The sequence below is a fragment of the Arachis ipaensis genome, chromosome B2 (genome assembly GCF_059453495.1).
Source record: "Arachis ipaensis isolate K30076 ecotype BB chromosome B2, ASM5945349v1, whole genome shotgun sequence".
Classification (NCBI taxonomy): domain Eukaryota; kingdom Viridiplantae; phylum Streptophyta; class Magnoliopsida; order Fabales; family Fabaceae; genus Arachis; species Arachis ipaensis.
Genome location: NC_142437.1, coordinates 10,450,592 through 10,522,680, shown reverse-complemented (window position 1 = coordinate 10,522,680; position 72,089 = coordinate 10,450,592). Strand labels below are relative to the sequence as shown.

Here is a 72,089-nt window from a genome sequence, read left to right as displayed (position 1 = left end):
TGCAGCTAACTTAAAATTCTATCATCTCCAATTTTCGTCCTTTTGGATAAGAAAGAATGGTTACCAAATAAGGTAACTGTTAGAACTTTTTATTTTTAATATTGGAGTGATAGTAGTGTTTTTTTAAAATGTGGATTGTTGAGGTGTTATACTCAAATGTGAAATTGTTTAACTAGAGAAGCAGAAATCGGACCATCCGATTTATTAGAGCTACAGAAATCGGACCGTCCGATTTGTGGTAAAAAAAATTAAAATATTTGAGGTACAGAAGTCGGACCCTCCGATTTATGTACTTTCCACAGTTTTAAAAAACACCAAAAATTATAATGTTAAGGTATATCACCACTTCTACTTCCATAACAAAAAAAATTAACCTAAATGTTATGGTGCTTTTAATATTATGCCTAATTTATTATAAAAAAAAAAGACAAATAAATAATATTAACCCCCTAATACTTACAACATGTCGCTAGTTTCATTACTTAAAATCTACCTCAACACTAAGCATTGTGAATTTTTTTGTTTTGGTAATGGATGGGGCCTTGGCCCAAAAGAGAAGAAAATAAAAATCTACGGGGACACCAATTTTTTTTTATTTCTGGATCTTGGAGCAAAACGTAGGCCCAATCTTGCATTTGGTTTTGGACGGTTCCTATTGTATAAACTTTTTTATCTCATATTTGGAAGCCGAATTTGTTTGTTAATGAGATGGAGAAAAATTCGTTTTGTATCAAACTTTCATGTATAAAAATAAAGAGGAGTTGAAAAAAAAAAAAAAAGTCCTGCTAGGAAGCCAATGAAATATTTATACAATGTGTATAATGGATTATATGAGTTACAAATACAATGTGTACAATGGGCTATATGAGTTACAAGATGAACATCACCTATAATATCCAGAATAACCATACTAGGAATAATAAACATCTCATAATCTCATATCATAAAACCACTCATCCCAAAAACTTAAAGCTAATTTTGGAGTTCACCAAAAATCAAACTCTTGACCTTTCGGATCTAGAATTCTAATACCATGTCATGATACCACTCATTCCAGAAGCTTACGCTAATAGGAAGAAGTAACACTAATGGTTATATCTCTAATACTTCCTAAACCTCCATTGTACACATTGTACAAATATTCTATTGGCTCCTTATACTTCTCCAAAAAAATATAAAGAGAAAGATTCGAATCTCGCCTTGTATATGTAATAACTTATTAGCCAATAATAAACTCTTAAATAAAATTTTGATCTACGATAGATTAGTTTTTGGATTGTCAAGTTAGGGTATACTGTAAAAAATAAAAAATAAAAAATAAGAAAGAAGTTTTCACCAGTTTTCTATTGTGGTGAAGAGTCGTTAAGAATATGAGCCCAAAAATATGAGGACATTAGGACCAAAAACGCAATGAAAAGGAAAAACAGGGAACTAATAAAATAACAATCCATTTCCCCACATGAAAGCCCAACAATTTTGGCCCATTTTTTGTCCCTTCCCTTCACATTGCTAGAACTTCACTAACTATAACAAAACCAAAAAATGTTTGTGTCATGACTTTTTTTTTTTAAGTTATTGCTGCGAATCCTACTTGGGAGAATCAAGTTAGATTATATATCATATTATTTGATTTCTTAAAAATTAAAATTTGATACTAATTTTAAAGTGTCTACTATATGATGATATTTTTATATGAAAATAATAATTTAAATATTAAAATATATTATATTAAATAAATTAATTAAATATATCAAATGATTTAGTATTTACTAATTTTCAATTATCATTTTCATATTAAAGCAAGCTTCATGTGAATTTCAATAGTGATGAGTTGATAAAAGGATAAATGAAAATAAATAAATAAAACAAATTCAAGAACTGTTCTAAGAAACAAAATGGACAGAAAATGGTGTAGAATGAATCATTCCAATTTTTTTTGGACAATTATGAATATCTCACCATGTTATGCACGAGTTTGACTTTGTTAATGACAAATTCAGTTGAGAATCGATTTCGTTCCAGAGCACGCATTGCTTGCAAAGACAAAAGGGATCAATCAATTATTTAAAATAATATTACTACCATTTTATTTCTGATAATAGGAGAGATATGGATGGTTATATATTTAATAATTAGTCTTTTTAACTAAATTTTTTTTTTAAATTTATTTAAATTTTTGTATAAGTTTTTTTTTATTTACCTTATGTTAATTTTTTTTTTTAATTGAGTTAAGAAGAATCGAATTCTAGATCTTTTAAGTCATAAAAATTTTGAAACTATGATATAAAATAATTTTTTTAAAAAATTTAAGCTAACAGGAGGAGGAATATAAATAATTATATCTTTAATAATTAGATTAGAATATAATTATATTATATAATTTTATGATTTGTGTACAATGCATAATCTAATCGAATTTAATAGAGACTGCATTAATTTATTCTATAAGAATGTTATACTTAGTAAACAAATATAAATGAAATCTTGTATCTTTGTAAATAATTCTTTTTTGTTATTGGCCACACAACTAAAACAAAAAATATGGATTAATAAAAGGATGTTGCGTTCAAGTAACACACAGAAGAAAAATTAGTAGTAATGTCTCAATGGGAATGGATTTTATTAAGATTTTGGGAAGAACAATGGAACAATAAAAAGGGAAATAGAGAGATACAAGTCAAATAGAACTATAAAGAAAATAGCAGCAAAAATTAACAAAGCATTGGAAGAGTGAATCAGCTATGCTTTACGTTTATGATAACCTGACGAAGAAAAAGAATAAAGACATTATAAGATGAATAGAATAATTAAAGGAGAGCAGAGAAATGAATGAGACCATCTCCATTAGGAACTCATTCCAGTTTTTATTTATGATCTATCTGTCATAAAAAGTAACTCTTTATCAACTTTTACGTCATAAACAGTAAATAAGAATTTAAAACATCTCTCTCTTCTCTATTAGGAGGAACTAACTTTAGTCTTTGTTGTGGTCCCACGTAATTAATTAATTAAAATACTTAAAATTAATTTAATAATTTTTTTAATAATATAATTTAAATTTATAAATTTAAAAACAATTCACCATTAAAAGATATTAATATTAAATAAATTAATATATAACAATAATACACAATATATAATTTGGGTTACACTAATTTGTAAAATTATTTAATACAAAGAAAAACATAATTAAACTCTATAATTGACGACAAACATTGTGAAATTGTCATATGTGTTCAATCAAGTCCTCTTTCAATTGTCTATACTGCTGCCTATTTTAAAGTTGGGCATTTCTTTGGAGAAATTGATGGTATGGTGCAAAATCTTCTTCTCCCAGCTGAGGTTGTGATAAGCCATTTCGACATCATCATACTCTAAGTCTTGAGCAAAATTTCCTGCATAAGTGTCTCTTTCATCCTCAACAATCATATTATGCAATATAATACAAGCTCTCATTATGTTGGCAAGCTTATTCTTTTCCCAAAAGCGATATGGACCACGTATAATTGCAAAGCGTGCTTGCAACACTCCGAATGCTCGCTCCACATCTTTTCTTTGCCCTTCTTGGTATTGTGCAAATAACTTGCGTTTCTCCCCTTGTGGCTTTGAGATTGATTTGACAAATGTGGCCCATTCAGGATAAATACCATCTGCTAAATAGTATCCGATAGTATAATTATTACCATTGATAGTATAATTTATCTCCGGAGCACGGTCATTTAGAATATCATCGAACACTGGAGAACGATCTAACACGTTGATATCGTTATTTGAACCAGAAACTCCAAAGAACGCATGCCATATCCAAAGGTCTGAAGATGATACAACCTCAAGTACTATGGTTTTCGCAAGTATTCCTCCTCGAACACCGAAATGACACCTTCAACAAATTTTTCCAAACATTCAATTGTAGTGATCTCGCCTATGCGCACATAATCATCAACAGCATCAGCTGCTACGCCATATGCTAACATCCGTATCGCAACGGTACATTTTTGGAGTGGTGACAAGCCTCTTCTTTCAGTTGCATCAATCCTCTATTGGAAATACAGATAGACGTTTGAGAGAGCGTTTACTATCCGAAGGAACACATGTCTTCTCATTCGAAATCTCCGTCAGAAAATGTCAGCATTATACACCGGTTCATCTGCAAAGTAATCTTGAAAAAGGCGATCATGTCCTGCTTCTCAATCTCTGTTGATCCATCTACAAGGAGTTGGGATAGAGCTTCTATCGATATCTTCTTCTTCTGAATCTTTGAGTAAACACTCATCGATCCAATTATATATGAGTGTGTTATCTTGTCGTCTTCTTTTGCCATAGAAATCCTCATTAAACATATCATCAAATTTTCTAGCCATATCTAGAAATGTAATTTTTAATTCTCTTTCGAGGTAAGAAACAAGAGTTGAAGTGGAGTTGCAGAGTCAATGATAGTTGATATTTATAAGTGTGTCTACAATAAGTATCTACTCCTCGACGGCTAGTTTTACAACGGCTAGTTTTGCAATGGTTACTTTCATGAACAATAACGGCACAATAATATTGACTAACTTAAAAAATTACATCAGAAATAAATAAAACAAACTACATCACATACCAGTAATACGCAATAAAAATAAGAACATACTACATAACTTTACGAATACAAGGAACCATTAAGTAAACCACTTGGCGATTATTTTCTCACATGCAATCTCATGAAGAGCTCGTCGTTTTTCACTCATTGTAGACGTGTCAGCATTAAGTATTTGCATATCCATTTCCCTTTCCCTTTCCTTGGCAATCCTTTCCATTTCTCTTTCTTTTGCATTTATCTCCGTTTCTTTAATATACCTCTGAGTTTGTAATTCTTGTTCTTTCATTGCCGCTTGAGCTTGTAATTCTTGTTCTTTCATTGCCGCTTGAATTTGTAACTCCTTCTCTTTGATTGCCATAATCTTTGCTCTATGTTCCCTCACCTCTTCTCTTTCTTTTTCCATATCCATTAGTTCCTTTTCTCTAACATTCTTAATATCTTCCATGAGAGATAACTTTTTAACCACTGATGATTTTTTTTCCGCTAAAATCTTCAGACATTTGTGCTTTTTCCTTACCTTTTCGCTTGCTCTTCTTTGATCCTTGTGGGCGAACGGGAGAGTCCACACTGGGTTTGTCAGCCAACGGTGTTTCTGGGTTTGATGAGGATGAGTATGCTCCAGTTGCACTAACCTTGGTTCTCTTTGAGCCACTACTCTGTGTAGGTAGTTGGCTTCTCCATTTTTGCTCCAACCGAAGCATGTTCCAATGCCTCTCAAAAGTGAATTTTTTACCATAATTTGTGGAATAAAGTTTATAGGCAAACTCCTTTATATCATCAGCTTTCGAACCACTCCTTATATTTCGACTAGCTTGATCGTAGCAACCAGCAAATTGTGCAACAGTCTTGTTGATCTTATACCATCGTTTCTTATATGCAACTACCCCCCTTGTCATGTCGGAGCAAAATTCTACACAGTAGCTATGAATTCGACTCCAAAATATTTCTCCCTTTTGATCGGTACCAACTATAGGGTTAGTTGAAACATTTAACCATGCACTGATCAGCATCTCATCCTCTTTCCAATGCTAGTGTTGAATACTATCTTACTTCCGATCTTCAATATCATCATCATTGAGGTCGATAACATCTATCTACGAGGGTTGGCAAAATCTGAATATTGCGATTTTGGACTAGATTGTATAGGAGTCTGAGAGGATGGGTTAGAAGAGCCACCAACACCAGATGAGTTATGTCTTGATGCACTAAATTGAGTTGAAAACGGCAAGAAAGTTGGACTAACATTTTCGATAGAGGGGTTAAATATGGAAGAAAATGGAAAATATGGTGTTTGTGAATTTTGATTTTACGGTTAGAATATAGGAAATTGATTATTATAAGGAGCTTGAAAATTGAAATTAGAAATATTTTGTGGATTTGGATTTTGAAATGTATTCGGTAGTGTGAAGTTTTGATTTGGAACTTGAGAGTTTGAGGTTTGAGATTGTTGGGTATTTGGAATTTGAGAAAAGTTTTGTAAGTAATTGAAGAAAGAGTTGAGTTGGTTTGGATCCATTTTTTCGAACAAAAAATAATATTAGCAGAACTTTGATTTCGTAAATTGGAAGAAGATGAAGAAGAGTAGTAAAAAGTGTGAGAATAGAAGTGTATCTAAGTGGTATATATAGAGTAACAAAATATTAATTTATTAATAATAACAGTAATATAGTAACGGCTAGTTTCCAACGACTAATTTTGCAACGGCTAGTTTTACAACGGCTAATTTAATATAATAATATAAATTATTAATTAAATAAAAATTTAATTATTTAATCTAATTAATTATTATAATTATTAATAAATTAATTATGATTTAATTATTATTTAAATAATTAATATAAATTATTAATTAAATAAAAATATAATTATTTATTTAAATAATAACTTACCAAATGGCAAGTTATTATTAGCTATATCCAGTCCCTATTCAGAGGGACTTAGTTCCATTGAAACTTGTGCAAGGACTAATTCTATTTCTCTTCAACGGGCAGGAACTCGTTTGTGTCAGAAAAAGTTTCCAAGGCAGTCACCGTTGGAGTTGGTCTTAGAGAAGGTACAGAAAAGAAAGGGGTCAAGAAAAAAGAGGGAGAGAGAAAGAGAGAGGAATAGAGAGGCAATACCACCAGATAACTAACTAACATGGTCTTACAACCTTCTACTAGTAGTACGTTCCCTCAAGCTCCTTCTCGGCCTCTAAATTCTTGGATCGGTTGCCACGTGTTCTAGTTTTTTAACTAATTCTTCTTCATTAGGCACTAACTTTTTCATTTGGTCATTCAGCTCAACATAATTTCCTTTCATATTACTAACTCTATTTATATTCCTTACATTACCCCTCCTTTTAACCTCAACCTTGTTCTCAAGGTTGAAATTTGGATAAGCCTTGATGAAGTCCTTTGCCACTTCCCAAAAGTATGCTTAGCCCCTGATCTTGTCCGTATTGAACCTTAGGCTATTGTATTTTTTTTTTTTTATCATTTTTATCATTGTTCTCCTTGCTAGAACAGCATGGGGAGAAATAATCAGGCCTCCCTCCATGGACTGAAGAGGCAAATGTAGATAGTGTTGTTGATGTTCCCCCGAAATTTCATGAGGGCTGAAATGTGAAAAACATTGGGGATTCGAGCCTCTTGAGGGAGCTCAAGCTTGTAGGCCACAAAACTCAATTTCTTGATGATTTTAAAGGGACCAAAGAAGCTCATACCCAGCTTCTGACTCTTACGCAGCGCGACGTAATGTTACCTGTATGGTTGCAACTTCACCAGCACCATATCCCTTTTTACCAACTTAACATGGCACCGATACTTGTCGGCATATGACTTCATAAATTGCTGAGATCCCAGCAGGTTGCTCTTGAGTTGCTTCCTTAGCCACCAATAATTCTTGCAAAGATTGGTCATCCGTAGAAGAAAGTTCATATTGCACTAAAGAGGGAGAGTCAAGACCATACAAGGCTTTATCAGGGGACATTTTTATACTCTTATAGGCAGAAGAATTGTACTAAAATTGGGCCTACGAAACATCGAAGGTACATGTCCAAGGTTTTATTTAGTACCTCGCTCTGACCGTCGGTTTGGGAATGGTATGTAGAACTCGTCGCTAGCTTAATCCCATAAGCACTGAACAGTTGCTGCCAGAAAAGACTAATAAAAACACGATTCCGGTCTGATACAATGGATTTGGGAAATCCATGAAGTTTAACAATATTTTTAATGAAGGCATCAGCCACAGACTTGCTATCAAAATCATGTCTCATGCTATGAGGTGAGAAAATTTTGTGAGCCAATCAACAACAACCATAATCACTGAATAGCCATGAGATTATGGTAAGGACGTTATAAAATCCACACATATATCCTCCCATACTCGATGAGAGATCGGTAGCGGTTGCAACAAGCCTGCAGGCTTCAACGTATCGGCCTTTGCTTGCTGACAGATGGTGCAACTCAAGACATAATTCCGAATCTCTTGGTGCATGTTCTGCCAATAAAAGTTAGAACATATTCTCTCAATGGTTTTTGCTATGCCTGAGTGGCCACCACTTGGGCTTTCATGGTACTCATTGTGAATGAGTTGAATCAAACGACTATTGGAGGGAATAACTACCCTGTTTTTCCACAGTAAAATTCTATTTCTCACGGAGTAGTGCCCATCACCTTGAACTTGATTAGTGCTGTGCTGCCATAGTTCCTTGAGGCGGTTATCAGCATCTATCTCAACCTTTAAAGATTGCAACCACTCCAATTTGGGACGGGACCATGTCGCGAAAAAATAGCAAGAAAGAGCATCAGCTATCACGTTCTCATGGCCAGGCTTATATTGGATTTTGAAGTCATACCGAAGGAGCTTATGCAACCATTTCTGCTGCTCAGGTGCTTGCAAAGTCCGTTCGACTATGGATTTCAGGATTTCTTGATCAGTACGGATGACAAACTTCTTTTCCAGCAAGTAATGATGGAATTTTGCTACGACTTTAGTAGTGGCATAGAACTCTTGGGTGTAAGCGGACTGTTTGTTCATAGAAGGGGATAATTTCTTCAAAAAATAAGCTATTGGATGCTTTTCTTGCATCAAAACTGCACCAATGCCAATTCCTGACATATTGGTCTCAACTTCGAAGGGCAATTCGAATTTAGGGAGAGCAAGAATCGGTTGAGAAGTAATGAAAGCCTTAAGATGTTGGAATGCCTGAGTGGCTTTCTCATCCCAATTGAATGGATATTTCTTAAGTAAATCGATGAGGGGTGCCGCTACGGAAGCATAACGACTGATAAATTGCCAATAGTACCCTGTAAGCCCTAAAAATCCCTTGAGCTATTTCACATTCATGGGTTGTGGCCAATCTAAAATTGCCTGTACTTTAGCTTTCTCCATGTGAACTCCACTTCTTGAGATTGTGTGGCCTAAATAATCAATGTCAGCAGACGCAAATGAGCACTTGGAGAGCTTGGCATACAAGGTCTCTTGTTGCAACAATTTCAACACTATCTCCAAATAGTGCATCCAGGAAAAGCTATAAACCAAAATGTGATCCAAAAAAACAAGAATAAATTTCCTTAAATATGGCCAAAATCATCATTCATAAAAGTTTGGAATGTTGCTAGTGCATTGGGGGTACCCAAATGGCATGACAAGCCATTCATAAAGGCCCTAAAGAGTTCGAAAAGCTGTCTTGTATCTATCCTCAGGCCTGACCAAGATTTGGTGATAGCCGGAGTGTAAATCCAGCTTAAAGAAGACACAAGCTCCGAATAATATGTCTAACAATCCAGCGTAAATCCAATATTTCTTTTTGACAAGTAAAACTGGAGAGGAAAAATGATTCTTGCTCAGGTAAATTATTCCCTTATCCAACATTTGTTGCACCATCAGCTCTATTTAAGCCTTTTGACTGTGTGGATACCGGTAAGGTCGCACTTTGACAGGTGCTACATCCTTGACTAGAGGAATGTGATGGTCATCTAATCGCTGCGGCGGAAGGCCAATAAGGTGTGCAAAGATACTTGCATAAGTATGAAGCAATAAAACTAGATTAAGTAGCATATTATCAGGGTGTTACAAGGTTGGGGTAGCTTCCTCCTCTGGCTGCTAAAGTTGCAATGTGAAAGCCTCGGCGATTGAATCGGTGTTAACTAGTCATCAAATGTGATGGAACTAAGCAAGTGTCGGGGCGGTTGGTCTTTTACTAAACATAGTTATCAAAATCTCTTCATGGAAAAATCGAATATAAACGGCCTCATAATCCACAATGTGAGCTCTCAATCGCTTCAATCAAGTCGTTCTGATAACAAGGTCCCCACCAGCCACATGTACGACGTAGACATCTAGAATTTGAACCTTGTACCCCTGCAAGGTGACCTCAAGCGATGGAACTCTTTCCTCTACTTGCATGACATCAAAATTTCCCACAATCACACGAAAACTCGGTGCTGCCTCAATCGGAAGTTTAAAAAACTCAGCAATTTGGGGTTGGATAAAATAGTTCGAGCTTCCCCCATCTATCAAAGCTTGCACCTCCAATTTGCCAAGATATGCCTTGATGCGAATGGTGGTCGGTCCCGACGTGTAATGCATGGCATTGTAGGAGAGGTGATATTCAATTACCTCTTGATCTAGCTGCTGTAGAAGACCGTCCTCTGTTGAAACCATTGCATTATTCTCATCTAGGTCCTGCTCATCATTCCCCTCCAACTGGAGAAGTATGAAATGCTTGTTCGGACATTTATGAGCAACAGAAAACTTCTCATCACACCAATAGCACAAACCTTTTTCCCTCCGATTCTGAATTTCAGCAGGGGAGAGTTTTTGGACCTGGTTTCGGGAAGAAGGAAAGGTCAATTTTTGGTTGAGAGTAGGTAAAAGTGGCGGCAAGGTATTTCGTGGAGGTGTTTTGATTTGTGATTGTGGAGCTAGAGTCTGAAATTGAGATAGATAAGATGTAGGACTAGAATTATGGCGAGGAGTGGAAGAAAACTTATCTTCATATAATCTATCCAAGCTCACCACCCTCATCAGTGAAGGGGGGCATTGTGCCTTGACCTCGCGCTTAATATCAGCTCAGAGGCCACTAATGAAACAATCTCTCAAAGCATTTAGTGGATCAATGTGAGTGCGGTTAGAAAGAGTGACAAATTCAGCGTAATAATCACTCCCTGAGCCTTGCTGTTGCAGCTTGAAGATCAATTCCCGTGGTCAGAACGGTGCTGAACGGTGAGACATTTGGAACCAAGGTATGGCCATACCCGTCATATGTATCGCAACAAGACTGATTTTGTCTTCTTTTGGAACACTAAAGAAATCAAAGTATTGGTCTGCAGAGAAGATCCAACCCAGCCCATCGGAACCATCAAATTTAGGTAAATCAAAACTCACCCTTCGTTGCTGCCACAGTCGAGAGAAGTTGTCAGCTCCTGAGTGGGATCCTGTCAATGACTCGTGCATGAAAGAATGGCCGCGATTATGATCGGAGAGGAGCTGTGTGATGGAGGTCTGGATCACTTCTAGCTTCAAATCAGTCGCCTCCATGACGCGTTCACGCTCGACGTTGTTGTCCTCCGATACCGATTGAACCATCTGGAATAAACGCTTGATATTCTCCTCCATGGTCTTCATGCGAGTGTTATCTACCACAACCATGGTCAATGAAAGCACCAAATGGAAGGATGTTGCGTTCAAGTAACACAGAGAAGGAAAATAATGGTAATACCTCAATGGGAATGGATTTTATATTCCTTAGGCACTAGCTCTTCCAATTGGTCTTTCAGCTCAGCATCATTTCCTTCCATATTACTAACTCTATTTATATTCCTTACAATTAAATATGACAAATGTCTAATATCCTATTATGTTCATGCTAAATCGTTGCAAGGTACAATAATTTAGTATTTTTGCTGCTTTCACCCTATAAGGGAGTGGATCTTCTTCAGTGGAAAAAAAATTGGATGGTGTCTAGTGTTTAATCTCATCATTCATTACTCTCTCTCTCCTATTTAATTTTGGTCCCACTTATAGAATTAAAGGTGAGAGATTACACTTTATTCTCTCAAGTATTCAAAAAAATGGAGAGGATCCATTTCCATCAAAACATGAGAGTGTAAAAATTAACTTATTCAAATCTTACATCATACTAAATTGTTGTAGAATATAAAGATTTAATGCTTTGTTGTATTCATTCTACTAAATTGTGGTAGAGTAATACGATTTACGTGTAAATGATAAATCTCTTACCACGATTTACATAAAAGAAAAGAGAAAAGATATGTAACAAAAATAATGTAGAACAATCACATAAAATTGGTGGGCATTCATTTTATTTATGTGATTTACTCAACGAGTACTATATTTGTTCAAAATTAAAAAATACGACATTATTTTTTAATAAAAAAATTTACTTTAACAGAAGAGTGACGAAAAAACATATTCATGAATAATATCGTCAAATAAATAATAGCGTATACATAAACCATTTGTATACACAAAGTTTAATAGTATTATGTACGCGTGAAAATTATTATAGAAATAATTATCAATATTTAATATGTAAAAACTCAAAATTGGATAAAACTACAAGTCAAAATTCAAAAAAAAAGACATTATATTCAATATAACTATTTTTTATGAGTATTTATTTATGTACAAAGAAGAATAAAGATATTGTTCAAAAAAAATATTCCAACTCTATAAACTCTACACCTTAAAATTTTGGACACGACCTATATCTCTTTCAAAAAGAAAAATTTTTTTCATTATACAACTTAACCACTATATCTCTCACTTAATTTCTCTTTTTCTCCCTTGTCGGCACACAAGTTGAAGCAAATTCCATCAAAGATTAACTTCACTTCAATATTTGACTTTAACATAGTACGCAGAGTAAATCACACTGGAATTTTCTTTCTCCTTTTTTAACTTTTAAAAATATGTACATTAACTCGGTTATTGTGCAAGCATATTCACCTTTTTTATTTATGGATCAAATTTTCCAAGTCACTACTATTTCGGGGTGTTACCTAAAATCGAGATGAATTTTGGATTTGGACGTGAGGTCTAAACGTCTGAAGAGGATTATTCTAAGTTGCACTTAGATGGTGGTTTCTTTGACGTCGTCGCCTGGGCGATGGTAAAGGTATCTGCAAGTAACTCTGATGTGTGAGTTAGTAAGAGTTTAGCAAGCCTAGATGAAAATTGAATTCGACAAATATTTGAGTTTAATGAAATATTTATAAAAGTGGATGATGACTTGGTTATCACTTTACTTGTAAATAGTGGGTGGTTTCTTTCTTTATTGCATGGAAAATTATTCCACGTTGAGGTAGTTACTGATATATAGATAATAACTAAAATAGTGGAGGGGAGCAGTGACTTACTCTCCAAATAGTATCCGTGCTCCGTATAGATCTAAAAAATTAACCTGTGTGGCTCTTAAACTAATCTCTTTAGATTTGGAGAAGTTTTACTGACTATTAAAATTGGACTGACTCTTTTTGGGCCCAGCTATATCTATGTAATGGTTGAATCTCTCGTAATTATATAATGGTATGATTTTCTTTAGAGTATTTAACATCATATTGTATGTTGATTTTTTTTTCAATAATTATTTCATGTTAGCATTTTTAATTGCATTTCCTTTAAATTTTTCTATTGTTCCTTTTTTAATAAAAAAGATTTTAATAATTTTTAAAGTAAATGGATAAAAATACACATAAAAAATTTTAGAGTAGATAAATGTACACTTCAATCAATCAAAATACTCAATGTACTCCCAAAAGATTGGTAACGATAGATAAAGATGATATACTGTTAGTGAAGCTCCATTTCCATTAAGTTTAGTGCCTACGTGGCTGTATAGCGTAACAAGGTGGACTTTTTAGTAAAGCTTGGATGAAAATAACATAATGAGCAATGCTAGGGAACCAAAAGGATATTAGCTAAAAATCAGCCAAATACCTTTGGGTGAATCCAAAATTTTTATGAGTTAATATATATGGATGTTTCTTCTGCTAAGTATCAGAATGTTTTTTTTCATACTAAATGGATGTTCTTTTATATATTTTTCGAATTTTTTTGTATTGAAAATGTGAATGTCTTTATTTGTTTAAGAATTTTATATTTCTTTTTAAATTTTATAAATATTTAATTATTTTTGCTAAAATATAATTGAATGTTTCTTTTGTTAAGTATTAGGATGTTTTTTTCATATTAAATGAATGTTTTTTGAAGATGGACTATTACTCCCATGTTGTTGTTGTTATTCAGTTCCCATATTGTCCCTCCCAAACGCCTTCCAGATCCAATGGCAACTGAGCCACATGTCCTTCTTCTTCCACTTCGGTCTCAACACCTTCACCGGACAAGAGTGGGGCTCCGGCCACGTACACCCTTCCCTCTTCAACCCCACCAACCTCAACGCCACTCACTGGATACACCTCGCCAAACTCAACGGCTTCAACCGCGTCATCCTCACCGCCAAGCACCACGACAGTTTCTGCTTGTGGCCTTCCCAATACACTAACTACTCTGTCCGCTCCTCTCCCTGGAAGGCCGGCACTGGGGACGTCCTCGCTGACCTCTCCGCCACCGCCAAACTTGCCGGCGTTGATCTCGGCATCTACCTCTCCCCCTGGGATTAAAGTTGGACTTCGTGTTGCCCCAGTCGTCATGATGAGGGCCAGGGAAGAAGAAAGTCTCTGGTCTGCTGAAAATCTCATCAACCTTCTTCGCCGGCTGCATGAAAGTGAGTTGCTTGGCATGCTTGTCCATTGCACTCATCACGTTATTTTCCCCCGCAAGAGCTTGAATCTTGTTCCCTCTCGCATTTACCTCGTAACACACTATGTGAAGATCATCTTCCCTCTCCGCCACCACCAAACTTGCCGGCGTTGACCTCGGCATCTATCGCCGGCGCTTCCAGCAGCATTGGTGAGATCAGAGAGAGAGGTGCGTGTGATTGTTGGAGGTGGATAGGTTAATGTGAGAGAGAAGAGGAAGGCTTTTATAGGTTTTAATTAGGTTTACTTAATTAATTTTAAATTTTTTAAATTTTGAATTTAAAAAATTTAAAATTAATTATTAATATAAATTAATGTGGTTTTGTTTAGTTTTTGGCTGGTAACCTTTTGGTTCCATATACTTTTCCTAACATAATTTAACAAATTAAAAAATTTTTAAATAAAATTAGGTGCTCTAGTTTCTAAAAGAACTCTATCTCTTACTCCAATTACAGTGGCTTGAGAAATTGAGGGATGAAAGGTAAAGTTTAGTCTAGATCTGAGGGTAAATCGAGACTACCATGCTTGAAAAATAACTAGTGATAGCGGTGAGTCTTCTGTTGGAGGTGTGAAGAAGAAAAACAAGAAGAAACACCTTTCAATGGTGGCAAATGCTACTATGGCATGGATGTTGTGCTGCTAAAGTCACTAACGGTAGATAATCCAGATAGATGGTTCTTATGATGTCCGCATTATAAGATATATGTATACTAACTATTGTGCCTCCACTGTTAATAAAAATCTTAGTTGATGCTGATTCATTCTTCTTTTCTCCAAACTTGTGTGGAGCAGAAATTAGAGATAAGATGTGATTATTTTACTTGGGTTGATGAACTTGAAAATGAATGCACAAAAAAGACCATTTTTTATGCTAATTTATTACACCAGTCACAACCATAGAAATATAATGCAAATATGAGTGAAGAGAGGAACATAGATGACTCCAATATAAAAGTGATATTAAAGTTGATTGTTAGGATGAATTCAAAAATTAGTAACTAAACGACATTGATAATTAGTTTGTACATTGGGTTGGGGATATTGGGTTTGATGAGCTTGTATAACTTATTAAAGTGATGTATAATTAGGGCACTCAATTTTATTTGAGATTTTTTTAAATTTTTTAAATTAGGTTATTTCCACCTAAGCCTCACTAAAGAGTCCACATTATCATACTACACAGGCACATAGACACCAAACTTAACGGAAATGAAGTTCCACTAACAACGTGCCATTTTTGTCAATCGTTATCGATTTTTTGGGGGTATATTGAGCATTTTCATTGATTGAAATGTACATTTATGCACTCTAAAATTTTTCATGTGTACTTTTGTCCATTTTTTCTAATTTTTAGAGCTAAATATTGTTTAGTTATTGCTTTATACAAGGAAACAACTTTTTATAAAGATTAACACACAACAAGCTCATGACTATCTAGACCCAACTCACTTAGAGGAAGAATAATCTTAGTCTTATGATTGTTTGCTTGTTTGTGGTTTCTTTTTATTCTGGCCAAGAATAATACACCAGTAATCCTACTAAATGAGAATATCACGTTATTGGTTCGTTATTAATAGTCAACAAATATATTATTAAAGCAAATAAAATTATTATCTCGTAAAACTATTAAATCATGACATTAAAAACAATAAATGTCTAACAGTTATATCGGAGAGGTGTAATATAAGGGAAAAAGAAGCTCACGAGGTAGGACACGATTCATTACGATCACTCTAAAAAAAATTATTGATTTGAGCATCGGAATATTATTGCAGGTTGTTGATAAACCTCATTTTTAGAGTTTATCTTGTGTTGAATTTAGAGAGTTTTGTCAACTTTTCTTCCATTTATTCACTGAAATAGCATGGTTTTGTAAATTCTCCTTTAATTGTGCTTAAGAGTGAAAATATGCTTTTTTAGGTCTTAAAATAGCTAAATTTAATTCACCTTGATTCTATTAGATGCCTTGAGATATTTGTTAAGTGATTTCAGGTTTAGGAGGCAAAGATTGGATTGAGGGAATGAAGAAAAAGCATGTAAAAATGGAGAACTCATGAAGAAATGAAGGAATCGCAAAGCTGTCAATCATGACCTCTTCGCACTTAATCGATCATAACTTGAGCTACAAAGGTCCAAATGAGGCGATTCCAGTTGCGTTGGAAAGCTAAAATTCGGGGCTTCAAAATGATATAAAATTTGCCACAGTTTCCTCGCGTTTAGGGATGCGTACACGTGATGTACGTGTACGCGTGGGAAGCTGCATGTGACTCACTAAAGGCAACTCGTGGCTAGCAATTTCTGAAGCATTTTGGACCCAATCCAACTCATTTCTAATGCTATTTAACCCAAGGATTGAAGATGGATGAATTAATTAGTGAGTTAGTTAGTTTTAGTTTAGTTTTCAAGAGGCTTTAGTTAGTTTCTAGAGAGAGAAGCTCTCTCTTCTCTCTAGAATTAGGATTAGGTTTAGATCTAGATCTACTTCCTCTTCTCTTGCTTAATTTCCTTTTTCATCTTTAATTGTTTCCTTGTAGTTGTAGCATTCTACTTCTCTTGTAGTTTCTTTGTATTGTTAGTTGTAGTTTATGAATTCTTTTGTAGATCTACATTTCTTTTTCAATGCAATTAGTAAGTTCTTTGTTGTTTTATAATTGTTTTGTCTCTCTATTGTTAATCTCTTGCTTTTGTAGTTGTAGATTCCTTTAATTATTGTAATCAATAGTGTTTGTTTGTATTTTCCACTAGGTGTTTGTTAAAATGCTTCTTCTAGTTATGAGTTAGATTTTTGTTCCTCTTGGTTTAGGTTGAGTAATTGGTGACTCTTGAATTATCGAACTCTCTTGTTGATTGATGATTGGAAGTTGCTAATTAACTTGAATGTCACTAAAGCTAGTCTTTCACTTTGATTAGACTAGGACTTGTGGTCTCAAGTTGATTGTATCCAACTTTCCTTCATAGTTAGATGTTAACTAAGTGGAAGCAATGAACAATTATCATGTCACAATTGATGATGATAATTAGGATAGGACTTCTAATTCTCATACCTTGCCAAGAGCTTCCTTAATTGTTAGTTTATTTCTTTTGCCATTTACATTTCTTGTTTTTTATCTCAAAAATCCCAAAAGATACTTCATAGCCAATAATTGAACATTTCATTGCAATTCCTAGGAAGAACGACCCGAGATTTAAATATTTCGGTTATTATTTTTAGGGGTTTGTACTTGTGACAAATAAATTTTTGTATGAAAGAATTATTGTTGATTTAAAAACTATACTTGCAACGAGATTTTATTTATGAAATTTTAAACCGTCAAAAATCCATTCATCAGTTGTCCTTTGAATTGGTGTTAATATTGTCCAAACTAAGATCTCAGAAACCTTAGTAAAAATATGAACCTTTTTTTTTTTGGGGAAGGGGGGGCTTAAAATTTTAAATTGAAATATTTAAGGTTACACCTTCCACCACCCCCCAAGTGCGCTTCTAGAGATTTGAACTTATGTCATCATTTTTACAAAAGATCAAATTGTTTGTCAGTTATTTAATATCTTGTTGGTTACTCATGGTTATTAACATAATATCGATTAAGGTTTAGTTGAACACCTTTAATATCATATATACAAACTTTTAAATGTTCAAACAACATTATTGGAGGTGGGTATATCGGTCAATTTGACCAATTTAACCCGGTCCAATGGATTGATCAAATACTAATGAACTGAATTACAAGATAAATATGCTATTCTAATGAGGTCAGCATTCATATTGCTTTAATATGTAGGTTCTCAAACGACTTCAATCCACACTTTTGACTTATTATTACTTATTATGGGTCATGGCTAAATAAAGGGAATAATAATAGCTGAATTCTCACATGATTAATTGTCTAAAAACAAAAAACAAAAAAAAAATTAATATTTAGAGAGGTTGTTAGACTACGGATTAATAAGTTGTAGCACATTAAAGTAATTTTTCAAAAATATATACACTTAAAGTAGACTAATAAATTAGCTCGTTAAACTGCAAACTCAACCTATTTAGCTCGCAAATTAAACAATGTGGATTTAAAATCCACTAAAGATGTAGATAAAAAATTGACAAATTTAAATAGTGCGAGAACTTACCTTTAAACAAATTAATTAACCTACAATCCTAGTATATCCAATCGATGATTATGGCTGACAATACATATTTTATTCGTGAATATTCAATCTAGTTCAACATGTTTTAATTTGTTCAGATAGGATTGGTTATTCAATCCGCTATAGATAGAATAGAGAATGGTTCAGATTTGCTTGCAGGTAGGATAGGGTACAAATTTAAAGTGTATCCAACTCTATTCTACCCACACCTCTAATATATAATATATATTTTAGAAATTATACATATAGTAAAAGAGGTGAGAGTTAAACCAAAATCCTTCTTCATATAATAGCTTAAAATAAGTAACTAACCATTAAATTAGTTAGTTAAATTAGTAATTTAAAGCATTTGTATATTTATAAAGTTAACATAAAATAAAAATAAAAAAGTTTATATTTGCAATAAAAATTTTAATTTTTCTGCGAGTATGGTAGAGTTTAAAACTTTAGGGTGCGGGTAGATTAGAGTTGAGAAATTCTCAACCGACGGGTAGAGTACGGTAGAATTTTAAAAAAGTTTTCAACCTGCGGATAGGATTAAGGTAGAGTCCAAACCCTACCATACCCATTGCCAGCCCTAACTATATGTGCAAGTATTTTTGTAACTAAGTCTAATCAAGTTGGCGTAAATTTAGTGGAAAAAAACGTACACATACGTCACCACTTATTCTTTTCCGCACTTGTTGCAGCATAGAAATTTTACTTAGAGAGCATATAAATTTATTGATATAGCACAAAAATTTTTGCACATTTCACAAACTTATCAATATAATATAGAAATTTTTGCACATAAATATTTGCACATAGCACATAAATTTTTACTGCAAGGGTATTTTATTAGTTGGGTGAGTCAATGTTCTAAGTATGTAGTCCTCTAAAAATTTATATGTTGTACATATTTGGTTAGTTGCATAACAATGTTTTGGATATGTGGTTTTTCAAATATTCTTGTGTTGTATACTAAAATTTTTATGTTGTGCACCAAAATTTATGTGTTCTAATTTTTCGAATATTTATAGGAGAAGAAGAAGACGATGATGAAGACGATGTAGGAGGAGATAACAGTGGCGACAGCGACAACGACAACAACATTAAAGAAAGAAGCACGTAAAACAAGAAGATGACGACGATGATGAATGAGGAGGAAGAAGATGAAGAGAAAGAAGAAGCAGCAATAAGAAAAAATGAGAAAAAGCAGCACCCACACGCACGTACGTACAATGACGAATCCAGAATATTTTGTGAGTGAGGGCAAAATATACATAATATGATAATAATTTTTATATTTATACTTTGTTATTATAAAATATAATTAGTCTTTAAATTATCGAACCAACAAATTAAAATACTAAAATAATAATTTAAATAATAATATATAAATTAAAATTTCATTTTTTAGGTTTTATATTTTAAAAAGATTAAATACAATCAAATCTAAAATTTCATTTTAAATACAATCAAATATCTCTCTTTTTATATATGTCGTTAATAATCATGTAAAAATCCATCTCTCATACGATTACGAAATCGATTCTTTATAATATTCATATTTAAAAAGGTTTTTTCAACTAACGTTATCTCAAAAAAAACTAAAGTTAACTTAAAAAAAATACCAGTGAATAAACAATATTATTTTAATTTTGTTATTTTATTATTATTATTATTATTATTTAACTATTTTTTATTTATAATCAATAATATAATATTAATATTTTTATTAATTATTTTTAATTTAATATTAAAATTAGTTTAATAAGATTTCATTTGAAATTAATTTAACAGAATAATTATATATATTTATAATCAAATCTAATAAAATATTGAGCTGAATTTTATTATTGACTATCAAATATTTTTATTGTTTTAAAATTAAGATGCTAACCTAGCGGTAATTTATAGAAGAGAGAATAATGTTTTGAAACATATTATTTTAAACAAGTAAACAATCAAATAGTATCAAAAAATTTATATCGCTAATTAAAATAACTTTAAAAGGTGTTAACAACAAATAAGTCTCGAAGAACTAAATATACATTAAATATATATTCTAAAAAAAGACTTTAGATGTCATATTTTGATGCAATTTTTTATAAGTAATATTAAAAAAATAAGATCTTTTCATTTTCAAAAATTTATAATTTTATGTCAACTGAATTTTTTAAAATTTTTTTAATTGTGAATGATTAAATTTTTTTGAAAAAAAATCTAGAGATAAAATTTTACTCTAAATATTTTTATGCATCTTCTAAATATTTATTCAAACATTGACAAAATAATTTAAATTAAATGGATATGTCATTTATTAAATACGAAAGTTTTTTGTCACTTTTAATAAATATAATATTTATTAATTATTTTTATTGCAATTTTCAAATCATTCAAGGATTATTTTGTTTGAATCTTTTGGATATCAAATTAGTAGTTACATCTGTTTTGAACAAATAATCAAATATATATAATATATATACACGGGACAATACAAATATTCACTAAGTATATAAACAGATTTTTTCAAATTTTAAGTTTATTTATTAGTTGTAATTATAAAATAACAAATTTATAATTATTTCACTCTTTCTTTTTAAAGGTTATTGTAACAAATTCATTTAAATCTTGGATTATATTACCATTTGTTTTTACATAATTAAAGTTGATGAGTGAAGTTCAATTATAGTGGGATTAAATTAAATTATATAGTGGGAGCAAATAAATTTTATTACTATATTAGTTAAAAAAATTTTAAATTCCACTAGGGGACACTTGCCCCCACTTCCTTAAACATGCATCTGTCCCTGCGTACGTACGTATGTATGAAGGAGAAGTAATGCGCGATGATTTGGTCGAAAACTTGGTTTAAAAAAATTTGGATGCCTAGTTTTATTAATATCCAGCTAAAGTTATTATCTTACTTATACTCTATAGAGGTAAATACTAAATCGGTATCCGAAATATTCTGGCGCTGATAAAATGGTGTCTGACTTTTGTTATTGACAAAATAGCTCCTGAAAGATTTTAAAATTTGACAAAATCACCTAACTGTAAAAGGATGACGTCATAATGAACGGAAAACGTTGATGTGGTCATTGGAAGAGAGCTTTGATGATGGCAGAGAGCTCCGACGACGTTTCCAGTGTTCTTCTTTTTCTTTGCCATGGCAGAAGGAGACGCGGCGGCAAGGTGCTGTCTTGGCAGAGGGGACGCGGAAGGGACGCAACGGCGTGTTGAAGAAGAAGAAGAAGCGGCAAACACGAGAATGCGGTGAGGTACTGCCATGGCGAAAGGAGACGCAGCGGCATGTTGAAGAAGAAGAAGAGACGAACATAATGCAGCGAGGTATAGTGGCGTGCCATGGTAGTTTTCTTCTTCGGCTTTCATGGCAAAAATGGACGTAGTGGCATGTTGAAGAAGAAAAAGCGGTGAACACGAAGAAGAAGAAGGTCACCAAAAACGTCGCCGGAAACATTGCTAGAGCTCTCTGCTATCATCGGAGCTCTCTTCCAACGACCACATCGGCATTTTCCATTTATTGTGACATCATCCTTTCGCGGTTGGGTGATTTTGTCAAATTTTAAAATCTTTCAGGAGCTATTTTGTCAATAACAAAAGTCAGGTACCATTTTCTCAGCGCCATAATCTTTCGGGTACCGATTTAGTATTTACCTCTACTCTATAAATTAAATAAACCCTTACAGATATATTCGTGGTATAGTAAAATATTCTAATACCGTATAAATAACATAAATTATTTTTTCTATTCGTGTGATTTTGGTGATGTGCAGATGAGTGGGCCGCATAGGAGTTAAATGTGTATATGGTGTCAAAAGCTTCTCGCAACAAACGAGTCTCTAACGTTGCCATCATGCTAAGTGCAAGAAGTTGGGGAGAAGACACATGTCCTGGATCAAGTTGGGAGCTTTGCTCCGCCTACAAAGCTGCTTCCCGTACCTGTGAGAAGCGTGATGCGTGTAGCTAGGGGTGGCAAACGGGACAGAACCCGTCAGGCCAGCCCGCGTAATTCGCCAAAAAAAGCTGGGCGAGCTGAAAATTTGAAACCACCATAATTAAAAAGCCCGCCAAACCCGCACCGTCTAATTCACGGGTTTCGGCGGGGTGGGACGGGCTTCTTCGGCGGGCCTGTCTTTTTTTTTTTGTAATTGAAGATGTTCTAAGTTATAATTTGGATTATGTTTTATATTTGATTGATTAGAGACTTGAATATGTTTAATTATATGTATTAGACAATGTTTGTTTTATTTTTTACAATGTTAGTTTTATTATTTTGTTTCAAAAAACCTGGTTGATGATTATGTTTATTACATATTTAGAATTATAAAGACTTTAATGTTTGTGAATTTAGAAAGGGATAAGTACTATTTTGGTCCCTAATGTTTAGGGTCAAAATCGAAATCGTCCCCAACGTAATTTTTTATTTAGAATCGTCCTTAACGTTTTATTTCGTATTAAAATCATCTTTTTTAATAAAATTTTTAATTTTATTACTAAATTACTCCTATCCTAATAAAAAAATTATATATAAAAAAAAGAAAAGACGCGAGAGGGGAAGGGAGAAAGGGAAAGCGAAAAGGACGCGAGGGAGGGGGAAGGAAAATGGGAAGGGGGAAGGGAAGGGGGGAGGGGGACGGCACCGGCGAAGCTTGGAGCCGCCGTCGCGAGCCAAGAAGAAAGCTTCTGCTTCTGCACCGTTGTTCCTCACTACCGCGTTCTCGCCGTTGCTCCTCGTCACCTTGCCGCTGCACCTCGCTGCCTCGCCGCCTCTGCTTCTTGCTTCAGCCTCTGTTTCTGCTTCGCCTTCTGCTTCTTGATTTGGCTTCTGCTTCTTGCTTCGCCTTCTGCTTCTTGCTTCGGCCTTTCTGTTTCTGCTTGAGCTTCTGCTTCTTCTACTTCTGGGTCTGCTTCTGCTTCTACTTTTAATCTGATTTTGATTTGATATTTTCTAATTTCATTGTTATTGTGTGTTGATTTGGTTGTTGAATTTGATGTTGTTGTTTCTGGATTTGAATAATGTGTTATTGTTGGTGTTCTTGAATCTGATTATTAGTATTTGATGGGAGTAAGGGAGGTGGTGGTGGTGGTAAAGGTGGTGATGGTGGTGGAGGATATTTTTGTCCGTAAAAAGTTAAAATGACGATTTTAATACGAAAAAAAATGTTAAGGATGATTCTAAATAAAAAATTACATTGGGGACGGTTTCGATTCTGACCCTAAACATTAGAAACCAAAATAATACTTACACCATTTAAAAATTATAATTTTTTATATCTTTAGAAATAATAAATTTATTAAAATGATCGTAAAATTATAATATTTAATGATTTAATAATAAAAAATTAATATAAAAAAAAGAAAATTAACCGGCTTAACCTGCCAACTCGCCATTAGACACGAAATGGAAAAAAAATTTGAGATTGTTTTACCAGGCAAAATGAATTTTTAACGAAGCGAAACAGATCAGACTAGCTCATTTGTCACCTCATACGTATAGCTATCTCCCACCTCCTAATTCCTAATTCCTAATTCCTAAACTATGTATAAATTCCACCTTCTTTCTTTTTGGAGTTTGCATGTGATGAGTTGTGAATGGTGAATTTTGGTATAATATTTTATATTAATTTATGTTATTTATACAGTATTAGAATATTTATATTAATTTATTAAAGATTTCATATTGGTAGAACATTTTATATTAATTTATTTCATATTACCTCCATGAAATAATGTTCAAAGTCTTAAAGAAGCAGCTTTAGTTACAGAGGGAAAGCAATAATTTTCTAACTGCTGGTCCATATTTTCCCGGATCGATCTTACACAACAACTTACTACTACTTATTAACTATTAAGAGTTTTTTTTTTAAGACAAAAAAATTAGGAGAGTTGGTAATAATTTGACTTCATGTTCAAGATTTGAAGACCAATAAATTAAACCACGTTCAAAAAGCTAAGATGATTTAATGAACAGAAAGGTCAATATACACATTAAAAATCATACTATTTTCTTAGAACGACTTTGAATAAAGCTTCATTAAATTTCTCATATTACATTTCATCGTTTGTATATGAAAAGTAGAGTTTGCAATAAAATTATATATTTTGGAGACGCATGATCACAACCGGTACTTATACCAACTTATTATAACGCATCATAACTTGACCTACAACAAAACATAACATGTTTTTTCCTCTAATTTGTGGTTTTCTGTTTCTTTATTTCTCGCCTACATTCAACAGATTTGTTCATACTCTTTATGTGATAATAATAAATAAATAAATCAGTTGGTAAAAAGAAAAAAGACAACAACATTTCTCTGCTGCATGTTTGGAACAAATTAAAGAGACGTATATATACCTACCGTTTTATTTTAATAGGATAAATGAAAAATTAATTTTAATTATTATTTCTTAAGAAATTAGATAATATTGCACATTATACATAATAATTATTTTTTTAGGATCCCGCTAGGAAGACAATGGACTATTTGTACAATATGTATAATGGGCTATTGAGTTATAAAATGAACATCCCATACTATCTAGAATAACCATCCGAGTACTAGCGATAATAAACATTTTCTCAACAAGTTAAATTAATTTTGAGGTTCACCAAGGATCGAACTCTTGACTTTTCGGATCTAAGGTTTTAATATCATTTCATGATACCACATCCCAAAAACTTCAATTAATGAGAAAGGGTAACACTAATAATTATATCTATAATACTCCCTAAACCTCCATTGTACACATTATATAAATATTCCATTGGTTCCTCATACTTTCCCTAATTATTTTTGGTGTCATGCTATATATATAATCAACTAATTAATGTACAGAAATGCGTATTTAATATTTAAAAATATTATAATTATATTACTATATATACAAAAGTTTTATTATTCAACATTGAAATATTTGGTTATTGTACTACGATAAATTTAATTATTTTGAAAACTAACTATTTTATTAAAAGAATATATGAAATAATATATATTAATCGACAAAAATATATGAAGACTGATTTTTAATGTACAGAAAATTTTTTTTTAGAGTTATGTTTAAGATTATTATTACTACACTTTTCATTTTACAAAATACGTAATTACCAAATAATATATATAATTTCAAATTTTAAATAAATAAATAAATAATATGTATAAAAATGACCATATTTAATTAAAAAAATAATAATTTACCCTTTTTAATATCATTTAATCACTTCTCCGGCAATGCATTTGCATGAATCTAAATTCTCTAAGCACCTCCCAAATGCTGTATGTCATTGTCACAAGCCAAATAAGTGTCAACGTCACTGTTTTTCTCTCCATACATATAATATGTGAATATGTGATATGTCATATGTGTGATATTATCTGATATATGTGATTAATTATTATGGTTGAAAGCTTTTTGCTATGCATATCAAAACTCAACTAACACACATTCGGAGTTAGACATTTATAATTTATAAAATAGGATGAGAAATGGTCCAATTCAATTTAAATAAAATGCAAAGTTCTAAGAAATAATTTGAGCCAGAAATTAAAATAGGGAATCTAGACATTATTAAAAACAAAACAAAAAAAATCTTGATTTCCAAATACTTATACGAACACAAACTCATTACCTATTTATGTGGTCTCAATAGTCTTATCTATTGTATTCAAAGTTTGATAAATTTAGTTTAATTAAGGCTGTGTTATTGTTGCTGAAATTGGGACAAGAATTATAAAATTGAGACGGAGTGTTATATTTGATAATTATTAATTAAAAATTAAAATTAAAATTTTAATTTCAAAATATATAAAATTTTAGTTTTTTAATATTTTTATAAAATGAGACATAAATAATTAAAATTTTTTGGAATGAAAATTTAAACTTTAATAATATTTTTTTTTAAATATTTTAATTTAATTTTTTAAAATTTAAATTTATTTATTAATTTTTATATTTATTTTAAATTAAATATAATACTGATAATACATAACTCAATCTTATATATTTTATACTAAATATAATACAAAATTTAATTTAACCTCTATTTTTTAATTTTTATCCTTTAATTTTTTTTTAGTTCCAATTTCTCTTTCACGAAATCTAAGATTTTAGACAATAAATAATAAATTCTCATGGTATTAAAAAAATAATAAACTACCATTTTTATCTATAAAAGCTAAACGTTCAATTATCTATTCATAAAAGACGAAAATTACCATTTATATTTATAAAAAATGACTTTTGCAAGAAAAATTACCCAAACCTTAAAAAATTAAATAAAATTTTTTAAACTACCCTTCTCTCCACCACTATTATCATAATCTCTTCCCTTTTTTTCTCTCTCTCTCTCTCAATGTTCTTAGCTACTCCAATCCCAAATTCTGCCACCACTTTCTTTCTTAACTACCAAGCACCATCACTGCTGCCATTACCATCACCACCACAGCTATCACCACCCTTCCTCCTCCCTCTACCTCTTCCACTCTGATCTCAACCGCAGACTCCGCTTCTCCTTCACCTTCCACCTCTTCCAAAACTCCAACCTCGCCGTCTCCTCCCCTACCAGCTTTGAAAGGAGTTGGAAGAGCTTGAAGAAAATCATTAACCAGCAAAGACCAAGTCATTGCAAACTTCAAGCAATTGGTGCAAGAAAAAAATCCATCATCCTTCTTATCCACCTCATCACCATTCACATTCACATTCACATTCACATTCACATTTACATTACCACTCATTGAGTTCTGTGAGAAAATACCCAAAAAAGCCTTCAAGGGAACCTTGATTGACAACCCCCTCTTCTTCTTTATATTGCAGATATGAAATTCACCACCTTATTTCACCTGGACAATCAAACAAATACCTTTCATACTCTTATTCTTGTGCCTTGACAGGAAGCAGTGCTCAAGATCCTTTGCAGCTTTTCGAATATCCACTTTTAAAAGGGACAGTGATTCCTTCACAACCTGAATGGAATTGAAGAAGGACTCAACTGGGTCGTTCCAGACACCATTTTTTGATAAATCCTTGAAAAAGTCGCAGCCCTTGAGTGTGTGTGCAAATTCGAATCCGGTTCTCTAGAACTCGATCCGAATCGTCGAATGGTAAAAGTAAAGATGCATAATACAGAAGTCTCTTTACGCGCTCTATGGAATCCGTTAGGGTGTTGAATTCCGAGGCCAAACAGTTAAGCTTGATAGTGATAGAAGAAAGAAAAGATGATTATGCTGGTGATGGTGGTATTGGTGATGTTGAATCGCGACTGACACCAATGGAAGAGTGTACGGTAAAGGGGTTAGGGTGACGGTTGAGAAGGAGGGTGAGGCAGTGGTACTGAATGGCGATGTAGTCGATATTGGGATCGGATCGCTGAGAACATATAGAGAGAGGGGGGTTGGATAATTTTACTTGCAAAAATTATTTTTTATGGGTATAAATGGTAATTTTTGTCTTTTATAAATAAATATATCAAAATTTTTAATTTTTATGGATAGAAATTGTAGTTTACTAAAAAAAAATCAACATTTATGTTTCCCTTTCTATTATTTTTTTAGTTACCTATATGACAATGATCTTATATAAAATATTTCTTCCTTTAAAAAAATTCCAAATAGATAAATTGTTTTAAAATTTTTATCAATAAAATCCATGCATGATTTGTTGCCATTTTTCATTTGTTTATTTTTTCAAAAGTTAGAAGAAGCTTTATTTATTGAACTCCATAAAGGGATATTCCTTACACACGGATAGCATCCCTCGTAATGAGGGAAAGAATCCCTTCTTCGTAAATAAGTACATCTTGGAGGGTATTTCGGTAACTTAGTTCCCACCAAACACAAGCTTTCACTTTATATCAAAACCAGAAGATGTAAACCGTTAAACCTACATCGATGACCATCCAACGGTCCATATTTCGATTTTGACCAAGGTACAAATTTTGAAGCTGGAATGATTGGGGTTTGATCGAGGTTTGACCGTAGAAAATTCAAAAAATTAATAAAAAAAAAAATTCTTTTTTCATTAACAAAACACAAAAGGCTCACCTGCGAAGCTCTCTGTCTGTACCTAAAAGGAGAGAGAGAGAGAGAGAGAATCTAGAGAGAGAAAATCTAGTAAGAAAGGAAGAGAGAGAGAGAGAGAAACGAAGGGAGGGAGATTCATAAGATTGTGTTGTGTTGGTGTTGTTTTGTGATTTGGTTTGTTACATTTTCTGTTGTTTCATTTTCCTAGCTTCTCTCAATTTTTTTAATTAAATATTTCAGTTATTTTGTTTGGTTTTGGGAGATTTGGGATTATTGGAACTTAGGGTAAGAAAGGGGGAGAGAGAAAGTTTGAGATTTCTCTCCCTCTTCCTTCTCTTTGTTTGGTTGTATAATTATAATTTTCTCTTTTTCTTTGGGGAAAAAGTTTCTATTTTTTTTCCTGAGGGGTTTGATTTGAGGGATTTATTAGGGTTTGGATTTGTTTTGGTGTTGTGTGGGATTGGAATAAAAATCTGCAACCATGAATATGATGAGAAGGTTGAAGAGCATTGCTTCTGGCAGGACATCCATTTCTTCAGATCCTGTAAGATACACATTTCTATTTTAAATCCCACAAATTTTTATGTTGTTGAGAATCTAGATTTAGATTGGGTTAATGTGATGAGCATGTCCATTGTTTGAGGCTTCAAGGGGATTACTTTTTTTTTTTTTTTGTAACAAATGTCTAATTAATGCATGTTGTGTCAGGCGAAACATTTTTTTTTTGTGTGGTGTTTTCCCCTCTATTTAGTTTTTAATTACATTATCTGGGATATTTTTTGTTTCATTTTATTTGTGAAATTTAGTTATCGTGTTAATCATTTTCAGCTCCCCTTTGATAATTTATGCTCATATGCATTTCTTACAATTTTCCCATCTTCTCTGGTTATTGAGGATTGTGAATTTGTGATAATTGTTTCTGAGACATAGGTGGTTTATTCTCAAGCTTTATTTATTTATTTATTTTGTGGTCTTGATCTGATATGAACACAACTTTGTTGTCTATGTAACCACCTATTCAATGAAGTCCTCTCATTTTCTGAATTGATGATAACAGAAGCTTTGTGTATGTTTGGCATGGTTAAGTTGTTGGAAGTGTAATTTTGCAGAGATTTTGTGATGTTGAAGTCTTTTATTCTGATTTCTAAGCAAAAATAATGTGTTTTGGCTTTTAAGGCAATAGATTGGTAGCTTTGTTAACATCAAAAGATACTTTTGCTTTAAACCTATTAGTTACATTGCATTGTTTATGGAATGTTGTGCTCTCAAATTAATTGTGACGAGGGCGACGAATTGTGAACTTTGATAAGTGATTGGTTATTGAAACTTATTTTTCCCATGAGACACCTTGGTAAAGCTCCATGTTGAGGTTTCTATAAGGTTCAAATTCGTTCATTTCAGGGAGGTGATTCTAGCACGAAAAGAGCTAAGTTTGATCAGGAAACCACAGGGAAAGTCAATGATGAATCGATTACCATAGACAAAGGCGGCCAAGATCAGGAAGATTTTGTAGATGCACAAATGGGGGATGCTGTTGGCACATCAGATGTATCTTCGGTAGCTAAAAATGAAAAGTCGGGTTTTGATCAACTTCCAAAAGAATTGCATGATATGAAAATTGCTGATGAGAAAAGGAAAAAGAACAATGAGAAGGTATTGTTATCATTTCCTCTTCTTCTTTAGTTAAATTTGATCCATGTTTTGGTCGTTGCTGTGATACTTTACAAATGTTAGATTTTCATATTCATTGCAAATAGCTTGCATTCTTTTTAACGTTTCATGAACCGAGTTCCATCTTAGTGACTTCAGTGATATATTTGCTATGTGCAGGATGTAGAAGCAACTGTAGTGAGTGGTAATGGAACAGAAACAGGTCAAATAATTACAACTGCTATTGGTGGCCGAGATGGACAACCAAAGCAGGTGATTACTTTATTCTTGTTGCAGCTAAATGAGATCATTTATTTTAAATCGGCTAATTTAATTTGCATGTCTATATGCAAATATATAATAATGCAACTGATACAGCTTATTAATGGCTTATGCAAAATATAGTACTTTTATTAACTCATTTCTTTTGGCTCAGACAATATCGTACATGGCTGAACGCGTGGTTGGAACTGGTTCTTTTGGAGTTGTTTTTCAGGTATTCATCTCTTTGTTGCTGTTTTTTACAAAATTGTGGTTGCCCTCTACTTTACCATTCTAGCATTGTTAATTACTCGTTAGCTTATGAACAATACTTCCTTTATGTTGTAGGCTAAGTGCCTCGAGACTGGTGAACCGGTTGCCATAAAGAAGGTTTTGCAAGACAAGAGATATAAGAATAGGGAACTTCAGGTTATGCGCATGCTTGAGCATCCTAATGTTGTGCGACTAAAGCACTGTTTCTTTTCAACTACGGATAAGGATGAGTTGTACCTCAACCTGGTTTTGGAGTATGTTCCTGAAACTGTTTACAAGGTTTCAAAGCAGTTTATTAGGATGCACCAATATATGCCTATCATTAATGTGCAACTTTATACATATCAGGTAAGTGTTAAAATTATGAGATGATTGATGTATATGTATTATTATCTTGTATTGATTATTCATGGATGCGCCTCTCTTGTAGATATGCCGTGCATTGAATTATTTACATGAAGTCATTGGCGTCTGTCATCGTGACATCAAGCCCCAGAATTTATTGGTAAGATTTTGTCTTTTAATTTCTGTTTATTTGGTCCTTTTTAAGTTTCCATAATGTCAACAACTTTGGTTTCACGAAAAACACTATTGGGTTGAGACTGCTTAGAACTTGTTTCTATAGTATAAATGCATTTTGGACTGACATCAATTATTATGTATATTATAGGTCAATCCTCAGACCCATGAGTTGAAGATATGCGATTTTGGTAGTGCAAAGATGTTGGTATGTTCCTTTTGCTTGTGAATTTTTTATTACCTTACGACAACACGGACGTTAGCTTATGAAATATTGCATGTTTTAGGTGCCTGGTGAACCCAACATATCATACATATGCTCGAGGTATTATAGGGCTCCAGAACTTATATTTGGGGCAACTGAATACACAACTGCTATTGATATGTGGTCTGTCGGTTGTGTTTTGGCTGAGCTCCTTCTAGGACAGGTGAGCATATGTGCAAGACTTTTTTTCTCGTTTTTATAAGAATAACATCGACCTATATAACCAGAAAGAACATTCAATTAGCTTAGTTTAAGTTCTATGAACTTGTAATATGGAAACTTATCCACATTTCATTGTCGCAGCCATTATTTCCAGGAGAGAGTGGGGTTGATCAGTTAGTAGAGATCATTAAGGTACAACTTCTTGTCTTCTTTTGTTATCTTCCATCTCCTTTTGCTTTATAACCTTTACCGTACAAGTTTGATTCTTTTTCTTTTCCCAATCTGTTCTCTTGTTATGTATTACAGATCTTGGGAACACCTACCAGAGAAGAAATAAGGTGCATGAATCCCAACTACAATGAATTCAAGTTTCCTCAGATTAAAGCGCACCCGTGGCACAAGGTTAGTGGTTCTTTCCTCTGCGTGTCTCCTTGTTACTTCCTTTGTTTCAAAATAAACGACGGACAAATTGGTACATACGAAAAAATGTATCACGAAGTAAATTGCATCCCTGATGCACTAATTTGTTTAGGTATTGATTTGTCCAAAGTGGCATTTTTATTAAACCAGAGGGGGTATATATATAAACGATAAATGATATATGCTTCAAGTTGTATCTTACCCAATTAATAACTACAGGTTTTCAACAAGAAACTGCCACCTGAAGCAGTGGATCTTGTGTCAAGGCTACTTCAATATTCACCAAATCTACGTTGCACTGCGGTAAGAAACTTATTTTGATTTGGAAATTTTACCTTTTTTTCCTAGATTGCATATTCAGTAACCTTAGTTTTATAACTATCTCTATTTCAAAATAAAAGTCGCTCTTACTGAATTAATACATGGAACAATGTTAATGCACGAGTTTTCAATGAACATGCATACTACCAAAGAGGGAAACCATTCTTGCATGTGATATTATTTATTTGTGTTGCAAATTGTTCTTATATTCTGCCATCAGCTAAGTTGCATAAGAGTTAGGGAAATAATTATTTGTTGTTTCCAGTTGGCTGCATGTGCACACCCATTCTTCGATGATCTACGGGACCCGAATACATGCCTGCCAAATGGGCGACCGCTGCCGCCGTTGTTCAATTTCACTGAAGCAGGTAAGATTTTATGGTCAGGTCAACATCTGTGTATTATTATTTTATTTGTTCATCGCGGATGCTTAGTTAGGAAGTAAACAATGCAGAACTGGCAAATGCACCTGATGAGTTGCGTCAACGTCTCATTCCCGAGCATGCGAGGAGTTCGAGCTGATTATAGCCTGTGACGAAACAGAAAAAATCCGTAGGGCATTGTAAATGGCGGCTTTTTGGATGAGAATAGAGGAAATTACCTTCACCAGCAATGTTTGCACACCACAACTCTCTAATTCTGTTGATGAGCCTGCTCAAAATGTGACCATGCAAACTTGATACGAAAACCCCTAACATTGTAGCAATCTCTTCTATCAAGGAACATGAAACATGAATGCAGGTGAATATACCAAAAGGATGAGAAAAGTGCCAGTTCATAATGGTGTTGCAATCATTTTTAGTAGTTTATATGTGTTTTTGGTGTAAGCCACATCCTGTGGAAGTTGTTGTGTTCTCTCTTACTATCTTGTAATCATGATGTTACCATATAGTTCACCTAAATATGATTGTTTTATTTCTTAATTGGAACCAAGTTGGAAGAACCTTAAGTTGAGTAGGTACCTTTTTTATGCTTAATATTATATCTACCAATATTCTTTTTTTAAATGGAAAATGGTCAATAATTCTTTTTGAAGTGATGTTTTATTGCAAGTTAGGTTAGAATTTATGAAAAACTTTAGCATTGTATATTAAAGCCATTCAATTATTAACTTGGAATGTAAGAGATGGAAATGGAAGAATAATTATAGCTAATAAAAATACATATCCGATGCCTTGAGTGTAAGATGGGTAAAGGTTAGTGCTTGATTTAGACTTTAATAAATGTTCTTACCGTGTGATGAGGAAAATCTTTAGTCTCACTTGATTAATTCTTTATATTCATATTTTAATATTAATATATGCAATTAATCTCTCTTCAATTGCATCAGTACTTATACATTAGTGCACAGTGACTTAAATTTTGTTATAATTAAAGAACCCAAAAGGGAAACGAGAAGAAAAAGCAGACACGAATATTAAGAAATTAAAATAAAATTATAAAAAGAGAGGAGCTCAGTCGAACTTCTAATCATCGAATAGATGAGATGTGAAGGACCCTCCATCACAAGTTCTTGTCGTCATGGCTCCAAATGCACCAGCCGGGAATCGAACCCGGGTCTGTACCGTGGCAGGGTACTATTCTACCACTAGACCACTGGTGCTTGATGTTTATTGTTCTATTATTCTTTTAATCTGTTCAACTTAAGAATCAAATAATGACATTTTCTTTTAAAAATATTATTGAGTAAAATAATTAGAATGGTTCTTAACATTTCATTCTTGTAGTCATATTAGTGAGACTGGAAACTGTTATAACCTAGAAAAAAGCTCACAAATGAACAAAAATAATGGAGTGTATAGGCAAAAAATGAGCGTATAACGAACATGATTGATGTTCAAGAATTTAAAAGACTAATTTGATTGAACGGTAATTTAAGAGGACCAACTTGATTAATAAATAAAATTTCAGAAGTATTCACAAATTTACTCAAAGATTATTAGAGGATCACACATAAGCAGTGAGTAACTAATGAATTAATGATAGATGGTGAGAAGAAAGATAACGTATATTATGTTACAAAATTTATATTTTATAATATTTAGTCGGTGATGAAGAGAGATTTTTACTGTTGGACAATGGAATATTGCATAGACAAAACAATATTCAAATTCTCAACATTTATTTAAGCGGACAAATTAACTAACTAATAAACTAACCCCACTTGATTTATTACAGTACATATTTTACAGGGACAAATATTAGAATGGATCCTAGATTATACTAAATCAACTCTCTTTACTACTATTTGGAGTTTTTTTTTTTGGACTTAGAGTTTAATTTAATTATGCATTTTTTGCTTATTGTTAAATGTAATTATTTAAGTTAGCAACCTAGTAAATTTCAAAATTATGACTCCTTGCTATAAATAATGAATTAGTCTCATTTGTCCAACAACGGTCTATGAAAACAAAACCAACAATCCTCAGCAGATGCCAACTTCCAACAACTCTCGTAATGGTTTAAGGTAGGAGCAGCATAAATTGAATTGTCCACATCTACCATATGCTTACATGTGTAGCCAACCTTAACTAATGTATAAATACATGTGCAAGTATCAAGAAAAGTCCCACTTTGAAAAAGTTGTCATACAAGAAATTAAAGTATAAAATTAAAAAAACAAGGAGCTCAGATGCACTTGTTATTCTATCCCAAGGATCAGATTTGTGATGGACCCACCATTCACAAGTAAATTTCATCACTGCTCCAAGAAGACTTGCACCAGCCGGGAATCGAACCCGGGTCTGTACCGTGGCAGGGTACTATTCTACCACTAGACCACTGGTGCTTTGTTGATTGATTTTGTGAGTATATATATATATATAAAACAAAAGACAAAATATATATTCAAAAGTTCAATCAATTTAAAAATAATTGAGTTATATTATTTTAATAAATATATAACAAATATTAAATAAACACCAACAATACAAATATAAACTCGTATAAATCCAACGTTACATAAGACAAAGAAACTCATATTCTAAGACTTTCTTCTTTTAACAATCAAATAAAGCCCTTCTTATTGAAGGGGATGGGTTGCGGATTAGGATTTTATAGGTTAAGTTTTTACAAACGATCTAAAAAAATCATAATGCTTTGTTCATTCATTGCAAGAAGGTTGGGGAAGATAAGAAGGGTTTGCAGCCTTTTAGATCCCAAGCAGCTTGGATGACTCATCCCTTTTTTAGGAATGTAGTTGATACAACTTAGAGTAAAGGAGCTCCAGACATAGTCAAGAGTTTGCTAGAGGTTCAGAAAGATGCAATCATCTTCAATAAAGATATTTTTGAAAATATTTTTGTCAAGAAGAGGTAATTGGAGAGGCAATTAAATGATGTTCAGCTTTCTCTGAAGAGTGCTGAAGATCCGTAGTTAAGGATTAAAGAACAAGGCTTGCATGAGGAACTGAATAATATCCTTCTTCAAGAAGAGCTTTTGTGGTATCAAAAGTCAAGAGAATAGTGGGTTCAATGTGGTGACATAAATATTAATTTTTTTCACCTGCAAACGGTTATCAGGCGAAAGATGAATAAGATTCATGGGTTATTTTTAGAAAAGACGAGACTTAGTCTACGGATACGCAGGTTAAGGGTTAAAGAACAAGGCTTGTATGAGAAATTGAATATATGCTTCTTCAAGAAGAGCTTTTGTGGTATCAGAAATCTAGAGAACAGTGGATTCGATGTGGTGATATAAATACTAAATTTTTTTCACCTGCAAACGATTATCAGGCGAAAGAGGAATAAGATTCATGGGTTGTTTTTAGAAGATGGGACTTGGTCTATAGATACGCAGGTACTGGAGTCGGAAACAAATTCTTTCTTTCAGAAACTGTTTTCTTCAAGGGAAGATATTGATCTGGATGCTATGGGACTTTCCATGTCCTTTTCTCAGTGATGAGGCCTGCCAATGACTAATTGAACCAGTGACACTTGAAGAAGTGAAACCATGAATTCCTTTAACACTTCAGGGCAAGATGGTTTTCATGCTCTGTTTTATAAAGAGTTTTGAAATTCTCTTAGTTATGACATGTGAAGGTTAGTTAAACAAGCCTTTGATGGGGAGACTATAAATGCGACTATCTTTGATACTTTCATTGTTCTGGTACCCAAAGTAGAAGCTCCCTCGTCTTTAAAAGTGTTTTGTCCTATTAGTTTATGTAATATTTATAAAATCATTACGAAAGTTCTTGTAAATAGGTTCAGACCTTTCCTCGTGGAGATTATTACTCCCTTCAGGGTGGTTTTATTCCAAGGAGAAGAACCACAAAGAACATTATTATTGCTCAGAAAATTATGCACTTCATGAGGAATACAAAGTCTAAAAAGGAAACTATGGCGTTCAAAATTGACCTAAAAAAAGCTTATAATAGGGTAGACTGGAGATTTTTTGAAGCTTCTCTGGTAAGATTTGGATTTTCGAAGGCTACTATTAATCTTATCATGGCTTGTGTGACATCTTTTTCTTTGGTTATCTTGTGGAATGAGAATAGACTTCCAAATTTCAACCCCAAGAGAGATTTGAGGCAAGGAGATCCCATGTCTCCTTATTTTTTTGTGCTTTGTATGGAGATCCTTGCCTGTCTTATTTCTCATAGAGTGTCGCAAGGTTCATGAATTTTGGTATCAATTTAAAGACATGGACCAAGAATTTCTCATTTGATGTTTACTAATAATCTGCTATTATTCTGTAAGGCTACGAAAGCTTAGGTGGTAAAGGTCATGAAGATTCTGGATTTATTCTCAAAAGCATCAGGATTGAAGGTGAATTTTAATACATCTAAGGCTTAGTATTCGAAGAATGTTTCTGCAAGAAGGAAAGTAGTTCTCTCAGGGGTGTTTAGCATTAGGTTTTGTCAAGATTTGGGTAGATTCCTGGAGTTAATATTGGGCATGATAGGGCTTCTAGGAGGATGACTCGGGAAGTTATTGAAAAAATTCAAAGGAAGCTTGCCAGCTCGAAGGGGTGTTTACTAAATAAGGCGAGAAGGCTTTGCTTGGTTAAATCGGTTATGACTTTTATCCCAGTTTACAACACGCAAATTTCTCTTATTCTCCTAAGTATGCTAATAAGATCGACTCCTTGATGAAGCAGTTCCTGTGGAAATCAGGCCAGGCTAATGGGAGAGGTTTGCCCTTAGTTAAGTGGGATGTAGCAATAACTCCTAAAAGGATAGAAGGTTTAGGTATTAGAGATACTCAATGTGCAAACATGGCACTTCTTGGCAAGCTAGTTCGGGATTGTCTCATTAATAGCAACAAGTTGTAGGTGAAGATTATGAAGTATAAATATCTCAAGAATCTGAGCTATCTAGGCAACTATCGCAGACATCACTCTTCGGCTACTTGGAAGAACATTGTTAAAGCTTATGCTTCAGTTCTGGGAGGGTTTCGATGGAATGTCAGAGATGTACGTCAATCAGTGTGGTATGATGAGTGAACTCCATTCAGAAGGCTTTGCGATCTTGCTTCTTACGTGCATATTTCTGAGTCAGACTTGGTAGTGGCTGATTTGTGGAGGGATGGTTCTTGGGTAGTGGATAGACTTACAACGCCTATTCTGCTTGAGACCAAGCAGTTTATTAGCTGCCTGCGTTATCCGAGTAGTGCCAATTTGAAAACTAGGTGGAGTTGGGAGCCTGTGACAACAAATGGATATAGTGCTCGAGAAGGTTACAAATGGTTATTAAAGAATAAATTGAACTGGAATGTTAATGGCAACTGGAATTAGTTGTGGCATTCGATTGTCCTGGAAAAGATCAAACTAACTATGTGGCTTGGTGTTCATAATGCTCTCCCAACTGAGAATTTTCGTTTCAGGTGTCATTTAGCTAGTTCAGATCAGTGCCCGAGATGCAATGAGGCACTGAAAAAAAATTGTTCATTGTCTTAGAGACTATGAGAAATCCAAAGCTATTTGGCATATGTTGAACCCTCTAATTATTGACTCAGTTGAAGGTACTACTCTCGAAGATTGGTTTCAGAAAAACATGACTGGTAATGAGGCACTTTTTGGGTCGGTGCTTTGGTGGGTGTGGAGACATATGTGTAATGATATTCTGAATGATAGAAACCAATGGACTGACCACAAGGTAGTTGCTCTTGCTATAATAACCGCCTCTAATATAAAATTAAATATGAGTAGAAGCTCTTCGTTCAGAACGTTCAAGAATCGGCTATGCTGAGAACCACGAGTCGAAAATAGTTTTAAAGTTAATTGTGATGCAACTTTGTTTCCTGATTTGAACTTGGGTGATTTTGGTTGCCTTATTAGAAATTCTAATGGTGGTTGGATTTTAGGTTGTTTTGAAAGCTCTTTCCCCTGATCTATTGTCAGATGTGAACTCTTTGCAGTTTGGAGGGATCTTGTTTTAGCTTGGGACTGCGGTTTGAGAGATATTGTGTGTGAAACAGATTGCCTTAAAATTTTTTATTTTTTGCATGATTCTGTTGAAGGGTATCCGTTTGAAGTTGTTAATCTTGTGCGCAAGATTTAGGAGCTTCGATCAAGACTTTGGTTTGTTCAAATTGAGTGGGTAGCCCGAAAATAAAACAAAGCTGCGAATTGAATGACTAGATATGGAGCAAGGAGTAATCCTAATAATATTATTTGGTCTGAATCTTGTGATGATCTTAATCAACAAGTCATATGTTCTGATTTAGGATAGATATCTTACTTTGTGTTTCTTGTTTACTTGTATAGACACTAATATATATATATATATATATATATATATATATATATATATATATATATATATATATATATGGGGAGTTCTATGATAGCCTTAATTTTAGTGACTAAGAGTGGCATGAGTTTGATCTATAAATAAAATATTGATTTATGGCAAGAAAATTAAATCTAAGACCAAAATGATTCTCTTTCTCTTATAATTTTTTATGATTATTTTTATCAAAATAATTTTTTATAATTATAAAAATAATATAAAAAAATAACATCAAAATAATTTTTTAATTATTATTTTATTATTATTTTTCTAATTATTTATTATTATTTTTATTAATTTCTAAAAATAATATCAAAATTATTTTTTAATTAATTTTATTATTTTTATTTTTAAAAAACTAATACCGAAATGATATTTTCTCTCTTATAATTTCTTATTATTATTTTTAAACTAACACCAAGAGAGAGAATATCATCTTGGTGTTAGTTTCTCGAAATTACAAAAAAAATAATTATAAAATAATTTTAATGTCATTTTAAAAATTATGAAAAATAATAATAAAAAATAATTAAAATATAAAAATAATTATAAAAATTTATTTTAGTAAAAATAATTATAAAATTAGTTATAAGAAATTATTTTTAAAAAGAAAAATAATAATAAAATAATAAATAAAAAATTATTTTAGTATTATTTTTTTGAAATTATTTTTTATAATTATAAAAATAATTATAAGAAATATTTTTAATTAAAATAAACATAAAAAATTATAAAAAAAAGAATTATTTTAGTCTTAAATTTATTTTTTTTGTTATTTTTTAATATTTTATTTATAAGTCAAATTCATGCCACTTTTAATTACCAAAACTAATATCACTATATATATATATATATATATATATATAAAAGAGCGGAAGATAACAAAAAAAAAATTAAAAATCATTTTTAAAATATAATTTTGGTATACCAATAGTAATAATATAAAAAAGTTTATATATACATGTAATTATATATTATTGTTATATCAATATAAATGATTTTCTTAAAATTATCACAAATAATTATTTAAAAATATAATTAAATAAGTATGAAATAATTTATATTATCCATACATCAACACTAAGCGGTAATTTTAAAAGGTATTTTACGTTTTAAACACGAAAACCCCCCACACGTATCACGAGCTGCTTATCCCTTATATGGTATAATCAAGGTGACAAAGTTACGTACTCTCATGACACGTTTTCCATCGTGTTTTACAAATTAGAATAATATACAAGGGATTAATCGATTTTCACCGTAGCTATTAGCTTATTGACTTTTAGAGGGAAAAAGGGTGAAACTTTCTACCACACGCTTTCTTATTTTGAACACTTCCAAGTTCCAAGTTCCAAAAAAACCATCTCAGGATTCTGGCATGGCGAAATTTTTCTCATTTTTGAGACGAGAAGAACGTCAGAGGGCTATAAAATTTATTATTTTTATGAATAATTAGTTAATAATATTTAAAATATGAATTGAAATATATTATTAAATTATTAAATTAAAAAATTAAAATAATAATTTAAAATATTGATAAAAATAATAAATTTTGCTTATCTTTAAATCTTTTTCTTTCGGAAATTCAATATTTTTACACTACTATTTGTACATAAAAATTAAACACATGTAAACAAATCCAAGGATACATATCTATTAAATAAATTCAACTTATGTAAGACTTCTGTATTAATATATTTTGAGTATACCAAAAGGGAATAATACTAATAAGGAGGAGGTTACAAGATTGAAGTCATTGAACATCCATAACAACTTATAACAAGCCTTCATCGCAATAAATTTCAATTCAAGCTGACTTTGTATGAACTTTGACCAACTAACAAACCTCTTGTAATTACAATATATATTATACACCACTTTTTAAATTTTGTGTATATAACTAAAAATAAATAAAAAAAGAATACAAAATTTATCATTTATACTAATAAAAATACATAAAAATAACATCTCTTAATTAAATATATAATATTTAAAAAAATAACAAAATAATAGATCATCAAATAATAATATTAGGGTAGTTCCACCATACCGGAACTCCAAGAACAACTTCTTCACCAGATTCCGTCTTAGTCTTTTTCTGATCCTCCACCAACTCCTTCACCGTATTTTCCATCGGTGGTGCCGCCGTCATCCTCCTTACGGAGAAATGAATAACTCCATTTCTTCTTCCATCCCAATCCCTCAACCTATAACTCAGCACATTGTCGCCGTCGCTGTCGTCGCCGCCAAACCCAGAACCACCCAACAATATATCCGAAATAGCAATCCTTGCCACCCCAACGGGTCTAGCACTACTTGATCTTGAATTCTTGCATTGAACCTCAAACGTGATGGACCTTGCATGCATTGGAATCTCAAGCAATAACTTCTCGTTCCATGAAATCAGACTTGAGCTATGATTATTGTTGATGATAATGTCAGTGTTTTTGGCTGCTTTTGTTGTGCAAGATTTGAGTGACTCAGCTCGAACGACGACGTATGATTCCTCCTTCACATGAACGTTTTCACCGGAAATAACCGTAATCTCTATAGTTTGTGAGCTTACCCCCATAGCTTAGAGTGTATGTATTAATTATTAATTATGTAACAAAATAATAAGACTATGAATAATGTGTGTAATGTTTTTGGTGGTGTTGGTGAACAATAAGCAGTGTTGAAGGATGGTTTATATAATGAATGGAGGTAGATATAATATGTAAATGTGTTATGGGGAAGGCGGCACGAAAAAGAGAGAGAAAGAACAAAAGAAATTGAGGTGGCGTTTCGGTGATTTTAATGGATTTTAATTCTCTCCGTTTGGTTGGTGTGAAGTTAAGGTGTAATATGTGTGGGGACTTTGACTTTTGACTTTGACCTTTTCGCTTCATCGTTTTTAACTTTTTATACACCACACGCACTCTGATAGTGAATCCGCGCGCGGTTTGGTAGATTTCATGGGAAAAATAATATGCAGTGTGTTCCGAACGGAGCGCGTGTGATCTATGGGCTGCTTTTGTTTACACCAGCGCACAAGAATATGGAGACATAAAATTGTGTTTGACAAAAAAGATATAGATAAAAATAATGTGTTTATAGACATTAAATTAATACATTTTATGTTCATCTTAACAAAAAAGATATAAAGATACTAATAAAGAATACAATTTATTTTTTATTTTTTTTATTATTCTTATTAATTTTTTATAATTATATTTTTTATTATTATATTTTTCATCTCAAATTTTTTGAATGAAAAAAATGAGAATAAATTAGATTTTCATAATTTGTTCTAGTTTATCATCAAACAGAATACAAGAAAACAAAATTTTGTGTCTCCATTCATCAGTATCTTGTCCTATCATATTCTCAAAAATAAACGCAGACGAGTTTCTTATATGCATATCTAGGAGGCAGCAGTTTTATTTAAATTTGACCAACATTTAACCATTAAAAGAAAAGTGAGTAATTTCATATTATTGGATGAAATCTTACACTATTAAAAACACCGATAATAACTAATTGAGGGTTATAAATCACAAAATTGACTAGCCCCTAACACTCTTCTATAACTAAAAATAGGACTATATATATATATATATATATATATATATATATATATATATATATATAATTAGTCACTAAATTAATTTATATATGATTATATGTATTGTTTAATTTATTTTTAATATATATTTTATATTTTAAAATATATTTTATATAAATAAATAATTTTTTTTATATATGTAGCATAATTGATGTATAAACTATATATACTTTTATTACAAATTGGTTTTTACTCCTTTCATTTATACAATTAAAAAGGAGTTAAGTACGATTTTGGTCTCTAAGATATAGATCGAAAAAAATTTTTCGTTCTTAATATTTTTTTTATACAAAATCGTTCTTAAAATTTAATACCAAATTTTAAAATCGTCATTTTTTACTTAAATATTAAATTTTGGATTAAATTACTCATAATAAAAAATATTATAAAATAAAAAAATAAGAGAAAGAGAGTGTTTCTGTTTCTGTGAAGGGAGATGGGAAGAAGAAGAAGAAGAAGAAAGAGAAGAAGAAACTGTCCATGATTCACCTCTATCTCTACTTCTACCGCCACTTTCATACGATTTTGGTCCTGGACGATTTTAAAACTAAGTTAAGTCTTAGGGACGATTTAGTATGCAAAAAAAAAGTTGAGAACGAAATTTTTTTTTAACTTATACCTAAAGAACCAAAGTCGTACTTAACCCATTAAAATATTTGTGGTATATAATTTTTTAAAATTGACATGGTTTATAGGCAAATAAAATTTAAAAAGTAGATAAATATTCGTAAACAATGAAATCAGACACTCCTTTAGTCCAATGGCTCCAAATACCTTTGTCTTAGTAATTTTTTCAATAAGACTCCAAATCAAATTATGAGGCTATTCTTAAAATTACCATTTAGGTAATTTGTTTTTATTGACAAATGGTCAAATTAAACTGTTGAACAATTTCAAAAAGTCAAATATATATAAAGTTTAATTCAATGTACTATAGTGTAAAACGTTTTATATAATCCTCTAATTAATTTATTTGTTTGGATGACTATTTACGTGATCAATCTAAAAAATAGATATTTTTACTGACATAACGATATATAATTGAATACACGTGTAAAATTATTTTATACGACAATGTATTAAAATTAAATTTATTTTTTAAATAGAATGTTTGAAAACTTTTTTTTTTCTGGCTTTAGAGTTCTTTCAACACTCTCTTTCCAGAATAATGGAGTTAGTGGTGTAACTGATAGGGTGATAAATTAGTTTCAGTTGTTCTGTTTTAACAGAATCTATTATATATGTTGTTTCTTTTGGGTAACTGCTATATCTGGTATAAATAATAGCTAGTGTGTATGCTATGGATTCATTCAATCAATTCTCGCATTGTTCATTTACCGAAAATATTTCATTTCTATGATTTTAGATTGTTTTTTTGAAAGCGTTCATCTCTTTGGTGTTGATCTTTTACTTCTATATCTACTTTGTATGTGCTCTCTTTAATCAATTATATATGTTAGATATATATCAATATTATTAGTTATCACTAATTAATATAAAATATACATTAAAATTATGCTAAACAATATATATTTATAAATATATAACGATTGATTTTAGTGTATATAATATTTTTTATTTTTAATATATATAAAATATACTTTATCTTTAATTTGAAAAAAAAAATAAAAGTACACACATGAGCCATATTTTTTAATTTTTCTCTTTAATCCTATAGTAGTGCCATAACTACAACATGAATGAATGTATGTATATATAATTTTGTTAACAAAATGTTTTAGAGAATTGGGACCGATCAGTTTATCAACGATTTCGCAATTAGGTCGCAATTTTATTTCTTGAAACCAATAAAGGAAATAGAGGCAGTTTCAACTTTCAAATCACAAATCAATTACCTATGTAACGATGATTATAGCACAGTAAAAACTCAGGTGAAGTCGATTTCACGTGAAGTTGATATCTGAGAGCCGTTGGATGAAAATTTAGTCAAATCAGTCAAATTATCTAACGATTCTCAGTATCAACTTCACGTGAAGTCGACTTCACCTGAGTTTCCACCTTATAGCACAGTAGTGATTGTTGAAAATTGCTAAGAATCTTTAATTCTTTACCAACGCCTTAAAAATTGGCAGCAAATCAAATTCGCGGATCCGTGTAGCGGCGGTTCTGAACCACGCAAATCCCTTGTGAAAGGGCCGCAATTGTTTATTTTCCTTGTGAACTTCCGAACCGTAACCAGCAACCGACTTTCAACTAAAAGTATTGTTATTCAGTTTGACCATATAACTTGCCAAACACGTAATAACTCCGTTTAAGATGATAATTTTATTTACTAATATATATTATAATAATTAATAAGAATGTGAACATTGTGCTTTTGAGTTTTGCTTTTTCATTCTTTTCTTTTCTTCTTTATCATGGAATGTCGTTATGTATTTTATGTACAATTTTAATCTATACGTAAGTGTTTCTCAAGTAAGAATTCCTTATAAAGTAATACCAAAAAACCAAGTAGTGAAGCAAGCTAATTACGATTTATAGAAAATTCTATGTGAGCTTAAATAATAAATATATCTCATTACAAGCAGATATGCATAAAATTAAAAATAATGCTACAAAAATAATAATAATTTATACCTAAATTTACAAATATTTTAGACACAAAAATATATAATTTATATTTATATTTATTAAAATTTTAGAATAATATAATTTGTATTTAATTTTTTAAAATTTGTACATATAAATTTATAAAATTTATTTATTAAGAAAACTTATTTATTAAGAATAATTTAGTATTTATGCCATGGTAGCCAAATAATAACAAAAAATATTAAAAATTGTTGGCTCAGAACATTTTTTTCAAAGAGAAATTAATTAAATGAATCCTTGATCTGGAAAAACAAAAAATGAATAAACTTAAAAAACAACAAAAAAGAGAGCAATAATATAGATCTTCAAATAATATTGGGGTAGTTCCACCATAAAGGAACACCAAGAACAACTTCATTGGAGTTCTTATTATTCTTCTTCATGTGATCCTCCACCAAACCCTTCACCGGCGCCTCCACTGCTTCTTCCACGGCGGCCGAGATCTTCGCAGTCGTTACGGAGAAATGAATAACTCCATTTCTCCGTCCATCCCAGTCCCTCAACCTATAACTCAACACATTATTGACGCCGTCGCTGTCGCTGCCGAACCCCGAACCACCCAACAATATATCCGAAATAGCAATCCTTGCCATCCCAACGGGTCTAGCACTACTTGCTCTTGAATTCTTGCATTGAACTTCAAATGTAATGGACCTTGCATGCATTGGAATCTCAAGCAATAACTTCTCGTTCCATGAAATCAAACTTGAGCTATGATTATTGTTGATAATAATGTGAGTGTTTTTGGCTGCTTTTGTTGTGCAAGATTTGAGTGACTCAGCTCGAACGACGACGTATGATTCCTCCTTCACATGAACGTTTTCACCGGAAATAACCGTAATCTCTATAGTTCGTGAGCTTAGCCCCATGATGCTGATGCTAATTATTAGATATGTGTGTGTGGTGTTAGTTTAGATTGTTTTCGTTGTTGTGATGAGGGAGATTAATAACGAGGGTGAAGGTTGATGCTCTTATAAGGATGTCAAGGGGTAGAAAAATTTGTTGGAAGGGAACACGAAAAAGAGAAAGAAATAGCGAAAGAAGTTGACGAGTTCTTTCGTGAAATATATATGTATGCGTGGACTTTTTGACTTTTGACCTCAGCTTACTTACACTTACACCAATATATATACAGTGCTTATTATTAAATATTAATTAACGTAATATTATATAACTAATAAAAATTATTATTTTTAATTATTAGTATTTAAATTTTAAATTTTAAATTATAATAATATAAAAATAAAATATAAATTAAATAATATCTAATATTAATAAAAAATATTAATTCTGACGCGTCATTAGCGATAGGAATATACCGAGTGAGGAGTGTGTGTACGCCTTTGGAGACAAGTTTACCTGCGTATCTACTACCAGTGCCTCTTCATTAGATTATTCATGTCATCACTTCACTACATTTAAAATACGTGAATATGTGTGTATGTTCTTCTTCTTCTCAGAAATTCAGATAAAAGGACAAAACATTATTATTTTTAATTTTTATTTAAACATTTAAAAGTAGTGTCTATATGTGACTGCAAACAAATTTAAGAAAAAATTATTTAAATAAAATAAGTTTTTTTAATATTATTTATTTATTTATAATTTTTTTAAAAGATGTATTTTTTAAATTTTGTTTTAATTTTATATAATTTATTAAAGAGTAAAATATTATTTTTGTCCTCAATATTTGGGGTAAGTCCTATTTGTCTCCCTAACGTTTAAATCGCCCTATTTATATTCTTAACGTTTATAAAAGTGATTCAATGTTATCCTACTATCAATTATACTAACAAATCATATTATATTTTTCAATTATTCTCACTTGGATGTATTCATTCTCAATTAGGTCTCACTTGGATGTGTTTGATTTTAATATTATACCCACTATTTGTGTTTAGATTCAATTATGTCCCTAGAAATGTGAATTATATAAATGGTTGTAGGAATTAGTTTCAACATTTGATGAGCTATTTTTTGGAGTAGATCATCGATTCTATCCCAAACATTTGTATTCTAACTTCAAGAAGAGATTTTTAAAACTCAAACTAAAGCGCTCATGATGTGTAATTGACGGCAGAATAACATTGAATCACTTTTACAAACGTTAGGGATACAAATAGGACGATTTAAACGTTAGGGACATAAATAGGATTTATCCCAAATATTGGGACAAAAACGATATTTTACTCTTTGCTAAAAGCACCAGCGAATTCAAAATTTATACGTAAACTATGGGATCTTATTACAATTTTAAATACAAATTGAAACAGAATATATATAAACTGTTATAATATTTTACACATTATAAAATTATTACTAGAAGAAATAATTTTATAATATGGTATTAGGCTTTTTATGATCTAAAAATTTAAAGTTTAGTTAGTATTAAGAAAAAAAAAATCAATACTAGACAAATTGTTGGAAAATATAGCATAAGTTTATTGTACTAGTTAGTAGTAGATGATTAGCTAGTAGTAGATGATTCCTCCTATACAATTTAGTTAGAAGTTGTTAAGGATGATTAGTCTAACTGGCTAGATGATTAAGTTAATTCATTGATATAGTTAGTTTTAAACCATTCTGCAAGTTCTCAATTTCTGAACTTGGAACTTATCTTCTTATTCTCTTTCTCTTTTTTAATTTATGAGCTGGTTCTGAGTTTTTACATGGTGCAGTGAGCGTTTTTTCCACTTATTTTCTTTCTTCTTCTCCGATTCACCCACATGACAGCGTTGATGAGAGTGCTTCGCTTCGGTTCTGTTGAAGTGTCGACTCCAATCACGAGTTTACAGGGATTAAAGGGAGGTGCTCGTTCTTGTTGAGTCTCAAGGGGATTAGCGTCTTTGTGCTACTTTCAATTTCTCTTGCGCACGATTCCTAGTTCGTGGAACTTGCTTTCGCAACATTTTGTCCGATTTGGAAAATCCTGGATTCTCCACCACTGAATCTCATAATTTCATGCTGATGATGCATCACTTTTCGACTATGCAATCTCAATTTTCTCCTTCCGTCAGATCCAACTCCAATCTCAATTAGGATCCTTTTAGTCAATTTTTTTTCATCCGAGCAAAAATCCTGGTATCTCACTCACTTCCATTCCCCTGAACAATCACAAATTATCATTCTTGGTCCTGTTCTGTGACAATCTCTCTGAAGACGAAGAACAAATTTCTATTTGTGGATGGTTCTCTTCCCAAACCTAATAAGACTGACCCTACTTTTGAGGCTTGGGAATGTTATAATTCTTGTATGCTTTCCTAGCTTCATGCTTCTCTTATTTCTAAGATTTTAGGTAGTGTGTTGTGGTGCAATATTGTCGCGGATCTTTGGCGAGATTTAAGTCATCAATTTTATTAAAGGGACATTTTTAGCATCACTGGGTTGGAGGAAGAGATGTTTCTCACCAAACAGGGGGAGTTGTCGATTACTTCTTACTTCATCAAGCTCAAGTCTATTTGGGAGGAATTAGAGGAGTTTTGACCGATTCTGAACTGTGATTGTCTGCACAAATGTGACTATGTCTGTAGCATTTTTAGAGACTACAGATCAATGTTATAAGATTCATACGGGCATGAATGAGGAGCATGCGGGTGTTCAATCTCAAGTTATGCTTATGTAGCCATTCCTAATCCTTGCTACGATATTCTCTATGCTTCTACAGCAAGAGAGACAGATGGTTATGTTAGTCAATGTTTCACAAACCTCCAATTTCACCCCAATTTCTCCAATATTCTCCTTCATGAGGCAGAGGATACGGTGGTCGCGGGGGCCGCTGTCATAGTTCCACTAAGCAATGCACTCAATGCGGCAAACCTAGTCACACTATTGACATATGTTATCATAAGCATGGTTATCCCTCTCATATGCAGAAGCCTCAAATGACTGACAATAGGCGAGTTGTTAACAGCATGGTGGCAGATGAAAATGATGTACAAAATGACACTATCTCTGAAGCCTTGAAGAGTGACACCAATGTAAACACCTTATTCTTTGAAGAGCAAAAACAAGCTTTGATTACTCTATTCAACCCTCATGGTGATAAACATGCTCATTCTACTAATCTGGTAACCACGGTTCATGCTCCTTCAGCAAGTATACATAAATTTCTTTCACTTTCAAGTCACAATTTAAGACCATCGGATTGGATATTAGATATACGAGCAACTACTCATGTATCGTTCTCTTTAAAAATTTTCAACCGCTATTATTTCATATATTCAATCCTGGTTAAGATGCCAGATGGTTCCCAAATTGTATCTACCATTAGGAAAACAATTTGGTTTACTGAGTTTTTCTACTTAACTGATGCTTTATATGTGCCTTCTTTCTCATATAACATCATTTCAGTCTCAAAAGTAACCTCAAAATTTTCTTGTCAATTTTTATTCAATAGTGTGAATTGTGAGATGCAGGATTAGATGAAGCTGAAGATGATTGGCACTGCTGATCTAAAAAATGGGTTGTATATACTGAACTCAGACACATTAAGCCATAGCACTCATCCCTCCACTCAGGTCATCCATACCATTTCCACCAATAAGCACTCTGCAGCCCTATGGCATGACAGATTAGAACACATTGTCTCTGATAAATTAGAAATAATGCAAAGGGAATATAACTTTTTGAAGTGTAATTTTGATTCATTGAATAATATACCATGTGAACTGTGCCATTTTGCTAAACAGAAGCATTTATCTTTTCCTTCTAGCAATATTAAATCTGTTGAATGTTTCAATATGATACATGTTGATATTTGGGACCTGTTGCTATACCCTCCACAAAGGGACATAAATATTTCTTAACCATTGTGAAAGATAAATCTTGGTTCACTTATTTTATGAAATTGAAATCTTAAACCTTCCAATTAATCTGGGACTTTGTGCACTTTGTGGAGACACAATTTAATAAAAAAAAAAAAACTATACAGAGTTACAATGACAAAGAGTTTCTCATGACTGCTTTCTATAGTTCCAAAGGCATAGTACACCACATTACTTGTGTTGAGACTCCCTAGCAAAATGGTGTGGTAGAGGGCAAGCAACAAAATATTTCAAACATGGCTCGGGCCTTGGTTTTCAAAAGCAATCTGCCACTTAAATTTTGGACCTTTGCCATGACTTGGGCTATCCACATACTGAATAGGGTGTCGTATACTCTGTCCTTTACACTGGAGAGTCTTTTTCAAATTCTTTATCAAACTTTGCCTATTATTCAGCATCTTTGAGTATTTGGTTGTTTGGCCCTCCGCCTCAACTTTGGTTGCTTATAGGACAAAGTTTAATAAACGAGCTCGGAAATGTGCTTTTCTGGGGTATATGTCTAGTACAAACGATTTCTTATTATTAGATTTGGTTAATAAAGACATCTTTCTTTCTCGAAATGTGATTTTCTATGAACACATATTTCCTTTTCATTATGATTCGGTCACTGCGTCATTCCAGTCCACTTCTACCCACTTTCCCTCAGTTTTGGGATTCTGTTTCTTTCTTAGTTCATCACTTATTTCTTGAAAAAGTAGAAACTAGGTCACTGTTGTCCATTCCTCAGCAGAGGTGGAGTATAGGGCTTTGGCACTAGCTGCTTGTGAAGGTAGGTGAATCAGCTACATTTTGAGGGATTTTTGAGTGCCATTGGATAGACCGATTACGATTTTCTGGGACAACTGATAAATTCATATTTTATGATATTTATTTACTTTAATTGGGTGGATTTTATTAACTTCTCTTGCATTTATTCATTGAAATAACATAGTTTTGTGAATTTCTCCTAATTGTGCTTAGTGATGAAAACCATGCCTTTTATGCTTAAAATTGCTAATTTTAATTTCACTTTTATTCCATTCGATACCTTGATGTGTTTGTTTAAGTGATTGAAGGCAAGGATGGCTTGGAAGGATAAAGAAAAAACATGCAAAAGTAAAGAATTCATGAAGAAGTGAAGGATTTGTAGGTCTGTCAATCTTGACCTCTTCGTATCAAGTGATCATAACTTGAGTTACAGAGATCCAAATGAGACAATTTCAGTGGCATTAGAAAGTTAACATTCGGAGCTTCAAAATGATATACAATTTTCTATAGTGGACGTGTGTTAAGACGTCCGCGTATGCAGCTAAAGAAATTGTAAAAAAGTGTGCATATTATTGGTTATGAGGAAAAAAGGGGGTTGTGATGGCAATAGACAAGAAATATAAAAAGTAAGAAAGTAAAGAATCAAATAATAACTAAATACTAAAAGCAATTAAACTAAGACAATTAAAGACACCAACTAAAAAAAGTCTTGGCAAGGGTTGAGAGTTGAAATTCCTATCCTCATTATCATCCTCAATTGTGATGGTAAGTGTATTTTGCTCTCACTTAGTTATCCTCTAACAATTGAAGGAAAGTCAAGTGAGCACAATTAACTCTAATCCACAAGTCCTAGTCAATTCCTAGTGAAGGACTAGATTTAGTGGAGTTCAAGCTAACTAGCAACCTTCAACAATTTCACAACACAATGAGGAAGGTTCAACAATCTCAAATAGCATATTGGTTGGTGCAAAATCATCTTCAACGGTGGGGCTTGCCGCTTGCTCAACTTCTTCCAATCTTTCATCATTCACAATATGCCTTGGAGGTTGCGCATTATCCTCCTCAACATCAACTTCAAGCTTAATGGAAGAAGGTTCTACAACCTTGGAATCCACCTCACACTCAATTTCTCCTAGATCTTCTACCACTTCTTCCTCTTCAATGATTTCGGCTTCCTCCACTTGTTGCAAGACATACTCCATCTCCTTGTTCTCAAGTTGAGATTCTAAAATCTCCTTCATGCTCTACTCTTCGGTTGATTCTCTACATTCATCCGTGTAAATACTTTGTTTGTGGCATGAATCCCATGAGTCTAAGTTGTCTTTAATTTTGGCAAAGTTAGCCATGATAGTTTCGTGCCTCTTTTGGACTTCTTCTTGCTCCTTGAGAAACAAGATTGCTTTAAGCCGATCCATCGCTTCCATGAGACGATCCATTGGCTCTTGTTCTACTTGGCTAACATAATTAGGATCATGTTGCTCTTGGATCGATGTATATGGATATTCTTCCATGGAGGGTTGTGGTGGAAAGGAGAATTCATCATGTGGATGAGAGTTCTCATACATGGGAGGTGGTTCATCTTGGTAAGAGTATGGATATGGTGTATATAGTGTTAGGAAATTATTTTAATTCCCTAATTTGTTTGTGGGCAATACATATATTAATTATAATCACAAATTATGCTATTTCAAATTAAATGACTTATATAATGATGATCTCATTTATTGTTATAAATGCTAAATTGAATAAGTCATTATTACTTTTGATTTAGAATTAAATGAGAATAAAACCGGATATTATCTTTTGTTCCTTAGATAATTATCTTTTGGATTTTAGATATATTATCTTTTGGACTTTAGATACTATTTTATTTGGGCTTTAGGGTTTAATGGGTGCCATGCTCAAATATAAATAGACTTTCAGGGTTTCGGTCCCCGATATACCAAAGCCGCCTTTGTTGCTCTTTTCCCATAAAAAAAAAGTCACAATTCAGCCTCCTAAGAATACAGAAGGCTTTGGTTGAGGAAGATCGAAAGAACCACAAGATCCAAATTCTTCCATCAATTTCTAACTCTTATAAGTAAAGGTATGCTTCCGCATTATGTTATATTTTTGGTGATTCAATATGGATGATCTTGGTTATTTAAATTAATTTATTCCAACAAATAGTATCAGAGCCATCTATAATTTAGTCATCAAAAATATCAATTTTTTGTATTATTCTTTCGATTATATATATATATATTAAGCCTTTGGTGTGGGTTTAATATATTGCGTGTATATATATATTATTGCCCGCGCATATATATATTTTACTGGATCTATTTTTTTAAATTTGATGTGATAATTGATTTATTCTATTAATTTAGTATACAATTGATTAATAATCTCTTTTGGAATATAAAGATTATTATGTATATGTCACTTATGCGAATATTGATCTACCTAAAGAAAGATCTATATTTGGCCAAGTTATATATACATATTAATAATATTTAAATAATAATAAAAAAATATTATTTAATTATTACATAAGAACATTAGTAACAATTTAGATTAATATACCCACCTATTTTATAAAGATTTAGTTTTGAAATAAATTGATTGAACATTGTGCTGTCAAAGTAGCATCTTTTGTGAAAATTGATTTATTTAAAACATTAGGAATATGGTGATATGTAATTCATGTGGATATTGGTCAGCCCAAAGGAAGGCTTATATTTAGCCGAATTACGTACATATATTGATGGTAAATAAATATTTGGGTAATGATTAAGAATAAAGTAATACTTATTATTTATGCGAACAATAATCGGCCCAAAGGAAGTTTATTGTTTGCCAAATAATAAGCATTGCACACTTTTGTTTATTTTCTATTAATTATGCGGTCAATAATCGATTCAAAGGAAGGTTATTGCTTGGCCAATTAATAGAAAATATATGCGGTAATAAATAGGTTGCGAAGTTTAAGTTTTCATGTGCGCATTAAGTCGGTCCAAAGAAAGGCTTAATGTGTGACAGAAATTTCGACAATATTTGATTACTACAATGAGAGTATCACTTACAGTTAATTTTCTATCCAAAGATTGAAAATCAATGTTGTTCTAGATATCTCAATATGGATTTTTTTCCAATTATTTAACTAATGTTTACTACATGTTTATTTGTTTTAATTCAGAAACTATGGCTTCAGCTACCAATGTTTCTGCACAAATTAGCAGTATTCCTATGCTGAATGGTTCAAACTTTAAAGTTTAGAAGGATACCGTGGAGATTGTCCTCGGTTGTATGGATCTAGATATAGCTCTTCCAGAGAAGAAACCCACTTCCACTCCGGAAAATCTCAATGAGGTTAAAATAGAGAAGTGGGAGAGATCCAATCGAATGAGCATTATGATCATGAAACGCTCAATTCCTGAGGCGTTTCGGGGCTCAATTACTGAGGATAAAGATGCTAAACAGTTTCTGAAAGATGTTGAAAAATTCTTTACTAAAAATAAAAAGGCGGAGGCAAGTAGTCTTTTGAGCAAACTTGTCTCCATGAGGTATAAAGGTAAAGGGAACATAAGGGAGTACATTATGGAAATGTCTCATCTTGCTTCAAAATTGAAAGCACTAAAGTTAGAGTTATCTGAAGATTTACTCGTACATTTCATTTTGATTTCCCTTCCTGCATACTTTGGGCAATTCAAAGTGAGTTATAACACTCTGAAGGACACTTGGTCCTTAAATGAGCTTATATCTCACTGTGTGCAAGAAGAAGAGAGGCTACAGCAAGATAAGATTGAAAGTGCTCACATAGCTTCATCTTCTCAGTATAAAAGAAAGCGTAATACCACTGCGAATGTGCCTTCTTAGCAGAAAAAAGGCTAAGAAACAGGATCAAGTTTCAACCTGTTTCTTCTGTAAGAAGGTGGGACACATGAAGAAGAATTGTACCAAATATGCCACTTGGCGTGTAAAGAAGGGTATAATTCTTACTTTCGTTTGTTCTAAGGCTAGTTTAAGTTATGCACCTGTTAATACTTGGTGGGTAGATTCTGCTGCTACTACTCATGTAAGTGTTACTATGCAGGGTTGCCTGTGGAGCCGACCGCCAAGTGATGCTGAAAGATACATATATGTGGCAGACGGCAATATAGTTGCAGTCGAAGCTATAGGAACGTTTAGATTATGTTCCACAAGTGGATTTTACTTGGATTTATTAGAGACGTTTTATGTACCGTCATTTAGACGAAATTTGGTTTCTATTTCTCGTTTGGACAAATCAGGTTATTTTTGTTCGTTCGGAGACAATAAAGTCAGTCTCTTCTATAATTCGAATAATATTTGCTCTGGTCATTTGGTGGATAATCTATATAGGCTGGACTTAAATTCCTATAATAATGAAATACTGCAAACGGGTACAAAACGAAAACAAAATGAGAATTCGGCATCATTATGGCACAAACGCCTAGGTCATATCTCTAAACAGAGAATTCAGAGGCTCGTGTCAGATGGAATTCTTGGACCCCTAAATTTGGCGGACTTTGAAGTCTGCATTGAGTGCATAAAGGGGAAAAGGACAAACGAAAAAAAATTAGGTGTCGAGAGAGCTAAAGATGTCTTAGAACTGATACATACCGATATATGTGGCCCATTCCCTACTGTCTCTTGGAATGGACAATGGTACTTTATTAGATTCATAGATGATTACTCTCGTTATGGGTATCTATATTGAATTCATGAAAAGTCCCAAGCCTTGGATGTTTTCAAGTCTTTCAAAGCTGAAGTTAAACTTCAACTTGGAAAGAAAATTAAAGCTGTCAAATCTGATCGTGGTGGTGAATACTACGGAAGATATGACGGTTCAGGTGAGCAACGTCCCGGGCCTTTTGCTCTTTTCCTAGAGGAGTGTGGTATTGCTCCGCAATACACCATGCCAGGCAAACCTAGCATGAATGGTGTTGCAGAGCGAAGGAACCGAACTCTTAAAGACATGGTGAGAAGTATGATTAGTCATTCTTCCTTGCCTGAATCACTCTGGGGAGAAGCCTTAAAGACCGCAGTGTACATCCTTAATAGGGTGCCAAGTAAAGCAGTTAACAAAACTCATCTGAAATTTGGACTGGGAAAAGGCCCAGTATAAAGCATTTGCATATTTGGGGATGTCCAGCTAAGGCGCGACCTTATAGACTGCATGAAAGAAAATTGGACTCAAGGACAATTAGTTGCTACTTTGTTGGTTACGCTGAGCGCTTACGGGGGTACAAGTTTTACAATCCTGCATCAAGGTCTATTTTTGAAATGGGAAATGCGAGATTTCTTGAGGATGTTGAGTTTGGGGGGGGGGGAAATATTCAGAATGTTACTTTTGATGAGGATTCTGTAACTGACAATGATCAGGTCCTTGGACCTATTATTGTTCAAGATACAGTTATAGTACAAGAGCACAATGAAAATCCTATTGTAGATCCAGTTACAGTACAAGAGAACAATGAGAACATCGTTCTTGCTCAAGATACTGCTACAGCACAGGAAAATAATAAGAATCCTCTTCAATCCCAACCCATACAGCAAGCTCAACAACCTCAAGAAGTGTCATTAAGGAGATCCAATAAAAAAAGGAGAAAATCCATCTATGGTCTCAAACAAGCTTTCCGTCAATGGTATCACAAGTTCATCAAGTCATTACCTCATGGTTTTGAGGTAAATATCATAGATGAGTGTGTATACCGCAAGTTCAGTGGGAGTAAATACATATTTTGGTCTTATATGTTGATGACATTCTACTTGCTAGTAACGATATAGGCTTGTCGCATGAAACTAAAAAATTTCTATCGAACAAATTTGAAATGAAAGATCTTGGTGATGCCTCTTTTGTATTAGGAATCGAGATACTAAGAGATCGCTCTCAAGGTATTCTTGGATTATCACAAAAGAACTATATCAAAAGGGTTTTAAGTAGGTATGTCATGGAAAGTTGTAGACCAATGTACACACCCGTAGCTAAAGGAGACAATTTTAGTCTCAAGCAATGCCCCAAAATGATCTTAAGAAGACAGCAATGCATGATAAACTTTATGCATCAGTACTAGAGAGCTTAATGTATGCTCAAGTCTACATACGTCCCGATATATCATTTATAGTGGGAGTGTTGGGTAAATACTTGAGCAATCCAGGCATGAATCATTGGATAGCTGTTTAACGCGTAATGCGTTTTTTAAAGAGAACAAAGGATTACATGCTTACTTATCGGAGATCAGAAAATTTGGAGATCATTAGGTACTCTGATTCCGATTTCATGGCATATGGTTGCGAAACTTTGTCACTGAGCTTCATATAGTAGATGACATTAAAAGGCCGTTAAAGATATTCTGTGACAATAAGTCAGCAGTATTATACTCCAACAACAATAAGAGCTTGACAAAATCGAAGCATATAGATATCAAGTTCTTAGTTGTCAAGGAGAAAATTCAAGAAAAACAGATTTCCATAGAATATATAGGAACAGAATATATGCTGGTAGACCCATTAACCAAGGGATTGATCCCTAAAGTCTTTCATGAACACACTGCTCGAATGGGTGTCAATGTTTGTGATGCCTTGGTTTAGTGGGAGTTTATTTTATACTATATGTCCTATGACAGATAATTGAATTATTTTTCTGCAGAATTAAGTTGATGGTTTATTTCATGTTATGTGAAATGTTCATTTTGCAATATTTGTATTGTGTTTGATCTCAATAAAGTTGGACCAGCTGGAAATAGACATGCATGAGATCACTTGACATGTAATTTCCATATTACTCATCCAAATTTGGTCTATGTCGTTAAGTATATTAGGATGGTGATTGGCGTGGTTTAGTCACGGTAATTTAATGTGATAAAAGCTGTGGTAGTTCCATATCTAATGCATGAGACGGACCAGATTGTTAAAGAGTCACAGTTCAGCCTCCTAGGAATACAGAAGGCTTTGGTTGAAGAAGATCGAAAGAACCACAAGATCCAAACTCTTCCATCAATTTCTAACTCTTATGAGTAAAGGTACGCTTCCGCATTATGTTATATTTTTTGTGATTCAATATGGATGATTTGGGTTATTTAAATTAATTTATTCCAACATATAGAAGTAGTGGTTCTTAGGAGTATTGATTTTGGAATTGTGGTGGCTCTAAGTATGGTTCATATTGCTCATATGGTTGTTGGTATGGTGGATATGGGCTAGGATCATATGGAGGTGTTTGGTGGTATAGGGCTTGTGAGTATGGTGGTTGAGGGTTATGTTGAGGAGGGGGTTCAAAAGCATATGGTGGTTGTGGTTGATAACCACAAGAAGACTCACCATAACCATTGGATTAATATGCACAATGGGATGGATTATGCTCATAGTATGCCAGAGGAGGTTGTTGCCATGAAGATTGTTCATATGCTTGAGACTCCTCCCACCTTTGATTTTTCCATGCTTGATGCAAACCTTTATTGAAATTTTTATTTTCTACAACATAGTTAGAACCAAACTCATCATAGCCAAAATGGTGAGAATTAATGGTAACAAGAGAAAACAAAAGCAAAAGCTAGTAAGAACAAAGGGAACAAAATCCTACAACTAGCAAAAACTAACAAAGAAACTAAAGCAACTATTCACAATATTACCATATATATAATAACCAATAACATGGCACACATATATAATTCCCTAACAACAGCGCCAAAAACTTACCACTATACTACAATAACCAAATAGAAGGTAGCCACCAGCGATGACCGCTCCCGGAGCCGTCAGAGCTGCTGCCACAGGACCGCCAAGGTAACCACAATCTCCGTTCCAGCACAACTTAGGAAGCTGCTGGTCACTGCTACCGCAATATCGCTATCTCCCTATCTTTCCGTTTTCTTTCCCTGTTTTCAATTAGGTTCTTAATTAATTCTATTTAAATTTTGTTTGCTGTTTTGGTTAATTTAGGATTAGTAATATTTTAATTTGTAGTTCGTAAGTGGATTTTGTTAGGATTAATTGTTGCTGTTAGTTGAATTTAGAGTTTGAATTGCAATTTGTTTGGATTTCTGAGATGTTATTGAGATATTGCTGTTGAGATTCTTGAGTTTGAATTACAATATGATTAATTGATCTTATGCCGGATTGCTAAGATATTACTGCCGAATTCGTTTGGACTGGCTTAATTGATTTTCTGTGGAATTAATGAATAAGTTGTTGGAAGTGTTTCATTAATTGCTTGATTGTGATAATTTGTTGTTTTGTTGCTGAATTGCTGGAAATTTGCTGTTGAGATTTGTTGAAATTTGTTTGATTGTGTGGAGATTCGATGTTTTACTGCTAGTTTTGATGACTTTTGAAGCTGAAATTGACGGGATAATGTGTGATGGCTGCATGTTTGATTGTCTGGAATTGTTTTGATTACTTGGATACTTGTTACTTTACTGCGTTGAGGTAGTTTTGATTGGCTTACTGCATGCTGAGTTCATGAGATATGATGTTGGTTTGGTGTTATTGGTGCTGAGAGTATGCTTATTAGTGTCATTTTGCGTCGTTAGATTTGATTAGATTTTAATTCTTAATTAGTGATTTGATTTAGTTAATTTGCTTGCTGTTGTTAGTTGGTTTTAGGCTAGAATTATGATTTTTCGATTAGAGTTGGTCTTAGTCTATGTGTAGTTCAATATACTTTTGTGTTTCTTAAGTTTGACTTTTAATCTCTTTGGATTGTTTGGTTGATTTGTTTGCTGAATTTTGTTTAGTTTTAACTAGAATTTCAGTTTTGATCTCTAATTAGTTTGGTTTTGGTTTTGGTTAGTTCAATTTAATTTTCTGATTTTAGGAAATTTAAGTGGTTAAGATATGGTAGTTTAGGTCAAATTTTCTTAAATCTAAGTTTTAATTCTTGCTTTAGTTCAATTCCTTTTTACATTTCCTTATTCTATTGTCTAAATCTTCTTAGGTTCTCTTATTAATTTCTTTATGTTTCCATTTTTACTTTCATAAACTCTTGTTAGATTTTGATTTTCTTTAATCCAATTTAATGTTTTATGTTTTCTTGTGATTTAATTTAGTTGTTATTATTGTTTTCTTGCATTGAGTAGTTGTAGATTTTACTAATTTATGCAATTTACTATGCTTTATGTTTATGCACATTAGGTGTTTGATGAAATACTTGAATTGGTTTTAGAGTAGAATTTTAGCACTCTTGACTTGAGATTGAAGACTTAGGTGCCTTGATGTCATTGATATCTAGTAGAATTGGTAATCTAAGGTTGTTAGTTGATTTTAGAATCAATTATGTCCACTTGACTTCACCCTCCAATGTTAGAGAAAAACTAAGTGGAATTAACCGTTTGTAATTACTATGCTGTGGTCAATGATCCAAGATAAGAGACTTTGACTCTTAATCCTTGCCATGAGTGTCTTTTAGCATTTATATTATCTTAGTTGTTAACTTTACTTTCTTACAATTTACTTTCTTGTTCATCCTTCCAAAACTCAAAATTCTCATAACTAATAATATGTACACTTTTCTTTTTTTTTTTGAAAGAAAGAAAAGGCTCAACACATGAAGTGGAGCAAACAACCTACAGAACCATGAACAACAACAAAACCGAACAACTTCTATGTCATCTCTGACATAGCCATCAACAACATGAGTTAAGAACCACACCAGTCCTTAGCAGAACAGAATGATCTAGCAACACAATCAGCCACGTCTGTTGTCCTGTTCTCGAATATAGCATCATTTCTACATAACCATATATTCCATAAAATTGAGAAGAACCCAATTTGCCAACACTTACGCAGCTCTGTTGTACACTTTCCTGTAATTCATTTGAGAGACGACTCGAGGTTTAAATACTCTCAGTTATTATTGGTTTGACTTAAGTAACAAAAGAAATTAAATTTTAATTGAGGGTTAATTGTTGGTTTTGATCTATACTTCGACGAGATTATTTTTGTGAAAATTCTAAACCGACGATTTTCCTACGTTAACAACCAATCTGCATTTTACATTGCTTTAAATCCTGTGTTCCATGAGTGCACCAAACATATTAAAATAGATTATCACACGATAAGAGATCAAGTGCAAGATGGATCACTGAAATTGCTGTCTATTAGGATCACATAACAGGTTGCATATCTCTTGACCAAGAGTTTGGCTCTAGAGTCGTTTTCAAAGTTTCATTCCAAGCTTGGACTGTTTGATGTTCACATTCCAAGCTTGAGGGAGGCTATCTGATAATAAGCTCAGCATAAGCTTACTGTACTAGTTAGTAGTAGATGATTGCTCCTATACAATCAAGTTAGTTAGAGGTTGTTACGGATGATTAGTATTGCTGGCACCGTAACTAGTTTGTTAGATAATTAAGTTAACTCATTGATATAGTTAATTCTACCTTATTAATTAACATGATGTATATAAACCACTTTATTGTATTATTACAATTGAGTGAAATAATTCTATAAGTTCTCAATTTTTGAACTTGAAACTCATCTTCCTATTCTCTTTCTCCTCTTCAATTCATAAACTGTCTTGAGTTTTCACACACAACAAAAGAAAGAAAAAAAAAACCTATTCTAAAATTTACACAATAAAAAAGAAGTAGTTCTTGTGTAAAGAAACATGTTAAAGATAATTATTTATGTGTCTCCACGTATTTACTTGAATTTTTGAAAAAAAAAAAAAGATATCATGACACAATAGAGTTAATATTCAAAATGGTTCATAAAATTTGATTTCCGACACAATTTTGTCCTTAAACTTTTAATTGACTCAAATTGTATCCTGAAAATTTGACCCGTGCCTCAATTTGGCCTTTCCGATGTTTTTTCGTCACCGGAAGGCTGACATGACAATTTTAAATGACACGTGATACTGTAACGGTTAGATGATGTGGCCAAATTTTTTAAGGTATTAATTTAACCCCTCACAATTTGAACATAAAACCTAGCGCAGCCCCAATTCCCCCAAATTGTAGTATTCTCTCCAAGAGTTAGGGAGCAGTAGCCAAGGCTTAGGTAGTTCTAGCAAAGCTCGTTCGCATGGTGGCTGGGTAAAGAAAACGATTTGTATAGAGAATTATATTCATTGATTTTGCTCTGTGTATATGCTTGTTGATGAATTATATTCAATGTGGTACTTGTTGTTTTAGATAATAGGAAGAAAAGCTAATCCTGATGCCACTTTTCTTAATATTGAGAAATCATATTATAAGAAGGAGAAACACGTTGAGGTGGAGGAAGTTCCATTTGAAGCTTCTAAGGAAAGGAAGCCATTGAGTGAATTGGATGGTTTGGGTTTAGTGCGGCCTATTCTGGCTAAAAGGGAAACCTTCCAATCCAATGATAACAAAGTTCCATTGGAGATTAAGAAATCGAGCCAACAGTAGAGTAATGCAGGGAATGTTAATAAAGTATTCTGAAAAAGCCAACAAATGTAAAGTGGACTTGTCTGTGCAAGTTGCACTACAAAAAAAGTTGCAAAGGTATGCGAAATTACCATGGTTCTGAAAATTGGACCGGACCGGCCGTCGAACCGGAAACCGCCAACAATTCTGATTTGGTTTAATAGGTAAAATCGGAAATTTAAAGACCGTTTTGAAACCGTTGAACCGGCCGAGAACCGGCCGATCGGACCGAACCGGAACCCGGCCGGTTTTCACTTTTCTGCCAAAAACGTCACCGTTTTGGTATTAGAAGAAAATGGAACAGCCTTTCGGTCTCACGCATTTGCTTCCCTCTCTCAAACCCTAGCCTCATCACTCTCCTCTTAAAGCTGTGTCACCGCCGCCATCCTACCACCACCGTCGAATCTGGTCCAGTCGTCGTCCCTACTATTTCAGCGTCGTCGCAGCTCATCTCTGCCATCGTGTCGCGCCGCATATGCTTCACCCTCATCTGCTCGAACAATCACAGCTTATTCCTCAATTCGGTCTTAGTCCTCGTCTTTGTCTGCTTCGTCGCGCTACTGCCGCCGTCCGTCGTTGTCGTAGTCATTGTTAAGTGACGAGACACAGAGAGAGAGAGAATGCGCTGCGAAGGGGAAAGAAGGGGTGGAGGTCGCGGGAGGAGGCGCGCGAAGGGTAAAGCCTTTGCTTCTTCCGTCGTGTTTGAGCTCGAAGACGGTCGCCAGTGCTGCTACCTCTGTTGCTGCCTCTGTCGTGCCTTACCATCATGTTACCACTTATTTCAAATGCCCTCATTCTTGTTCTACTTCAAAATCATGCTAAATTTGTAAGTGTTCGTCCTTTTTGAATGTTTATAAATAATAAGATTAGACATTGATTTTTCTGATTATGGTTTTGGTCTGAATTTGATCTTATTTCAATTTCATGATGTTGTTACTGGCTCCTAAAAGTTGGGTTTCTTTTTCTAATATGCTTACCATTCCTTTTTGTTTTTGCTTGAATTTTAGAAGAAAGAGCAATGTAATGTATTCCTATTTATGATTCCATAAGACCAAGGTTAAATAACAATTCAGGTGAAGTTGAGTTTTGTTTATGAGTAATTAAATGCACGAAACAAGAATATGGTTGCTAATTTCTTTTATGACTTTCATTGTTCTTTTTCCCTTGTTGTGCTGCTGTTGTTGTTATGCTGCTATTTTGTTATGGCACTGTGATTCTGCGATCACTGATCAGTATTTTGAATTTGGAATTTCTGATTAGTGACTTGTTAAGCTGCTATTGTGCTATTGTTGTTATACTGCTGTTTTATTATGGCACTGTGATTGTGTGATCACTTATCAATGTTTTGAATTTGGAATTTGTGATTAATGACTTGTTAAGCTACTGTTGTTGCTATGCTGCTGTTTCGTTATGGTACTGTTGTTGTTATGCTGTTGTTTTGTAATGGTTGTTGCTGAAAGCTAAAAATGGAAATCAAATCAAAAGCTGGTTGTTGCTGAATGAGTAGGGTAGCTACCTGCCAATGCCATATATAAATAAAGTGATGAATGATGATGATGGTAGTGGAAGGAGAGTCAAAGAGTATAGGTAGTTGGTGATATGTTATGCTTTCTTATTCAATGACTACTTGTTATGTTGATACCTCAACTTGGAAATAACACTAGATCCTGTTTATGGCTTGCTTAGCAAGAAGAATCTGTTGCTAAGAGAGCTCTCTTACAACAGATGAACGCAACGCTGCCTAAGATTAAACCGAAAAAGTCATCTTGCAAGGTTCAGGTTCATGTTCAGTTAGCATAATACCACAGAATGATCAACATTTTCTAACTGAACTAGCTCAACATTCTTTTGAAATTGATAATCATTTGTCTCCTGACATTTCTAAATTAGAATCTGAGATGTTAAGTGATCCTGTTAACCCTCAAAGTTAAAATTTAATATTTAAATATTTATTTTTACTATTTAACTTTTGAGTTTGTATTTTGTTAAGATCATATGAATTTGGTTGATGATATTTTGTGTAGTGTTTTAAATTTGGAAGATATTTTAGGATGTTTATTTATAATTTATTTATTATTTTATTTTAAAACGGTTTTTTCGGTTGAATTTCCGGTTAGACCGGTTGGACTAATAAACCAGTAAACCAGTGACTAGAGTGGTTTGATGACCGGTCCGATTTTTAGAACCTTGGAAATTACCATTATAATTGTATATTTTTGGCAATCTTATTTCGTTGTCTTATTAAAGCAACGAGAAGCTGAAGTACCTTATTTAACCTTTTCTTTTTTGGTGTGTGTACATGTGTGTAGCTTGAAGGAGAATCTGTACTAATTCATCAATTAGAATTATCATGGGATGCCACTTTGAACCCAATATCATACTTCAAGATTGGTGAGACTACTACGATTTAGAAGAATTAGGGTTGTGCTAGATCTTATGTTCAAATTGTAAGGAGTTAAATTGATCTCTTGAAAAATTTGGCCATGTCATCTAACCGTTACAGTGTCACGTATCCTTTAAAATTGCCAAGTCAGCTTTCTGGTGACGAAAAACGTCAAAAGGGTCAAATTGAGATACGGATCAAAATTTTAAGATACAATTTAAGTCAATTAAAAATTTAAGGACTAAATTATTTCAGAGGTCAAATTTCAAGGATCATTTCGAATATTAACTTTGACACAATACGAATACATATTTCGTATTCACAAAAGCATAATTATATCGTTATAAAATTTTTAATTATTTTAATATAAAATATTTGATAATAATTAATTATTTTATTAGAAAAATATATTATGTTGACGGTGAGTCGGTGACCCCACCTATCTCTATCATTCCATAGCTGCAAGAGACATTAGAAAGTTGTATATGGATGATTCATGCACGCAATCAAGAAATAAAAGGGAAAAAAAAAGGGACATTTGGTCCCAACTACATACTGTGAAATAATGATGTATCCTCTGTAACCTAGTAAATTTTATAATATATGGTTCACTATTTTTAGACATTTACATTATTAGGACTCTTGTGCTACATGAATAATACCAATCACGGGGTATATGTCACATAATCATTGTTGGCACCAGCCAGTGTTATCCCTAAATTTACCGTGCATTATGGTGTGATGTATTATTGATCTTAAATAAAAGCTGTCAAGGAGAATTGAATCCAGAATTAGACTGATTGCTAAATTAATTGATCGATTTAATAAGGAAATAGAAATGTTTAGTAATCAAAGAAAATCAGCCAAAAATAGCTATAATTTATTTTATTTAATATTCATTAATTGTTACGACAATTAATTAATATTAAATAAGACAAATTCTAACTATTTTTTTTGTCTACCTAGCATTACCTATAAAAAAAATGGAATTGATCAATGATGATATCACAGGAAAAAAAACATAGTAATAGTTCGGTTTTCTAAGGAAATAACTTTTTCTTTGTTGAGAAGGTTACCGACTTACAGTAGGCAAAATCCTTTTATTTTAACAAAAATATTTGGTAACAAAATATTATTTAGTATTTATTAATTGTTACTCAAATTAACAAATATTAAATAAGACAAATTTAATTTTTTTTTTTTATTTTCTTAGTTCTTATAGATATCAAGTAAGAAATAAAAATTATAGATTTGAAATAACCGAATCTTTAGAGATTCAACGGCGACGAATTACGTTTAAAGGTTTTGAGAATAAGCTTTTGACTTGTTTACCATTCTGTGAAAAATTTGCAAAGAGATTAGCGAGATAATAATTAGGTACAAAATAGTTTTGATTTAGCATAAAATTCCATCTATTAAGTTTATCAATAAATTAAAGTTGCGATGACAACTTAGCGACAAAGTTTTCTTTTTTAATTAGCGAAAAAATATGTCACTTGTACTATATATAGTCGCAACTTTTTTGCTAATGAGATTTTAGTAGCTTGATAACTAAATTTTAATTTAGACTTTAGAAATTGGTATTTTTTGGAGTTACTTGTTTTTTGTGTTTTAACAATGTATATTTCACTTTAGTGTGTTGAGCTCTTTTAAAAAAAAAAAAAAAAGATACACGCCCTTATTAGCTGAGTAATTAGTTGTTGCCACAAAGTAGCGGTAACAATATAATTATCACTAGCTAACATAACTTGTGTAGTGATTTTTTGTAGTATTAACTATTTAAGTGATGAATTTGGAGGAACTAGTACGTTGCTCGCTAAAAGCTTTAACTTTGGTGATGTATTAGTTAGGAAATAACAAGCATTATTCCTCACTAGTAATGAATCTTCCTGCACTAGCTTAGGTTCATTAGTGATGAATTAGTGACATAATTGTTGATGACCATACAAAATGAGGGTAAATGTGTGTCACTACCCTTTTCTAGCTACGAAACTAAATTTATGAGAAATTAACTTTCTTGTAAATCTGTCACTAATCAACTGCTTATCTCGTGTCTGGATGTTTTGTAACCATTCCCAAATAAATCTTGTTGTTAATGTGTCACCACTTCATTGTTAAATACTGAAGAAAAATATTTTTTGCAAATTTTGTTGCTAATCTGCCAAATTGTTGTAGTCCGGTAGAAGAATATAAATCAAAATGTATTTATTTATTCAATTTTTTGTTTTAATTATCTTAATTTGTATTAACAAAAAGATGCCTTAAAATACAATATTCTACTAAGTGGCATATATTCATTTTGTGACGGTTTAAAATTATCACAAAATTTTTAAAATAACTACTGCTAAATCTTTTCTTTCTTTTTTTTTTTTATTTGTAGTGTACTAAATGACACGAAGCTTATATGCAAGTATTTTGGGCTGTAACGAAAAATAATAAAATTATATGTAAATATAACTTAATTCTAAAAACTAATTTAGGATATAAAAGATATCTGATATTTATAAACATTCTAAAAATTATATTAAAATTGTAATAAGATCTAAATCATAAAATTATCTAATCTAATAAAAAAATTTAGAATTATTAATTAATTTATTCAAAATCATGATATGAGAAGATTTTAAGTGTTAAATCGAATTTTTAACTGCTTAATAAATACACACTAATGATAGTTAGAAACAAGAGATTAAACTGGAAAAAAGATTTGTGTATTCAAGTTGTCTATTCAAATTGTCTGGAATGATACAATATAGATGGGTATTTATAGGGACTGACAGAATCGTAATAATAAAGACGTAATATTCTATAATAAATATTCAGATATAATAAATAATTCTAATTGATCCTAATTATATTCTAACATCCCCCTCTAACTCAACTGACAACTTGAGTTTGAAACTTATTTAAAACAACGAAATAAAAAAAAAACTGCATAAACTGATAAATTGGATGCAGACGGAACTGCCAAAAGGAAACGCAGATAGAACTGACGCACTATAACTCAAGATACAATTTTTTTTTTTTAATATCTAGGTATATATTTGAGAGTGAAGAGAGTAAATGTCAAACGAAAAGTTTAAGAAGTACTCTTTGACAAAGAAGCAGGTTCTAGCTAGATTATTACCTTGATTGTTCATTATGCTGTTTTTAAGGGATTATTTCATTATCTGTGCTAAGGGAGAAATTACGATGTGAATTACAGAGTATAGGATATACATAGACTTGGAAATTGCATATGCATGCATGGGTCAACGAATTTATGATCAACGCATTACCCACACCTTACGTATGAGAAAACTTCACTACTAGTGCTTTAAATATACACGATAGAATCATCAAATCAATGTGGCCAAGTCATTATTTAGTTACAAAATAAATTAAACCCAATCCGTTGAACAACACTATCTACCTACCATTGCACGGAAACTTTTAGGTTATTTTAATTATAAAGCAAAAGTCAATTTTAGAATTGTTTGTACGTACTTGATTCTTGTAATTGGAAAGATATATGAAACTCTACCAAATGAGGATAGATATATATAGATGGGTAATCCATATTATTATTTAGGTGAAAACTCAGGTGCAATCAACTTCACATGAAGTTGATGATAACTGAGAATCATTAAATAATTTAAATAATTTGACTAAATTTTTATCTAACGACTCTTAATTATGAACTACACGTGAAGTTAACTGCATCTGAATTTTCACCTATTATTTATAGTTCAACTCCATATTATTGATTCTATATCTATTATAATATATCAATCACACACCTTCTTCTTATTCTTCTTATATACAAATCCAAAAATAAAAGAAAATTTAAAAAAACTAATACAATGTCTCAACCAAACCGGAACACATATAACATTATTTTTTGGATTATTTTGATTCACTTTAGACTCCATAACTTGGTCATGCTCAAATAATCCACTAGAACTCATCTTCATTTCTTCCTTTGCTTGTTTGATTTCGTAACTCGCCGGCCAATCCTCCGGCCCAATTCTGGCCACCCCAACGGGTCGCGCCGCCTTGTATTTCTTGCATTGGACTTCAAATGTGATTGACCTAGCATGCATGGGAATATCCAACATGAATTTCTCGTTCCATGCAAATATGCCACCATTTTCGCTTACCATTTTGGTTGTGCAACAATTCAGAGACTCGGCACGAACGGTTACAAAGATGTTCTCAGCAATTGGAGTTCGATCAACACATATGTTTTCACCGGAGATAACAGTGATCTCTAGTGTGCACGCATGTTGCTTTGCCTCCATTTTATTTTTTGAGAAAACAAAATAAAAATAAAAGAATTGCTATGGTATTCACAATGTTGATGAGTGTGAAGTTCTTCATATGTTAAGGGGTTTTAATAATAAGTAGTCAGATTTAATTGCATGAGAAATTAGGGTAGAAATGCATATGTTATTTCTTATGACTTTTCATCGTTTTGAGAAAAGAATAGAATTATAGGTATTAGAAAAAGAGAGGAAAATGCTCTTGTCGTAAATTTGCTTATATATATGAAAGGACTAATTAAAAAGATTATAAAGTTAAATGTAGATAGAGACTTTAACGTGTTTATATGGCGTGTGTGGAAACTGTGTTTTACGTGTTGAGTAAGTTTACTATAATTTATGATGATTTCAACGTGTATGTATTTGAGTATACGATGTTGACTTATTCAACATACATGCCATGTGGAATATAAGACATAAAATATTATTTGTACATTAAAATTAGTCACTAAAATTAATTATTAATATATTTGTGTATAAATACACATATAATTTAATTTATTTTTAATATATATTTATATTCTAGCATATATTTTATATTGATAATTTATTTTAGTGACTAATTTTAGTATATATATAGCATAATTCTTTATTTTATTTTATGGTGTATACTCTTATGAAATTTTTATAATTATTATCATATAAAAATATTTTATTTTAAATATTGAATTGAATAATAGATTTTAAAATTTAATTTTTATATATTATAAAAATATTATTTTTATTTAAAATATGACAAAATAAAAAAATCATACTTTTGAAACCAAAATTATTATAAAAAAAATATTTGTAATATTTTCATTAAAATAGTTGTCTTATTTTAAATTAGGAAAAGTATAGGAAAATAATGAAAATATTAAATAATGTGAACAATAAATATATTAAATGTTTAATTTAATAGGTAGGCAGATAATTATGTTCATTATTTTTAATTAGATGACTATTTTTTATTTGATTTACTCATGTACAGTTAATAATAGTTGGATGTTTAATTTATTAAGTGTACAAATAATTATCCTAATATTACAATTTAAAAAATAATTTAAGAGTGAAATATTTTTTATTTTATTGAGTCAATTTTAGAATTTATTATTAACATTATTTACAAAAGTGATTGTTTACCTAGTAAAAATGATTAAATTATATATTTGTTTCTTCGTAGGTTGCTTTTACGTTGCATACATTCCTCATGTTATATATTATTTTTTTATGGCGGTGACAATGGTGTAATTTCCCACAAAATAATATGGTTTTAGTGTTTTAGGAATGTATATAGTGCCTGTTTCGCAGAAATTAGTAATTTTACTTTCGTAAATCATTACTATTGATTTTACTTTTCTTTTTTTTTATTTTTTAAGTTTTTAAAAAATAGAAATCGTTATTTACAATTTATTTTTTTATTTTCTAAAAATAAAATAATTACTATTTACGATTTTATTTTTAAAATTTTTATTTTTAAAAATAAAAGTTACTATTAATGAATTTACTTTATCTCATATTTTGATAAGATCCAAAAAGTCCCGTAATATTTTGTATTTCACCAAAACAATCCCAATGTGTATATATATATATATATATATATATATATATATATATATATAAAGGCCGCCCCATCACGTGGCGCTATTTTATATATAATATAAATTTTACTTTATGAAAGATTATTCACTAATTTTTTGTAATCTATGTCGTTCTAAGTAAGTTTTATCAAATTTGAATTTGTATATTGGAAAGTCTAAAAAGCGATTAATTTCGTGTGCATGTATCTATCCATTCACAATTCAAATTAAAAGGTATCCTCCATCATATTTTTTAGGAAAAGTTGAAGATTTTTTTAAATTTGGGCCACTATGTAACCTGCAAAAAAAAAGTGAGTTATTGGATGAAATCTCACATCAATAAAATTATCATTGATGACTATTTAATGGCTACAAATTACAAAAATTACTGGTCTCCTGACACTTCTCTATTTTTTTAGGTGTGTAATGTTAAGGAACCTATTTTTTTATTAATTTCATCAGCTAATTTTTATAAAATTATTTTATTTGTATTAAATTTTAGCCTTTAAATTATATATTCTTAATTCTAAATTTTAAATTCTAAATTATTAAAAATAACTTTTTTAAAATTAAAAAAAAAAGTTAACTACTCTTAACAAACTAAAAGTTAATTCTCTGTATTTTTTTTAAATGTTTGTCTATGAATATATATATATATATATATATATATATATATAACAAATATTGATTTGTTATAAAATGTTTAATTATTTTAGAATAATATCAGAGATTTTTTTGCTAACTCTTTAAAATTATTTTGTTTATCCTAAATTCTAAATTCTAAATCTTAAAAAAAATAACTAATATTGACAAACTAAAAATTAATATTTTATTTTTTTATTATTTAATAGCTAATTGTCTTATTAAAAAACTAATATTAAGAAATTAACTTTTTTCAGCCAACATCAACTAATTTTTTAAAAATTATTTTGTTAATCTTAAATTATAAATTGTGAACCATAAACTATTAATTTTAAATTCTAAATCATAAACTTAAATTCTAAAATTAATTAATGTTGGCTAACTAAAAATTAGTTTATATATATATATATATATATATATATATAATATATTAAAACTGGTAAAATAATGTGTCTTGTGGCTGTATTGGCTGATTTTTAATATATATATATATATATATATATATTAAAACTGGTAAAATAATGTGTCTTGTGGCTGTATTGGCTGATTTTTAATATTTATTGGAAACTTTTTTTTAATTTTCCCTTATATCATTAGTAATGAATAATTGTTACAATATTATATTAGTAGAAATAAGAGTGATACCACTGGCCATACACATAAGTAAAATTTAATTTTAAACTAACGTTTTACATGCTCACTGCTGCTAAATTCATGAATGTACTTAATTGATGGCTTTTGGTACCTTAAATTGAGCAACTGATCGAGTTCATCCATAAGGCATGGGCATGGTCATCATATGCACCTCATTTTGGACCACAATAATATTCATCTTCATTTCCTCAACAACCACACTACTGGCGGCTATATATACATATATATGCACCATGCATGCTGGTTAAGCTAGCTGGT

The 72,089-nt window shown here is 32.1% G+C and overlaps 5 protein-coding genes and 3 non-coding genes across 8 annotated transcripts; 1 reads left to right on the top strand and 7 right to left on the bottom strand.

Moving 5' to 3' along the window:
* Positions 1-4,658: 4,658 nt before the first annotated feature.
* On the bottom strand, positions 4,659-5,475 carry LOC107626801 (glutathione S-transferase T2-like). Its single transcript, XM_088505628.1, has 2 exons — positions 5,097-5,475; positions 4,659-5,044 (listed from the first exon to the last, which is right to left on the bottom strand). The coding sequence occupies exons 1-2, from the start codon at positions 5,473-5,475 to the stop codon at positions 4,659-4,661; spliced, it is 765 nt and encodes a 254-aa protein (XP_088361754.1).
* A 22,986-nt stretch (positions 5,476-28,461) lies between these two features.
* Positions 28,462-33,305, top strand: SK32 (shaggy-like protein kinase 32). Its single transcript, XM_016350304.3, has 13 exons — positions 28,462-29,055; positions 29,913-30,164; positions 30,342-30,434; positions 30,598-30,657; positions 30,771-31,043; positions 31,126-31,200; positions 31,366-31,422; positions 31,502-31,642; positions 31,783-31,833; positions 31,948-32,043; positions 32,281-32,364; positions 32,648-32,750; positions 32,837-33,305. The coding sequence occupies exons 1-13, from the start codon at positions 28,993-28,995 to the stop codon at positions 32,902-32,904; spliced, it is 1,416 nt and encodes a 471-aa protein (XP_016205790.1). The 5' UTR covers positions 28,462-28,992; the 3' UTR covers positions 32,905-33,305.
* A 609-nt stretch (positions 33,306-33,914) lies between these two features.
* On the bottom strand, positions 33,915-33,985 carry TRNAG-GCC (transfer RNA glycine (anticodon GCC)). Its single transcript has one exon. It is a non-coding gene; the product is annotated as a tRNA-Gly (tRNA).
* A 1,021-nt stretch (positions 33,986-35,006) lies between these two features.
* On the bottom strand, positions 35,007-35,089 carry LOC148573017 (small nucleolar RNA snoR114). The gene has a single exon (XR_015906511.1). It is a non-coding gene; the product is annotated as a small nucleolar RNA snoR114 (small nucleolar RNA).
* Positions 35,090-35,099: 10 nt separating this feature from the next.
* TRNAG-GCC (transfer RNA glycine (anticodon GCC)) lies at positions 35,100-35,170 on the bottom strand. The gene has a single exon. It is a non-coding gene; the product is annotated as a tRNA-Gly (tRNA).
* A 5,759-nt stretch (positions 35,171-40,929) lies between these two features.
* On the bottom strand, positions 40,930-41,863 carry LOC107624860 (BON1-associated protein 2). The gene has a single exon (XM_016327331.3). It carries the CDS (start codon positions 41,682-41,684, stop codon positions 41,130-41,132), a length of 555 nt encoding a protein of 184 aa, XP_016182817.1. The 5' UTR covers positions 41,685-41,863; the 3' UTR covers positions 40,930-41,129.
* Positions 41,864-45,529: 3,666 nt separating this feature from the next.
* LOC107624859 (BON1-associated protein 2-like) lies at positions 45,530-46,344 on the bottom strand. Its single transcript, XM_016327330.3, has one exon. It carries the CDS (start codon positions 46,196-46,198, stop codon positions 45,635-45,637), a length of 564 nt encoding a protein of 187 aa, XP_016182816.1. The 5' UTR covers positions 46,199-46,344; the 3' UTR covers positions 45,530-45,634.
* A 22,023-nt stretch (positions 46,345-68,367) lies between these two features.
* Positions 68,368-69,170, bottom strand: LOC148573016 (uncharacterized). The gene has a single exon (XM_088505005.1). It carries the CDS (start codon positions 68,953-68,955, stop codon positions 68,443-68,445), a length of 513 nt encoding a protein of 170 aa, XP_088361131.1. The 5' UTR covers positions 68,956-69,170; the 3' UTR covers positions 68,368-68,442.
* Between the last annotated feature and the right edge of the window lie 2,919 nt (positions 69,171-72,089).

Coding starts and splice junctions, on each gene's coding strand:
- LOC148573016 (XM_088505005.1), bottom strand. CDS start 68,955: ATGGAGGCAAAGCAACATGCGTGCACACTAGAGATCACTGTTATCTCC.
- LOC107624859 (XM_016327330.3), bottom strand. CDS start 46,198: ATGGGGCTAAGCTCACGAACTATAGAGATTACGGTTATTTCCGGTGAA.
- SK32 (XM_016350304.3), top strand. CDS start 28,993: ATGAATATGATGAGAAGGTTGAAGAGCATTGCTTCTGGCAGGACATCC. Junction 31,423..31,501: donor TTGGTAGTGCAAAGATGTTG/GTATGTTCCTTT, acceptor TGCATGTTTTAG/GTGCCTGGTGAACCCAACAT. Junction 32,751..32,836: donor GTTCAATTTCACTGAAGCAG/GTAAGATTTTAT, acceptor TAAACAATGCAG/AACTGGCAAATGCACCTGAT.
- LOC107624860 (XM_016327331.3), bottom strand. CDS start 41,684: ATGGGGGTAAGCTCACAAACTATAGAGATTACGGTTATTTCCGGTGAA.
- LOC107626801 (XM_088505628.1), bottom strand. CDS start 5,475: ATGACAAGGGGGGTAGTTGCATATAAGAAACGATGGTATAAGATCAAC. Junction 5,045..5,096: donor AAAGAAGAGCAAGCGAAAAG/GTAAGGAAAAAG, acceptor AAAAATCATCAG/TGGTTAAAAAGTTATCTCTC.